The sequence below is a fragment of the Protopterus annectens genome, chromosome 13.part0 (genome assembly GCF_019279795.1).
Source record: "Protopterus annectens isolate FY-2018-M chromosome 13.part0, PAN1.0, whole genome shotgun sequence".
NCBI classification, from domain to species: Eukaryota; Metazoa; Chordata; order Ceratodontiformes; family Protopteridae; genus Protopterus; species Protopterus annectens.
Genome location: NC_056747.1, coordinates 849,188,059 through 849,260,147, shown reverse-complemented (window position 1 = coordinate 849,260,147; position 72,089 = coordinate 849,188,059).

Here is a 72,089-nt window from a genome sequence, read left to right as displayed (position 1 = left end):
GGGGCTTCACCCCCATACCCCATGATGTGGGGGGCTGTGCCCCCAATACACCCCCTACTTTAATATACCAACTCAGAGATCACACCACAGTGGAGGAAATGGCAAAGTCCCGAAAATGGCCCAGTCATTTTTCCCCTGGGAAAAAATCATTGTTCCATGTGTTCGGGATTTCACAGTTTCAATTTAAAATGGTCGCTCAAACAGCGTTCACATTAGCTGATATAATAGGGAACCTTATAGACACAAAAGGGGGCATCACCAGTTTGGGGAAATTGGAGTGTGTGTTGAAAATGCCTGTGATGGTGTGAGGTATTGCCATCTTTACCAGGTAGAATAGGGCAGTGCATGTGTAACATATTCCAGAATAGTTAGCTGGAGCTTTGTAAGTAGTTTAAATAATTTTCTATAATTTGACTATCACACTGACTTGTACAGATACTTATGTTAAAAATGTATCGACAGTGGCTGATTAAATGTTTACGTTTAAACAAAGAATTCTATAATTTTCAAATACTGCAACAGATCTTAGAAAAGCTCTGTGTGAACTATGCCAGAGTCATGTGATCAAATGTGATGTCATTCTGTAACCAGCACTGAGTGGATGGAACTCACAGATCAACTTGTTTTATTTTGCTTTCTTTGGAAGCTGATATAAAAATCTATGACATGTATCACAATCAGTTCAATTGAGTTCAGTTAGATCAGTGCCTTGTGGAAGTAAGCAACTCAGCATCTAATCTTGCCTAGCTGTATTAATTAAGTTAGATAGGGAACAGTTCTTCTTTAGACAGTCAGGAATTATAGTAAGATTTGCTAAGTATTGTTTTTCTGTATCTGCTTGAATCTGTACAACTGTGTTATTTATTTCTCCTGTGACTGAAACTGATGTTTATTGCACTTAAATATTTAATATTTTCATCTTTTCTATTTTATTATTATTAAATATTTATACCTTTTATTTTGGCTAGTCTTTTCGAGATTATTTTTAACATCTTGACAGTACTTGTGCTTATTCTAGCGATGCCTTGGCTACTCCACAAAAGCCTTGCTGCTTGGGTTACACTCTGCCATTTATGTTAGTATTGATTTTACTCAGTATAATTGGATACCCTTGTAAGCGCCTGACAGTAACTGGCTGGTAGCAGCGCTGTTACCTTATTATCTGGGCATAAGGAGGCAGAGCTAATAAGTCTGTGCCAGCCTTTCCCAAGAGTGTGTGTGTGTGTTTGTGTGTGTGTGTGTGTGTGTGTGTGTGTGTGTGTGTGTGTGTGTGTGTGTGTGTGTGTGTGTGTGTGTATGAAAATCAAATACCCAGATGTGGGTCTGTCAGTCACTTGGAACTGCTCTTGGGGAAAATTGTGCTTGATGCAAAGAGCTGCACTGGAAAATACTGAGTAAATCCATCATTAATTTAGTGACAGTTTCTCACCAGTGAAGGTGGTGAGGATTGAACCTCCTTGATTGCAGGCCCAGGTAAAAGAGTGCCGGTCACAATGCCATCACTGCCAGCTTAGACCAAGTGAGAGATTATCATCCTCTAAATCATCACCAGTTGATCCTGCCTCAGAAGGAGTCAATGCTGGGTTGGGTTGTAACTCAATGTGCTGCTAAAGCATGGTCTTCATATGGCTGATGTTGGCATCAAACATGCTATCTCTCCCACAGGCTCTGCCAGCTCTTGAGAACTGAAAAAAGTGAAAGCCTTCACTTGCACTGTTATCTGTGGATACCAATATACCCAATGTACCACCCCCCAGTGCTGGGCTACCTTATGATGCACTGCAGTGACAACAATCAATCTGGTATAGGAATAGAACTCACAGACATCAGCACCAAAGGCAAGTGTACCACCTGTTGATCCACTGACACTGTGTAAAGTGTCTTTACAGGAAGGCGAGCCCCTAGAGACCTTTTATAGGTGACAATGTTCCAAACTTCATTCTATTTCTGCTGTCCCTCCAAAGTCACAAAGACTATGGGAAAGGATGAAACAGAAGGGCTAAAGTTTACTCATTAATAAGGCTATGTGGCTACATAGTAAGAATTAATTAGTCAGTGTTTGGAACATAGCCTCCACACCGAGAGTGCAGGAGGGTCTTCCTCTCTAATTTAAAGGTTACTGATACAGAGTGCATTTCAGTTTTACTGGTACATTTTTGCATTCACCTATTTATTAATTATTGACATATCATTTAGACTTAAATATATAACTTCATAGTAGCTGAGCTTCAAATATTTATTTTATTTCCTGTATGGCACATTTTGTTCTACCTTATACCCTGTGACATACATATGATGAATGTCTGTTTTTTTTTTTTTGTGCCTGAGCAGTGTTTTTAATATTCCACTTAATAATGTAACAATGAAACAAAATGACATTCACCAAAGTAGAACATAATAAGTAGAGATTGCATTGTTCCTTTACAAAGAAAAGTAGAACCAATATTTAATGAGTAGAAACTGCATTGTTCCTGTATAATTATACAATGACAGCTCATTAGTATTCAAAAACGTGCACACTAATTGGTCAGCCTAACCAGCATGCCCATGGTAAATTGAGCATATACCAATAGAAAACAAGTCTGGTTGCTAAAGTACAATTGAATGGTCAGACTTTTTTTCTATTAGTATATGGCACAGAGGCTTTAGTCTCAACTATCAAGATTTTTGCCTCATATTTTTGGTTTGTTCCTCATAAAATTGTTCATCTTCTGATAAATCACCTAGGAATAATAAAGTCACTAAATAATAATACACATTTCAGTTTAAGCCTTTATATCCTTCAGATACTGTACAATAATACAAATCGTATTATTCTCGTAGTTTTCTAAGTTTATAAAAGTAACTTCTACAATTAGTCCTCCTTTTGGAGTCTTTGTCCTCCCTTTATTTGTGGCTTTGTTCACATGTCTTGAGCTAAGAGGTTGAGAGGTATATATGGAGGGCCCAGCAAATACAAGGAAAATCAGGTACATTCTGCAAAATTAAAGAAAAGTACCTGATTTTGCTTGTATTTCTGCCTTGTCTCTCTCTCTCTCTCTTACATCTAAACTGTTCAGATTTATACTTTGAATAAATCAAGAATAGTCATATAACTGGTGCGTGTGGTTTCCTAGCCAAATTGAGAGTGGTGTCAGTATTACCATGACAGGAAGAAAGCTGTGGGGCATTGAAAATTTTGTCAACTTTCACTGGGAATTTTTTTGTGTATATAAGTGCATGCCTGTGTGTGTGTGTGTGTGTGTGTGTGTGTGTGTGTGTGTGTGTGTGTGTGTGTGTGTGTTTGAATGAAGGACTTGAAAAGCAGTTACCATGGATAAAAACACAGACAAACTATGTTTCACACAAAGAGTAATGAGAAAGGAGTCTGGGGTGCTAAGTCAAAGACTCAGCTATGCTCCATAAGTAATTAGTGTGCAGTCCTAGTGTGGGTATGGATGCTGGAAGGTCAAACCCATAGCAGCAGTGTACATTCCATTTATGCTGTTGTATTTGGATTACATTTGGTGAACTGGTTATTGAATTATATTTCTATGAACTTGCCTTTACTCATTGGATACCAGTGATTTGACTTCAGAGATCATCCTTCAAGTAGCTACCAGACTTTTCTGGGTTAGTGGAACAGATCTAATGACCATAGATCCTGACTGTTATATACCTAGATGGTACACTTGTTGGCAGTAGTGAGATCAAAACCATCCAGTCCAGTACTCCATATACATGTAGCAAGTAATGCCATCAGTCACATTTGTGGTGACAGTGTTGGAATTCAAACCTCCATTAGTGATAGTCACCCTTGACATTCGATGGTAGTGTCTGGCCATATGTGACCATAGCTCTCAACATAAAACTTTATATATGTGAAGCCATTTAAAATTTCCTAGTAAATTCCATAGAAATACATGTCGCAACTCCTCCTTCTCCTCCTACATAATGCACTTAGTTTGTGATTTCTGATATAAAGCCTTCTCAGAAGCTCTATCTCCATGCAATGTATATAAATGCGTATGAGCCTAGATTGGCGATAGAAAAATCATAATTGTAATGACTGTAATCTTTCCAATTCATACAAAAATGTAGATAATTTTATTTCTGATGTAAGTTCAGCAAATATATATTCTGTATATATATATATATATATATATATATATATATATCACACTCCTCACTCTAAACAGATGTCATAAATCCACTTTAATAGAAACCAAGTATAACGTAATATGACAATAGGAAACAGTAAAATGCCTGTAAAACTCAGCATTTGGTACCTATGTTTGAAAGGTTGCATGTTAAGCCTTCCATTTGAAAGTGCTTAAGAAAACTTTCAATGAATTACAATAGGATACTTAAGTACAAACATGTATCTAAGACTGTTATTTTTCCTTAAGAATTTAATGTGGCCTAGTGATGAATCTGACGACACCATATTACACCCCTCAGTAAAGATAATTCATGGTCATCATATGTTTCCTGTCTCCAAAAAGTTACCTTGTCTATTGAACATATATGGTTTTGCTTACAATGCAATAAGGGCTTAATAGATATATTTGCTTGATATGTGCTATTTTCCCCTAGCTGAAAAAAAGATATACCTACTGGTAAGTGAAACTAACTATAATGCAGCCTTACTGGTTCTCATGCTCTAATGGCAATATAGACCTCTTGGAGCAGCCTGTCACTGCAGGGCAATAACTTAGAAGCAGGTCAACATTTTCAATTTAATTTTTTGACAAGCCTGGATATTCAGTTTTTAATCATACGTAAGTGGCATTTTAGTTGATGTGGTAATGCAATATTATTTTCAGTAGGAACATATAAAGCACTACAAACATCCCTTCTGGAGAGAAATAAATAGTGTTTTTACCTCTTATGTTATGAAAGCTGTTAAGTGTCATGATTTTTTTTACTTTGAAAAAACATCTATTTACATAAAAGTAGTATAAATCGAGTGTTTCATGAAGGCAGTTGCTTAAGAAGATCATTATCATCACATTATCATTTAGGTTGGTTGACATAATGTACATTCTTATGTGGCCTATATGCTGCAAATGCTGCAGATGAATGTGCAGATACGATATAAACAGGAGAAGCTGAAAGACGGCAGCAATATCTGTGTGGGATTGAGACGAGGCAGCAAAGTGTTCAAAGTAAAATGTTTCTGCCTCAAATACATGTTCAATGTACAGCTATCAGCAAAATGGGAGAGTATGCTCTTTTCTCTTCAAGAGAGAGGATATGTGATACGTGGGCTACTAGGTGACACTCTCTATCATAATAACTATGAGCCAGAGCCAGACTCAGGCAGCACATAGATCACTTATAGATAGTGATACATAGCATATAGCACATCAAAATACACATTATTATTTCAGTGGACTATACCTACTAAAAAGATGCATAAAAAGTATAAATCCCTTATAAATTCTTGATCTAAGTCACACTTCTTTAATATGGTGCCTTGTGATATTCATATTCATCACAAATAGATATATGCTTTGTGTGAGCACCTAACATAAAGTGAAACATGCTCTTGAGTATCAAAACGTGTACTTATTTAAACATACTAACTATGCTCTTTATATAAACTGCAAGTTTAGTTAGCTTGCTGTTTAGCACAGAAATAAGCAGCCCTGACTATGACCCAGATAATGAAGGATTAACTTGCAAATAGGGTATGGGAAGAGTTGTTATGGGAGGACAGACTGAGTAGTTGATACCAAGGCAGCCATCTTCAGGAGAGGAAGTTGGCATGCTTGTTGGATGAAGTGTGACTGAGTGGTCAATGTCAAGGCATTCCATCCTGGGGAGAGGAAGTTGCCATGGAATGCTGCTAGACTGACTCCAAGATGAAGATGGATGACACAGCAAGAAAACATATGGACCAAGTGTGCCCTCTAGTCTACTAAACAGAACTTTTCTGTAAATGAATTAGTGCATTCATAGAAGTACACATAGGTGGACAGTCACTGTGACCCCCACTTAACAGGCACACTTGGCCATATACAGCAAGCACACAATGCTAAAAGGGGCACAATGTTATACTATGTTAAAAACCTCTATAGGGGCTTCTTGATGACTTTTCATCCATTAGCAATCACTTCCCTTTGCTGGTCAATAATGCAACTAGAATGATGGAGGAAAATAAATAGGCAAGGAAAAAGGTTGACTGGAAGGGGATGATGGCCTGTTGGCAAGGCAGAAAAAATATACACCAAGAAAAATGTTATAATTTAGCCCATCAATGTCTGATATTAGCTTTTCTGTACTGTTCAACAATGTAGCTAAATGTGAGCTTGGTCCCAGTTTCTATGTGGGTAAAACAGAGAGATCATTAAGGAAAAGAATTTATGAACAATTGTAGAATATTAAGAATATTATTAACAATGCCCTTTTTAAGCATGTACAAGAGAGTGGTTGGCATAAACATTTCAAATTTGCTATTCTAAAGAAGGTGGATGTTAACCCATGTAGAGATGATTGGGAAACTAGATTAGAATAAAGGAAATTATTTTGGCAGCTAAGGTTATATGCTAATTCACCACCTGGCTTAAATGTATTCTTACCTATCCAACCAGTGTTAAAACTCTGTACACAACCAAACTATAACATATACTGTAATAAGTGGTATGATTTCTATGAATTTAATGTGATGGTGTTAGGAAAACATATTTTGCTTCTGCAAACATTCTTGTTACATTTTTAACATATTTTAATATATTTTATATATTGTTTTACATTTTCAATAAATAATTTCACATTATATACATGTACAAGTTTTTGTATTAAAGTGTTATACTCTTAAAAGAACATTATATGGTGGCATGTAAAAGGAAGTAATTGTCACTTTAAATTTTCTTCAGCTATCAATTGTATGGATTAACTGATGTATAAAAGGTAGTGGTGCAGCTTTGCTGATAGATTCTGATGAAGTCTCATTATATTTGTGGAAAAAAGTGCATAATCTATTTTATTAATTTAATAAAATTTTAGTTAGCTTTAACAGATAATCGATTCTTTTCTCTGACTGGATGTTTGGTTGCCTGACTCCAAAAGTGTTACTCATTTTCTTGCTAGGCAAGGAAAAAGGCTGACTGGAAGGGGATGATAGCATGAGGCAAGGCAGAAAAAAATATAAACCAAAAGAAAAACTTTATAATTTAGCCCATCAATGTCTGATATTAACTTCTCTGTACTGGCAATGTGCACAATGTGTATTTACAAGAATACTCCTTAATAGCTTGTCTTATTTTTGTATAGGTTTTACACACATTTATTTTCATAGCTGGCTCTTTTAGTAGCTTATCAACTGTTTCTGTAGAAACTTAGTATACATTCATTTTTGAATCTGACATGAGTTGCAGTCATGCCTGAAAACAGTTTATGTGAATACGTCCATTTGTCCGATTAAAAAAAAAAAAAGAAGAAGTCAGTATGTTCTTGAAAATATGACTGCATCAAGAAATGTTAAATATGCCACACATATGGTCTATTGTTCTGCATGTAGATGTATATATACGGGTCTACTTCTAATTACCGAAATACCACTTACATGAATCTCACTTGATCAAGATGACAACACCGAACATTTACTTAAACGAACATTCACATTACCGGAATTTTAAACAGGGAAAGGAGGCAGCTGGCAACATGTGGAAATTTCCCTTTTCCTCACTATAGAGTGATCTCAGCATTGATATATATAGTTAGAGGATGGCGGCAAAGCACCCCACACTGGGAGGGTTTGACATACTTCAGTGTGTTTGTTGTTGAATATTGGCCAACTGCCTCCATTCCCAGTTTAAAATTCCAGTAATGTGAACTTTCATTTTAGTGAATGTTCAGTGTTGATGTCTTGATCTAGTGAGATTCAGGTAAGTGGTATTTCCATAATTAGAGGTAGATCCATATACATATATATATATATATATATATATATAGAGAGAGAGAGAGAGAGAGGGTCTATATCATATGAGCGAATCACACAAATTGCGAACGCTCATAATATCAAACATACCGGACCTCGAACTTTCTATTATGGGGGTCTGTGCCCCTCACACCCACAGCGAAATATATATTCCAACTCTGAGATCACACTACAGTGAGGAAAGGGCAAATATCCCATTCTTCACTGTACCGCAATCTCAGAAAAAGCACTTTGAGGTCCGGTACATTCGATATTATGAGCATTCGCAATTTGTGCGATTCGCTCATATGATATAGACTCTGTATATATATATATATATATATATATATATATATATATATATATATATATATATGGATCTAGGACTATTGAACGAAAGTTCAATAGTCCAAATCCACAATCACCGAACACACTTTAACCAAAGCGCTTTCACCAAAAAAGTGCTTTCGTTAAAGTGTGTTTTAAAAAAAAAACATAACTTTTACATTTTTGCAGGGCAAGCCCCCACACCCCCCTACTTAAATGTACTCACTCCAAGGTCACACTACAGTGGGGAAAAGGGAATTATCCCTTATCCCCACTGTAGTGCGATCTCCGCAACAGGCATACTTACGCGAAAGTGCCTTTCGGTGAAAAGCACTTTCGCGCAAGTATGCCTGGCCAAATCTGTTTTAGTTATGTTGCCATTCGGTCATCCATACGGATCCCATATATATATATGATGGATATATACATATATACAAGTGTATTTATATTATATGTGTATTTATATATGCGCGCACACACACACACACACACACACACACACATATATATATAGATATATATATATATATATATATATATATATATACATACATACAAATATTTCAAACATGGGCAGTAATGGCCTTCTAGCTTGCCAATATACCAAAACACTTGTTCCCATAATAAGTCTCCAGGCTGTTCCTAAAAATATCTAAACTAGTATTTGCTTTAATGTAATTTGGTAGTCTGTTCCATGCATCAGCTACTCTCTCAGAGAACCAATTAGTACACTTCCCATTCCTACAGAATCTTTTTATTAATTTCTCCAAGTCTTTTAGATTTCTAATACCATAACAGGAATGGACCCCATTCCTAAGTCAAAGTACAATTAAAGTTCATGAAATTAGGATTGTTTCAGTCTTTGATGTCAGCCAAAAGTGCTCTTCACAGCACACGCAATGTGCCCAGTAATGACTCCTTCTGCAATTCATATGGGGTTACATGTATTGGTAACATATCTAAATATGAGTGTAGATTTTTTTATAAGACCCATTGTTTCTACAACTATTGGAACTGTTAGGGTATCTTTCTTCCACATTGCTCACATTTCTGCCTGCAGATCCTGATATTTTATGACTTTGTGTCTCTCTGTACGCAAGACACTGTAATCACTGGGTGTGGCAATTTCAAAGATCAATCCTACTTTTGTCTTCTTTTCCTGGACCACTATATTTGGTTTTCTAGCCTCCCTCTTTTGAATTGTTGGTAACGGGTGATCCCATGTGATATAGACTTCATAATTTTCTATGATACTTTGTTGCTCATGTTTCCAGTGCTTTTCAGCCACTTCAGTACCATAATGTTTGCACAATCCCCAGTGCAACAGTCTCGCCACATTATTGTGCCTTTCATTATACAGTCCTTCTGCCATTAGTATGTCACAACCAGCAACAAGGTATGTGACTGTTTCCAATTCAGTTTTACAAAACCTACATTTGTCTGTTTCACCCACATGTTCAATGGACTTTGTAAACCAATGTGTATGCATCCCACTATCTTGGGCTGGTAATATTAACCCTCATCTATCTGTTTGAATTTGCCTCTCCTTAACCATTTCTGCATTCATTTCTGATCAACATGAGATTCTTCCAGAAGTTTTCTATACTTGCAACTATATTTATGCATTTTCCACATGTCTTGCCTTCTCATCTGGTCCTTCACCTTATATTCTTTCTTTTGTTTTTTTGGCACATTCAGTTGCTGCCTAATTTTGATCTACTTCTGGTTTGATTTCCACTCCTGCTTGATGCCAATATGCTTCTGCTAGATTAAGCAGAGACTATACATGTAATTAATTTCAAGGAGGCCCATCCTTCCTTCAGAACGGGGAATATAAGAATTTTTTAGAAACCACTGAACTATCTTGGATTTTTAGATTGAAAACTCACTTAGAACCTGGACTCAACCAAGTGGTTAATATTAAACCTATTCTTGATGCACGGCAATGAAGTTAGAGATACTGCTGCGCTATAGATTTATGAAGACAGTTTTGCTCAAAATGTCATGTTTGGAATTATTTATTTATTTTATTCTATTTATATATTTATAAGTTAACAATATTTAAGAATATGTTTTTACATTTATTACAAGTGAGATTTTAATGTCATTTATTATGTGAATTTACATCTTGTGTTTTCACTCATAGCCATGCAAATATGTATAAAAGGCATCAATGAGAGATGAAAAGCTAAGGCTGAATCAGCATGTGACGTCTCTTGTTTTGAATGTAATTACTAAACAATGTATTTAATTGGGATATTTAATCAATTAAGTTTTTTATATAAAATGGAAGTTTGAACCTGCAATTTTATTAGATCTGAAGAAGCGCACCTAGTACGTGAAAGCGCTTATCTTTGTTTCAATAAATTTTATTTTATTTTATTAGTCATGGAGGTCGTTTTCCACTTGTTTTTTCAGAATGGGGAATATATAATCTTGGTATGCACTGATTTTTATAAATCATTAGGTGAGCATGAAGCGTCCTTCTTATTTTCCTATCTTTTCTATCCAACACGTTTTGGGACCAGTCAATCACTCCAAAACTGTAGGTTAATACAGGAAGAGCAAATTGGTTTATAGCCTGGATTTTGTTCCTAGATGTCAACGCTGTTTTGAGGATTAATTTAAGTCTTCTAAAGTATACCTTACTAAGTTTTATTTGCATTTGTTCATGTTTGATTGTTGATCCTTCATCAATTCCCAAATATTTATACACTCCCTCTTGTTCAAGTTCTTTTATATAACATTCTTGTCCTTAACTGATGTTTTCTTGGTGCTGCAATTTTCCTGCTTTAATGGTTGCTTTTGCACATATATCAAGGCCAAATGACATTCTTATATCATCTGAAAAAGTTTTGACAACTTGCAGTTGTGCTTTCAGTTCATCTGATAGGTTATACAGTTTTGAATAATTGACAAAGAGAAGATGAGAAGTCTTTACACTTTGTTGTTTTCTAGGAGCCAAATTATAGCCATGGTCTAAGCTGTTTAGTAGACAGCTTAATGGGTTAAAAGCAAGGCAGAATAGCAGCGGTGACAGAGAGTCACACTGGAATATCCCCCTTTGAATTTTTATCCCTGGGAAAATAATTTGAATTAATTGCAAAGTGGTCTGCCATTGTTTCATAGTCACTGTAATGGAGTTCATCAGTGTTTTTAAGCACTCTTTTATCCACGAATGTGGGATACTATCAAATGCTTTTTGTAGTCAATCCATGTCATACTTAGATTCTTCCCCTTTTTATAGTGCTTCACTATGACTTTATTTAACAACAAATGATCCTTTGTTCCATATTACTTTATTTTATTGCCCTTTTGTTCTACTGCCATAATTGAGTTTTCTTCTAAATGACTATAAAGTCTGTCGGCATCAATCCCCGTGTATAGCTTATACGTCATTGGAAGGCAAGCTATTGGTCTATAATTTTTATTGTAGGTTACAGATTCACTCTTAAGTAGGAACATTGTTTTTCCTGTTGTTAGCCAGGTTGGTGTCTGTTCATGGTGCGCATATAAATAGTTCTTACTCATGGCTAAATCTTTGTGCAAAGATGTTAATACTTGAAGGCATAAATTAGCTACTGCATCTGAGCCTGGGTTTTTCCAGTTAGAGGATTTTCTTAACTTTATTTCAGTCTCTCTGGCTGTTACTTCATCCCATTTCATATCCTGTGTCTTTAAACTTCTTATTCTTTCTTTTACTTCTTCTATCTATTTAGCATCTTTGCTATGTTCCACAGGATCTTCATAGATACAGCTCCAAAATGTATCTATTTCTTCTTTTTTTGGCAGTCTTTCTATTCCTTTGATCTTGTTTCCCAAGTCTCTATAAAACTTTTTTGGGTCATCAATAAATTGCTTATGTTTCTTATTTTTCAACATATCTTCTAAGTTTTTTTGCCTGTGCTGAGACTTTTAGTTTATTTCCAGTAGTGCATGATAGATCCTGATCTGTTCTAATACTGTGCATTGCTTTTATCATGTCTATCTTTCTTAGTATTTTTGTTGATCTGTTCCCTCTTCTATATTTCTCTAACAGTGACACTTCTTGTCTTAATTGCTTTATAGTTTTCTCTATTCGATACTTCCATGATGGTATTCGATTTCTCCTCTTCCTTTCTCTCACTACCCTATGTTCTCATGGTAGGACTTTATCAATTATTAATTTAGCTACACAGTAATATACCCTGTTTACTTCTATTATATCGCTTGGATCTCTATGGACAGTCCTAATTACTGTGTTCATTAGTTTTATCACACTTCTGACTTTTTGAGTTTTATTGACCTTCTGCAGTCTGTTTCTGTCATTGATCTTAATATGTCTATCTATGTCTATTAAATCAAGCAACTCTTCTCTTAGCTCATTTTCTTCTAAACTAAGGGCGCATTTTTATTTTCATTTCCTGCAGGCATTCTTTAGAAAGTTCTATAGCATCTTCCTGTGGCACATTCTCTTCAATTTCATCCTGTGTCATCTGTTGCTCTGTCATATGGAACTCACTGGCCTATCACTGCTCAACATTGACTGCATCAGAGTTTCCACATTTGCCTGTTCCTTCCCTTGCTCTTCAGCTTCAAGTGAACATTTATACTGGCTTCCTGTGGAAGGCTCCAAAATATCTTCGTATGGCACCTGACAAATTGCTTCCCATTCCACTGGTTTCCCCTTAATTTGGATACCCATTGCTCTATCCTGTTGTGGTGCTTTATGAATTAGATTTTCTACACTGAATCTTTCACTTTGCAGGCAATTCATAACTTCAGTTTCTATTTCTTTAACTTCTCCATTACTAATCTCCTTTTCTACTTTTTCTCTTTGTCTTCTTATTTTTTGTATTGTAAAGTTTTTGATGTCTGTATTCCTTTGCCTGCATTTCTCTCCAAATATATTTGGTGCTGCTCTTTTTGTATTGGTTAGTTTTGCTTTCTCCTTTGCATAAATATTCTACATAGGTTGTCTGATGATTCTCTAGTACTTTTTGACAACCCCAAACATTAGCAGAGGTAGTTGTCTCTAAATGCCCTATATACCTAAATAAGATCTCCTCTTACATATCTGTAGAACACACTGTACAAGTTCAGATATTCTAGTCTTTCATAATAACTTGAATTTTCATACCCATAGATGCCCTTGGTATATTTCCGCTATACTCTTTCCAGTTTACTCATGCTTGTTTTCTTACATGGTTTCCATATTGTTATTCCATACTCAAGTTTGGGTCTAATATAACTAACAAACAATGATTTCATCATTACTGATTTCCTAAACTTTATACGTGTTTTTATACAACCTATAGTTCTATAACTATCATTAACTAATTGGTTGAGAATGATTAGAAAAACTCATAGCTGGATCTGCCCATATACCCAGGTCCTTAAATGAGTCTGCTGTTTCAATCGCTATGTGCTGTTTTAAATATTCTGCAAATTACTCGAGCACCAGGATTGTAAATAAAAAAACAAACCTTGAGAAACACAATCCCAGGAAGTAACAGTCCGCTCAACTTGGTGAATCAAAACACCATAAAATTATTCCAAGTACAAGGGTGTAGTCTAAGCACAGTAAAATTTATTCCACCATTCATTAAAATTCTACAGCAAAGGTAAAAATCTCCAAAAACCAACAGTGAAGTAAGCGCTTTCATCTGTAAACATACCAGACTTTATCAAACTGTTGTGTTTCCCTCCTGTTTGCACTTATATACACTTGTGTACTTAATTAATAGCCAATTAACATTTAAAAATACAGTTCTCTGAAAATAAAAATGTGTGTACACATACTCAAGAACTGTGTTAACAGGATTGCAATACATGTAAAATTTGTTACCCAGAAGAATAGTGTGTTTATGGACTGAAAACTTGAATTTTATTTCAAGAATTCACCTTTTAAATTACAACTTCCTAGCTCTCTGTTTTAACACTGGCCGTATAGATAAATAATCATTAATACCCGGGGATTCTATTGCATTTAATGTCAACTGCCAGTGTAATTCCCTAGTTTCTAATTCATTCCCCTAATCACCTCCTCTGATGTTCCTTTTCACTATCTCAAGTATGCCAAACTTGAAACAGGTAAAATTAGGACATGTTTCTGAGTGTTTAAAAAGGGCATTATTTTTGTTCTTAGTTTCCATGGCATATGTGTGTTCATAAATTCTTTGCCTTAGGGATCTTTCCGTTTTCCCCACATAGAAATTTAAACAACTTTGACAAATGGCAATATAAACCACCCCTCTTGTTTGACAATTGCCAGCAACCATCCTAATAGTGGGTGTGGTATCTCCTACCTTGTATTCACTGCTTTCTAAAATCAGTGAACATTGGTTACACCTACCACATTTGTTAGTACACTTAACCGTATTTAACTGTTTTGTGTGTTCTAATATTTCATATTTTTCCCCACTCTGTTAGTAAAGAGTGGACCTGTGCCTAACCAGTGGGTATACTCTTCACTTCCTTCCAAAATCACCCAATTCTTGGTAAGAATCTTTTGTACCTCCCTACCAAATGAACTGAATTCTATAACCATAGAATGTGTGTATCTGTTGGTCTGATTACTTTGTGTTTCCTTAAAGACTTGTTTTTGTCCTAATAGGGGAATAAATTTGTTACCCCATCCTATTGTAATCTCTTCTTTAAATTTCTCCACCAATTCCATGGGGTATCCCCTGTTCCTAAACATTTGGGTCAGTAACATCAGTTCTTTTGTTAACCCTTCAAACGTTGAACACATTCTAGCCCCTCTAATCATCTGGCCTCTTACAAGATTTCTCTTAATATATAATGGATGTTGACTCTCAAACCTCATAAAACTATTAGAATATGTTGGTTTCCTATGGACTAGTGATTCAAAACAGTTCTGGTTGATATTTTTAGTCAACCTTATGTCCAAATAATCTATAACTTGTGGATTGTGAGTATGTGTAAACTGGAAATATTCACAAATGTTATTGATGAAACTCTCAAATTTTAATACTCTTTCAAGATCTACCTTCCATAAAATGAATACATCATCCAAATAACGGGTAAACAGTATCCACTCTTTGGAAAATTCAGTGCCAAATATGTGTTTCTTCTCCCACATACAAAAAACTAAATTAGCAAAAATGGGGGCACAACTTGACCCCTTTGCAACCCCCTTTAGTTGCCTGTAATATTCTTCTTCAAATATAAAAAAACTATTTTTTAATACCCATTCCATCATTTGTACTACAAAATTAATCATGGTAGCACTCAAGTTACTATATTCCAATAGTGCTTCCTGAAACAATTCCAACCCCAGTTCATGGGGAATTGATCCAAAAAGATCAACAACATCAAAAGTTGAAAAACCAGTACACTGTGTGTAATATTCCTGTTTTATCCGGGTTAGAAAATCCCATGAGTCTTTAACAACATAATCCACCTTTTGTAAAATATCCTTTAATAACCTGTCAATAAAGACTCCCAATGGGTATGTGGAACTACCTTGGGCTGCTATAATCAATCTGTATGGTGGGTGATAAATGTCCTTGTGTACCTTTGGTATACCAAATACAGTCGGGACAAAGGGGTGTTGATTCTGTAGAAAGTTGAATACCTCCTCGTTAATCACTTCCTGCATTAAACTATCCTCTAGGTACATCTGTAGTCTCCTATGAACCATATTAACTTCATTTCTTGAGGCAATTGAATACTTTTCTGTGTCCTGTAACATACTAGTTATCTCATTAATACAGTCAATTGTTTCTACTAGAACTACTTCCCCTCCCTTATCTGGCTTCATTACCCGTATTAAATTTGACTCTCTTAATTCATTTAATAACATTTTTCCTCTCTAGTCAAGTTGTAAAATTCTTCTTTGTAACCATAGTATTGTTTACAAATTTCCTTTTTACCCATATTCTCATAATGTGCCATCACTGGGTTTAATGGGGGATTAAACAGACTTTTTTTCTTCAAAGTGCTTCCATTCACTTTGTTCGCATTGTTTGTCTGCTTAAAATATAACTGTAAATTTAGTTTCCTTACGTATAACTTTAGTTCCGTTAGTGTTTGTGCTAATCCTGGTTTCCTCACTGAAACAAATTTAAATCCCTTCTCAAACAAGGTGAAATGTGTATCTGTAACTAAATGACCTGTGTAATTGAAAATCTTAAAACCATTCCTGGTATAAGTAATCCCTGACTGGTCTTCTGCAATAAAATTACTGTCTGTATTTTCTTCTAAAATCTGCTAAGGTCCTTAAATGAGTCTGCAGTTTCAATCGCTGTGTGCTGTATTGAATATTCACTTTACATTTTATGTCTCCCAAATCTCATATGCTTAGTTTTGATGTTTTTTATCAGCATATTATTCTCCTGTGCCAAAATGGTCAATTTAGTCAAGTTAGTTTGCAGACATGCCTTATCTGTAACAAATATAATCAGTTTGCCCGATTTCAGGTCATCTGTATATAGACTAGAATATCTGAGATAAAAAAGTTAGGTCTCAAAGATACAATCTAAACAAGTAAGGGCCTTGGACAGAGCCCTGTGGGACAACCTGACTGTAACTAAGGATTTCACCTGCCCAGTTGCTGTATGATACTTGCCATTTTCTATTTGTAAGCCATGCAGTTATCCAGCTTATCAAGAGTACATCAATACTTAGTTGTTCCAATTTATTGATCAGTATTTTGTGCATGACCCTGTCAAATGCTGAAGTTAAATCTATATAAATTACATCACAGCACACTTTTTCATTCATTGCTGCTATTATATTGTTATAGAACACTATATTACAAGTGGTAATAAATCTATTTTCAACATATGCATGCTGATATATGGTTTCAAGTCCCAGCCTCTCCAATTCTGACAATAACTTATGCAATATTACCTTCTCCATTATTTTTCCACACCATGAAAGTAGACTTAAGGGTCTATATGACTCTGGGTTTGTCCTCCTCCCCTTTCCCCTAAAGACAGGTTTAATAAGTGCATGTCTCTAATCTTGAGGACTCTCCCCATATTTATATGACCTAGTGAATAATAGAGATAATGATACCGTAAGTTCTTGCTCAAGTGTTCTCAGGTCATTGTTAATAATTCTGTCTCCTCTTTGTGCATTGTTTGGGTCCAGTTTGAGCAGTTCTTTTTCAATATAATCTAATTTGATTTCAGTATCTGAGGTTACCTGGATGTCACTAGGACAACTTATCACCCCTTTTTTGGAGCCAAATTGTTTTGCATAAGATTTTGTAAATATATCAATAATCTGTTGTGTCTGAGAATAAAGTTTAGAATCTGCACACACTTTATCAATTTGTATGTCGTTACTCCTTTCACATCTTATGTATCTATAAAAAGATTTCCTATTATGCTCAATAACTTTATATACATTTTCTTCAAATTTTTCTTGATCTTGTCTCACACTATGCTTAATCTGTTTGTCCATCTTGTTTGTTTCAGTTTTCAAAGTTGTAGTTCGACCTCTCTTCCATTTCTTATATTTTTTGTCTCTCACCTTAATCAGATATATTGTTCTTATGGAAATAACGTTGTATGCCTAAATCCTGACGTTAAACATTTTTTTTTTTATTTTTTGCACTCAAACAATTTCTCTTTCAAAACTTTCCACATTCCATCTGTAGTTTTTCCACTGAATACCTCACTCCAGTTAGTTCTACATAGTGACTGTTTTGCTTCCATATAATCTGTAATTAGCCTTCTGTGCATCGGTTTACATTTCAGTTTAGCAGAATTATCTAGCAACAAATTAACCTTTATAACTCCATGATCACTGCACATCAACACTGGTAAAACTTGACTTGAAGTAACAGTAATTTCTTTAGGAACACAAACAGTGACTAGTATGTTCCGTCCCCTGGTAGGTTTTTTTACAATCTGAAGCAATTGTTATTCCTGAATATACGCTGTGAATAATTTCCTTACTAATGTTGTTGAATCAATATTATTCCAGTCTGTTTATGGTAAATTTAGGTCCTCAGCTAATATTATTCTTTCCTCCTGTGTTTCATGCAAGAAATGTATGAATTTCTCTAGGTCATTTGCACTTGACTTTGGTGGTCTATACACTCCACTAATTGTTATGTGTTCCAGGGCTGTCTTTATTGTCCCAGTTACACAGTCTATAGTATTGGTGTTATCATTAAACATGTAATAATCACACACCTCCACCTGATATTTTGTTAGAATGTATGTTACAGTAAAAACATTTATACCCTGACAGAACTGGTTTCCAGATATTGTTCTTTAACCCTGTTCAATCACAGCTACATTTCAGGCTTTGTTCCTACCGAATGGTGCACTGCTATGGTCATCCCACTCCACAAAGGGGGAGTGACTACAGACCCTGGGAACTACCGCCCCATTAGCCTGACGAGTCTGATATGTAAGGCTGTGGACCCTACCATCATGGACCTTATAAATAAGGACATAGGAAAACTTCAAACTCTGGACCCCATGCCGTTAGGGTTTGTGAAAGGTAAATCATGCCTGCTCAGCCTGATAGACTTCTTCGAGTCTGTCACCAGAGGTGTGGATGAGGTCAAGGTAGTTCACACAGCCTACCTAGATTTTACCAAGGCCTTCGACACCATCCCTCACTCAGGAATCATAGATAGACTCACTAAACTAGGCATAAACCCCTATGTCATAAGATGGGTTGCCAAATGGCTCACTGATAGAACCCACACTGTGAAAGTAGCGGACTCCAAATCTGACTACTGTCCAGTTACAAGTGGTATCCCACAGGGATTGGTCCTAGGTCCTCTGCTGTTTGGCATCTACTTCTCTGAAGTTCAAGCCAACACAAAGGGACTCTGGCTGACCAAGTTTGCAGATGATTGCAAACTGGGAGCCATTATTGATTCTCCGACTGATGTAGACATTCTACAAAAAGGCCTCAGTGACACCAGTGACTGGTGCTAGAACCATGGCCTTAAGCTCAATGCCAAAAAGTGCATTGTCATTCTCTTTGGGAAAAATTCGGTGACCATGAACTACCACATGGGGGGTAGTCCACTAAACACCAAAGGTGTGATAAGTGACCCGGGGACACAGGTTGACAGCAACCTCTCCTTTGATAGTCACATTGCCACTGTACTCAGAAAGTCCTTCTATGTGGCTCATCTCATTACAAAAGGTTTCTCATCCAGGAAGAAGGAGGTCATAATCCCCCTCTACACATCCCTCATTAGACCTATTATAGAACACAATGCCTCATTTGGGTTCAGGCACCTAGGCAATGAGACATTTCCCTGTGGTACATTTGACTGGGGACACATGGCTGAAGTGACAGTTAGCTGCAGGGAAATATGGTGGTTTGCAAATTCCCTGTCAGCAAAGAGAAGAATGTGTTTCTGTGCCCACAACTTCAAGAACCAAAGTCACAGGGGGAAAACAATGTCCATGGTCCCCAAGGGAACATGACACAGCAGACAATATGGCAGGCATCAGCAGCAGTCAGTGGCAGTACAAATGCAGTACACAATGTACCGTTATAATCAGTGTGTGTGGAGCATTACCCCCTTTACATTCTCTAGGGAACATTACCTAAAATGCATACTGGAGCATAAATGTGACTACAGTAGCCTGCAGGATTTCCTCCATGCTGTAGCACACTTCTACATGTTGTAGTTACACAAGTATATGCTCTACACTGAGCATAACACTCATTATTTCTTCTGCCTGCATCCATTTGATTATTAAAGCTGTGAGCATGGCAGGGTGTGCTTCTCTTTGCCCACTGGGAATTTGCAAACATCCATATTTCTCTGCAGCTGACTGTCACTTCAGCCATGTGTCCCCAGTCAAATGTACCACAGGGAAATGTCTCACTGCCTAGGTGCCTGAACCCACCTCATGTGGTATGTACCTCACTAAACACCTACAACAATTGAAAAGGTCACATAAATACCTCACTAAGTGAATTTTAGGCCTTAGACACATGCCCTATACGGACAGACTCAAAAAACTCCAGCTATACTCTGTCTCATTGCCTACTTTGAGGCTATCTGTGCTTGACCTACAAAGCCATGTCTGACCCAGAGCTGCTATATATACTACACCTAAAGAAATCCCAATCCCTCCATGCAACACGCTCCAGGAACCTAAACCTTATTACCACAATAAACAGAACATGCTGGAGGGACAGGTTCCTAACCGAGAGACTTCCCATACTCTGAAACAAACTTCTCATTCACATCAAATAGAGCACTTCACTGGCCCTCTTTAAGAGAAATCTTGACGAGTGGATGGGCAATAGGAAGTTCACCCCCGGGATCACTTCAGTGGCCTTGCTTAACAGGGGCACTGTGAACTAACTTTGGGAAGCATGATGCTAGGGGATCTTCTTGGGCTAGGCTTATATAGGCTCCAGGGCTGTTAGCCTAGTGCACACCTATGAACCTATAAACCTATGAACCATGTTTCACAAACAATAACAACATCAATCTTGTGGGAATATAGCAAAGTTTCCAATAAAAAAAAACTTTATCATTAATGCTCCTAGCATTAACAACCATCAGAGAGGCATCAAATGTTGCTATCTGTGAACTGTTAAATTTTCAACCTGGCAAAAATCCCACCTAATGTTTGTCAAATATTGCAAAATATCTGCTGCTAAATTTCTTAATCTTGACAAATGCATGCCATCCTGTCTGAATACATGTGTACCCAAAACTAGGCTTGGATGCTCTAAACATTTCCATTTTTTAAAACAGGACATTTTTTCCACGTTGGTATTTACCCAAAAACTCTTTTCATTCACAGTGACCTGATTATTTTTTCTATAGGTGATTTGTGAAAAATACTTCTTAACACCAGTACAAGCGATACTATCTAAGAGGGCTGTCAGTTCCCTACTAACAGTCAGAGAATCCTTGCAGATGAGATAATTTGTACCAACATGAATAAAAACAGATCCATACTTCCTTACATTATGGTATTCCAAGGCTTGTCTCACATCTTCTATTTTTGCTCCTAGCAAAGATAACACTATTCAATGTTCATTAGCTTCTCTGCAAATATAAGTATCAGTTCATATAATAATTGAATCCCCAATTACAAGAATATCTTTGCTGACCAGCTCTGAAGAATCTTCAACTTCTAATACAGTAATACCTGCTTTATCATTTGTTACAAAGGCTAGATCTTCATCATCATTAGTCTTATTAATCCCACTGTTTTCATTGGATACAAAATCCTCATCCAGCTAACATTGTAAATCCACAACTTGAGCCATGTAGTCAACATCTGTCTTTCTCTTCTTTTTATCGGACAGAAATGTTGTTCAATCATTCCACATTTAATTGAGATTTCTTCCATTTCACCTGCCCCTTGCCTCTTTTTTCTGCCTTTTTTTTTTGAAAAAATGGTGCCCTTTTCGGTAGAGTGAAGGTTTTCTGATAGAAAAATATCATCATTCACTGTAACCTGTGTGTTACATAACAAATCAGTGTCCTTATTAATACGTATTCTCTTTACGTTACAGACATTAACCAGTTTCCTTTTCTTCCTTGTTATTTGCTGTGAACTTCTTCCTTTCTTTTTTTTTTTGTTTCCATCCAAACAATCCAGACCCTCAGATTGCTGAATACTTGCATCCAGAATTCCAAAGCTGTCAGGGGCATCTTCTTGTTCCATAGGCATTGAATGGTCTTTACAGACAATAGATGCACCATTTCCTAAATGTGTTCTATTTGTTCTTTGCCTAACATTATTTATCTCACCAGTCCAGTCATTAATATATGAAGCAATAGTTCTCCAAGCCGTGCAAATTGCAAAAGTGCAATCATTATAATCAAGTCTAGATTTACTTCTAACAATGGTAAGCAAATCATCCAACTTTTGACACAAGGAACATAGATCACCAGTGTTATCAGCTGTTACCTTTAAATATGCATAGCATTTATTACACTGTACAAGATATTTGTGTGTTAGCAAATCGTTAATTTCATACTCATTTAAGTAGTCCATATTCATCTTCAAATGAATAAAACATTGTAAAAGAAAAGAATAATCAAAATCAGTATCTACAGAATTCAAAGAGAACTTAAATCAACTTATGTGATAAAAATCACACAAGTAATATATAACTAAATACTAAAGTAAGTACAGTAAAGTTGTTCTGACTGTACAAGTTCTGCAAGCCAGACAAAAGCTGCAAACTATCACTCTCAGTCACACTTCTTTTTAACAGTACAGATCAATAAATCACAAACCAGGGTAGGATTGTTTAGCTATGCTCTGGATTTTCCTCTCTGCAGTCTGTGTGAATTTATAGCTATGTAGGAACCTTGGGATGGCTAGAGCTTGTCTGTCTAAACCTATCCTTTTCTACCAACCAGCAGTGAAATTAAAGGTAAAAACAACAAAATATGAATCAATGTAAATTTTGTTAATAAGCTATCCACTCCTACCTATAAATAGTGAAAACAGTGATAACAAATAAAATATAAATTAAAATAAAACTTCTCTTACCAGTCAACTCCATAGTAAATCACAAACCAAGGTAGGATTGTTTAGATATGCTCTGGATTTTCCTCTCTGTAGTCTGTGTACATTTATAGATGTCTAGGCCCCTTGGGATGTCTGGAGCTTGTCTGTCTAAAACCTATCCGTTTCTAACAACCAGCAGTGAAATTAAAGGTAAAATAACAAAAGATGAATCAAAATAAATATTGTTAACAGGCTATCCCTTACCTACAAACAGTGAAACACAGTGCTAACAAACTATAAATTCAAACAAAACTTCTCTTACATCAACTCCACAGTAAATCACAAACCAAGGTAGGATTGTTTAGATATGATTTGTTCCTACAGGTGTATTGTTTCTTCTTTTTTACATATAGATTGCCCTCCCTCCTTTCTTTTTGCTCACTAAAGGTAGTCAGGGGCAAAATAATCATAGTTAAATGCTTCTTATACAATTAATCCTTGCCTAAAATAAAACCATGTATACATTTCTATTTAAGGAAGCATATTATGATATTTATTAATATTTATTCTAGTTAATTCTGTTAATGCAAGGTGTTGGAGGGGAAGAAATCTGTGAAGTTTAATTTATCTTATAACAACTGCCATTCCCTGATATGTCAACTGGGATTATTTTTATTATTACTGCAATAATTTGAGTTAGACTTTGTTTATTTCTTAAATTAAAGCGCTAGACATGTTTTATATGAGTGTGCTTAAATCTATAGCTTTCTAATATTGCAACATTATATTTAGGAAGTAATACCATTTGTTTAATCTTTCTAGTAGCGGGATGGATCAGTGAGTGGTTTGAATGATTTTATCTTTAAACCAGCAATTTTTCATTCCATGCTTGATGGTCTAAATGTTTCTAAATTTAAATGTTTAATACTATTTTTAATCAATTTGTCCATGGTAATATTTCTTACTACCTGCTATTTATTTTTCATACTGAGCCATTATCTTTTAGATCTTTTAGATTTAATAATGTGTTTTTTTTTCTCTTACATGTCTGTATATAATTTTTTTTCATTAAATATCAATGGTATTAATAGCCCAATGAAAATAAGCAGTTTAAATAAATACTTGAATTTACACAAAACCCGCATATCATTTACCAAAATGAAGATGTAGATAGAATATTGTTGAAAGATTATTAATATTAGTGGGCTTTTATTTCAAATCAAAAAGAAGAGGCACTTTGAGCCTTTGGAAAAAAATTGTTACCTATGTCTAAAATCATAAACTCATATTCTGATAAAAATGGAATGCTGACATTAGTAATAGTAGAGATCAATAAACAACTTTATTCATTTATGAATACATATTGGATACCTGGAATTCAGGAAAAAATTGTTAAGAAACTTTTAGAAATTATTACTTTGCCTACAAAAGTTGAATTAATAATTGCAGGAGACTTTTACTGAATATTGTGTAGTAGAGACATTACAAATGGATGAGAACCAAAGCTAGCATCAGTATCTAAACTTTTAAAAATGTTGTTACTGATTCAAACATGTGTAATATATATGATTTAAAATCTGCAAAATCCCTTAATTATACACATTATTCATTTAGATTTGGCACCAAACTAATATTAATAAAGTTTTCATTGCAAGTGGTCTATATGCCAAAACTGAAAAAGTATTGATAATTTTTTGCCCTTTATCAGACCACAATACTATAACGTTTACTATTACTTTAAATCCTAATAATTTAATTTATTGCCAAAGAATTCCTACTTGTATGGTAAAAATAAAAAAGTTAAAGATTGATTCTTGAAAGAAATTAATTTATTGACATAAATGATAATGAAGTGTCAGAAGTTATTTTGTGGGAAGAATTAAAAATTGGTATTTATACAAAAGAAGGGAATGGGATAAAGAATTAAAGACATTGCAATCTAGCATAGATATATTAAAATCAAGCGTGAAACTTAATGATAAGACTGCAAACTCTGAATTAAAAGTTTTGAATCAGAAATATCTTGATACACATCATCATATAATCTCAATACACTTAGAAAAATTGAAATTACACTCATATTCAATAAATCCTAAAAAATTATATAATCTGCTATCAGATCTAAGAAAAAATAAACACAAACATATTAAGGGAATTAAAGTTTTAACAAATGGAAGAGAACCGAAGAAGTAACTGATTTGAAAGATATATTAGGATGTTTCAAAAGCCAGTATGAGAGAATTCATATCAATAAAATAACTTTTGAGAATAATAGTATTACAGATAACTCTTTAAAAATAATACACAATATAAATTAACTGAAGAACAAAAAGCTAGTATTGATAAATCTTTCTTTTCATATAAAGAATTAAAAGATCAAATGACTAATAATATTAAAAACAGAAAAAATAGGTCTTGATGGTTTAATTTCAGAATTATATAAATTAATGCCTGATAATATTTTACATATATAACTAAAAGCATTTTAACAAGTTAAAACTACTTTAACTATCCTTCCCTCTTGGCATTATTCTGTTGTTATTCACATTCTTAAAAAAAAGATAAAGATTCTAAATGCTCATCATACAGATCTGTATCATTATTTAATGTTGATTACAAAATGTTCATCTCTATTCTTGCTAAAAGATTAAATCTCATTATGCCAAAATTAATAAATGAGCACCATACTGGATTTATTTTAAACAGAAAGGTTCAAGATAATATTATTAGATTTAACACTCTAATTGCTATAGCTAATAAAAACAAAAACGAATTAAGTTTAGATTTAGATAGAGCTTTTGATTCCTTCAAATGACCCTACTTATTTGAAGTACTGAAAGAATATAATTTTTCTGAAACATTTAATAAATCTTATTACAAACCTTTATAATAATTCTTTCTCATTTGTGAAAATTGTCTCTTTCCTATCTAGCTTATTTAAAAAATTTAATGGGCACTAAACAGGGGTGTCCCTTACCCCCTTTATTATTTGCTTTAGCCATTGAACCTTTTCCAAGTTACATTAGATCTGATGATAAAATTAGAGGATTTAGAATTGATGGTGATTATAGTTGTAAAATCCAACTACTTGTGGATAATATTTTGATTACTGGTAATGCTAAACTTTTTGTGCAACAAATAACTGCTTCTATGGGTTATTTTGAAAAAGCTTCAGGTTTAAAATGTAATAATAATAAAACAAAAACTCTGTTAATAAATAAAAAAATTACTAAATATTTAAAGGACTTTAGAATATTTAACTGGAATAATACACAAAATGATTATCTTGGAGTTGTTATTAGATCAACTGTAAAGGATTCAATTGTAATAAATTATAACAATTTAATAAATATAGTAAACAAATTAATTGAAAATTGGATTTTTTTAGAATAGAAGACTGACTCATTCTGGTAAAAATGATTATTTTGCCAAAAATCCTACTGTATGTACAGTCATTAATTGTTCTTCCCAACAAAAAAATTCAAAAAGCAGAACTCTATTCTTATTAACTTTTTATAGTTTCCTAATACATCAAGAAAATCTTTTGATTCGCATACTAAAGGTTGGGAGGGAGGTGGTATAGGTTTCCCAAATACTGAATTGTATGCCAAGTCTACAATTCTAAATATAGTATCACAATGGTTAAATTCTTATCAATCTAACTGAAAGTCCATTCATGAAAGATTACTTAATAATAATAGATATATTATAAATCCTCATTTTCTATTTGGAATAAATAAATTTTAATGGATTTTAAAATATTATTGTCTAAATAATAGGAACAATCTAATATAATCTCTATTCCTTTTATAGAGTATATTATATATGTGTTTAAACCATTTATGAATTCCAAATACATAATTAAAGATTTAATGTTTTTATTATTCTCTATACCTAATACAAATGATTGTTTAGAGACATTTTATACAAGCAAAATGCTAGAATTTAAAGAAACAAACAATATTCTGGCATCAATTTTTAAATGGGAATAAAGTATGTACTACAGATCTTTTGAAACATTGCTTAGAGAAAAATACTTGGTTAAATATTCAGAGTTGTAAAAAATTTCTAAGTGATAAAATTAAAATATCTGTGGATTATCAGGAAAAGCATATTCCTAAAATTCTGGAATTTCTTTTCAGTATTCATAGGATTATAGGAAGTTACTAGGCTAATGGTCCAAGGGCCCTTATAAGCCCAGCCAAATTTACCCTTGTTTCCACTATCAGCACCTATTGCTCTTGTCCAACAGGGACACAGGTAGAACCCCTGGGGTGAATTTATGTTTACCCATCCAATCAACTAGATTATGATTGAAGAGGGCCAATGAAGTGCTCTGTTTGACGTGAAGTGGGAGTCTATTTCAAAGACATGATAACATCTGAGAGACAAATCTGTCCCTCTAGCAGGTTCTATTGATGTCACATTCCAGGTGTGGGTCTTTAGAGTGAGTAACCAGTGTGCCATTTGACTTCCGGATGTGCATTTCCAATAAAGCAAGGTCAGAGATCATCTTATATGCAAGGCAGAGATCACCTCTGAGTAGTCTGTATGAAACAGAATAAAGTGATTTCAGCTGATCCATATAGGATAGCTGTTGAAGACCTTGAATTTTCCTTGTAAGGAACCTTTGTGGTCTCTCCAATTGCTGCAGATGCTTTGAAAGGTACATACCAAAACGGGCATTGTACTCAATTATTGGCCTAATGAGGGAAGAGTACAGGGAGGTGATAACTTCTCTTTTTCTCAAGGCAATGCCCTTACTTATGAGATAAGTCACATAGAATGCCCTTCTTACCACTGTGGAAACATGGGGATCAAAGGCAAGGTTGTCGACCGGAGGGGCCAGATCACTCACCACTGAGTGCATATTAATGGTATTGTTATTGATGTGGTAAATTGTAGGAACATCACTCTTACCAAAAGGGATGATAATATATTTTTGCATTGAGTTTGTGGCCATGACTTGGGCACAAATCATTTATTTGTGTAAGACCTTCTTGAAGGATGTTGACGTTATTTGGAGATTCTATGACTGCACCCAGTTTGCATTTGTCAGCAAACTTTGTCAGTCACAGTCCCTCAGTTTTAGCTTGTACTTCAGAAAAATAGATTCTGAACAGTAGCGATCCCAGACCAATCCCTGTGAAATACCACTGGTTACAGGTCTGCTGTTGAGGTGTATGGGTTCTATCAGTGAGCCGGTTCTCAACTCCCTTATATAACAGTTGATATCTAGATGGGAGGGTTTGTCAATGATGCCTGAGTGAGGGATAGTGTCAAACACCTTGGCTAGGTCTAGGTAGGCTGTATGCACAGATTTCAACTCATCCAGGGCCCTGGTGACTGCCTCAAAAAAGTCTACCAGGTTTAACAAACATGATCTCTCCTTGACAAATCTAAACTGGGTAGGATCTAGTGTTTGGAGATTACCTATATATTTGCTGATAAGGTCCATAATGATTCTCTCCATGGTATTGCAGAGAAGACTAGTCAGGCTAATAGGTCTCTAGTTCCCAGGGTCAGTAGAAACACCATCTTTGGGCAAGGGGATAACAGTGACTGTTTTCCATTCAGCTGGGACAAAGCTGGTGCTTAGACTGTCACTGAAAAGAGTACCCAATGGTGTTGCTAATTCTTTTTTAAGCCCATGTAGTATGCAGCCTGGGATGTTATCATATCCAATTAATGTTGTGTTTTTGGCCAAAGAGAGGGAGTTTACAACCTGCCCTTTAGAGATACAAGGTAGGGGACAGGTAGTAGGGATGTCATGAGATGTGTGTGTTGGGGACAGGGGAGTAATGTTTTCTCCATACCTGTCAACTAACAGGTTAGCTATGTCCACCAGCTCAGTATATGGGCTACCATTAACTACCAGTTTGGTGCAAATCAGAGTGTTACCTTTTAGGTTACAGATGTGGCTAAAGAATGCCTTATGATTGTTTTTTTGTTGAGGAAGTTAGCTTGGATCTGAAGTTTGCTTTGGAGGACTGCACAAGAAATCTTTTTTGCTTATTTAAGCTGAGGAGGAAGTGTCTTCAGTTTAGAACCTGCTCCTTCTTACTCTTAGACAGCAATTTCTTCCTTTTATTGTAAAGCCTATTATTGTCCATCAGGCAGGTTTGCTCTTCTTTGAAGAGCTTGGTTTGGTCCTAACAGGTACTGCCAAGTCAATGCAGTTATACAGGTGCTTGTATAGGGTATTGATGTAGTGCTCAGCATAACTACTGGTTCCTTCTGAGGAGACAGATGCAGTAAAGCTATTTATACCATCCTGTAAGAGGTTATAATCTGCAGTGGCGAAGTTTTTTAGTCTAGTTGCTGCTGGGGGGGGGGGTCACATGTGATAGTTACTTCAAATGAGACTGATTTGTGGTCAGATCTCACCAGGGATGAACTCACAGTGAGGGTGCTACAGTGGTCTCCCATATTTGAAAGCACCAAATCCAGGATGTTGACATCCCTAGTGGGGGTGTCAACCAGCTGTTCCAAGACACTGGAGTTGACAAAGTCGAGGAACCTTTGGGTAGGTAAGTTTGAGCACGAGTAATTCACCCAGTCATTGCTAGGGTAGTTAAAGTCACCAAAAACTATGGTGTTTGGCTGTATCTTGGTAGACTCAAGCTGATCCAAATAAACAGAGTGGGTGCTCTGATTCATGGAGGGGGGTTCTGTAGCTGGCAATGAGTTGAGTAGGTGTCCTACCAGCTGTTAATTGTATCTGAAGTATCTCTAGGGCATAATACTGTTTAACCAATCTGGATGTGTATTTATCTTTGAGGAATATTGATACATCACCTCCTTTAATTTTCTTGGCTTCAGTTTGTGGTCTGAATGTGTGAAAGGAGGTGTAGCTTGGTATGGGTGGGGTGCTATCCACAGCACTGAACCAGGTCTCCATGACTGCACAAATGCTTGTGTCCTCCAAGGAGAGGACTGCTTCCTGTGAGTGCAGTTTCATGTTAAGACTCCTAGCATTTAGTAGCATGACCCTGAGGTTGTTTTTAGTTGGTATTTCTATATCTGGAGTTTTTTACTTGTGACACTGCCTAAATAGGGCATCATGGGGTGGCAAGAGCCTTAGGCAGTAGCCAAAATCCCAGGGGTTACAGATGAAGACCATCTCTAGCAAAGCATTGAAATCCGTTGATCATGTCATTCCAGGCTGAGAGATACTGGATCCCCTTAGAATGACATAAAAAAATAACAAAAACTAAGCCAATTATTGAAGTAAATCATTTTCTGTTTGTATTGAGGCATCATTCTAGGTGAAGGTAAATGAGTGTGGTGAGCATGGATGCATTATACTAACTGTAGTGAAATAAGCAAGAAAGACTAACCCCCGGATTCACGAATCCTCCGTGTAAGACTTAATAAGTCTTACTCGGAGGCTGCAGTTGAACGGTATGACGTCAGCATGCCATGAATATGCATGAGGGCATGCTGACTCAACCATAAGTGTTACATGGACTGTGTAAGAAAGCAGGTGGCGTATCCGACTGCCGAGCAGTCTAAATGTCCACACCCCTGCAAGTGTTGAAAATAAAAGCAAATAAACAAGAGCGAGTCCGCACAAATGTCCCTGCACCCAACACCTCACTGTCTGATATTGTAAACCCCCATCACAGTTCTAAAATGCATAACATTAAAATTTTTTTTAAATTCCCAAAATAGCTGCCCGTATTTGCGCGTGTGTGCTTGGGTGTGCCCATTGCTTAGCTACAGTTAGCAATTCTAACATGGAAGAGCATAAGAAAGAATGTTTATGCAAATCACACCAAATAGCAATAGTTTAATGGTAGAGCATTCGCACAAAGAAGAGGCATTCATGGTTTGAGTCCCACCACTCCCTTTCGTATTTATTTTTTAAATCAGTATATGGAATAATACCTAACATATATGTTCAAACATAACTAAAAAGCAGTGAAATGGCCAATGTATCAGTGAATAAAATAAATATTTTAAAGGATCCCAGTATAAAATTGCCTGCAGTTAAGCAGCGCTTCACCCAGAGCAATAGAGTTGCCTATAGTTTAACAGCGCTTTACCCAGCACAATAGAGTTGCCCATAGTTCAATAGCGCTTTACCCAGCGCAATAGAGTTACCCATAGTTTAACAGCACTTTACCCAGCGCAATGTGTTTGTGCAGACGTGCATGCCGTGCCAACCAGGGCACCGTAGGGCACCGAGGAGCAATGTAGATCAACATTGCTTAAATGCAGCCACACCCCCTAGCCTGTCTGGACAGTATGAAAATAAAATGAATGACAAGGTTCGAACCCAGGACTCTGTGCATCAGAAGCAAAGTGCAGAACCACTAATCCATGACAACATAGGGGAAACAGCCACTGTTAACATTCATATACTTACTAATGGTAGTTTAACCATTACTAAGCAGGTCTGCAGTCAGCCGAGAATTTTACAAAATGGTCAATCACAAAAAAAGTGCAGGAAATGTGGCATATTTAAGCCCCACAGGTGGGAATACATGCCATAACTGATTGTAGCTCACATCTGCAGTTAGAATGTCTGGTGTCGGAGAGGGAACACACTTCCGAGCGCAACATTGGGGCATCGAGGAGTCAAAATATGGTTTGGCTCCTTGTCCGCCATCATGAGTCAAGACTTCTGCAGGGCCAATTCCAAGGGATGGAGTACAAGGCAGAGGCTTGGAACCGGTTAGCTCTTGACCTCACCAGTGCCACAGGCACTCCTCGGACTGGTGAGCAGGTCCAACACCACCATGCAGAGCTGAAGAGACAAAAGCAGGAACACCTGAACCAATGGATACAGGAGGCCCGTGGGATGTGGGATGCCCCACAACTGAGTAAGTAGCCATGGAATGCAGTATGTAAGAATTGATAATGGAGTATGTATAATGGATAGGTATGTCTCAATATCCCTTAATTTACTTTACAGCTGCAGGTGACCATGCTGCGAATCAGCAAGCCTATGCTGATAGGCTGCTAAGGCTGCACCACCAGGCAGGTTAGTGATTATTCTGCATGTATTGTTATATAAAATATGGGAGAGAGCATGAAAGAAAGTGTTGTAGTCCAATAATACAGCCATAAAATTGCCTGAATAAGTCCTCTGCATGTACTGTCAGATAAAAACGTCAGAGAGGCAGAAAAAGAGTGTAGTAACCCATTAAGAAAGGTAACATATGTCTGGAATAATATCTCTGCAGGCACTGTCATATAAAATAAGTGAGTGAGCCTGAAAAAAGAGTGTTCTAACCCATTAATAAAGGTATACTATGTCTTGAACGTGTCTGCCATATACACTGTTAAAACAAATAAAGGAGTGAGCCTGTGGAAAAGTGTGTAATGTCATTAATAAAGGGTCTAAAACCCAGAGTGTGTCTGTGTCACAGAGTTTAAAATGTTGTTGTACCCTTGCATTATACAAACAGTACTGTTTGAAAAAGTGCTGGCAACCCAGAGTTGTGCAGTCCCATATAAAGTGGGTGATGGAAGTGCTACAAGCTGTGAAACATATATACAGTCCGCAACAGTCAGTTACTGGCTGGCATGAATAAGTAAATCTGGCACACGTGCAGCATGTTATTTTTCCCCAGAAATGTGAGTGTGTGTCAAGAAATGCAGGATTCTGTACAAATTGAAGTGAAAATGTCATGTGAAAACATCCCAGAGATGTAGATAAAGAAATATAAATGCAATCAAGAAATATGTAGCAGTAACATCTGTATCCTGGACAGTTAGTATGTCAGGTATAGGTCAGGCATATATTGAACTAGCCAAACCCATTACACAACCTAATGTATGGTGGCAAGTGTAATAATACATGTAGGGGATGTACACTTGTAGTCACTAGGAATGTAGTGTAGACGAAAAGGTAATTATAAGATGTTAACCGAGGTTTTTTCTACACACTACAGTATGTGCATAAACCATGCAATTCCACACTTCAATGGGTATGTGTAATCTTAAATATTTGTTGGGACATATGTCCTATTGTTCTATAAATATTTGCATTCACGTTGATGCATATGCCCTGTTTAAACACCACAATCATGGTGGCCTGTTGCTACCAAACATCCCTGCATGCTGTTGGAATATCCACTGTGGTTCAATATATGCATGTGTTATGCTTGCTGTTCAACTGTTGTAACCTTGGTGTGTTAGGTTAATGGGAATATTACTGCATGCTGTTACAACTAATCTGGAATGCTGTTTTGCTTATGTTGTAATTAAACACACCTAATCACAGAATGTATGGAAAGGCCGGTCCCAGCGGACCCACCTGTCCCTCCTCAGCTGGCAAGTGCACCTGGCACCAGCAGGTCCTTTGCCCAGCCCGGGCTCCCCTCCTCCATTGGTCCTGTACCACCTTGGAAGCACTGCAGGGGATGGGGCTCATCCCCCCTGTGCAAGCATGGACAGAGAAGGACCACCTGTCACCCTTTGAAAGGTCTGGGTTGTGGTGCGTAGGTAGATCCAGCGTTCAGTCGCTGATCCCCTACGCCAGCTCGAGGCAAGAGTGGTGCATCTCACGGGTGAGCCTGCCCATCCTACGCAGCCCCCAGCACAGCCACCGTCAGGGCTGTGAAGGTTCAGTGGTGACTGCCCATGGGTGGGGATCTCAGTTCCATTGTTACCATCTGTGGGTTCATTGGCTTGCGATTTCCAAACATCCGACCCCGTCAATTGTGTTCACCCACCCCATGTGTCATACACCACCCCTGTATGTGTCTTGTCTGTCTTGTCTGTTTACCTTCCCAACCTACCCGCCCAGACATACCTACTTCCTTTACCTCACTTCCCACTCTCACCTGAAAAAAAAAAAAAAAAGGCAATCTCTACCCACAAAAAAATTACGCCCCATACATAGCTGCCCATTTCGCACACATATCCATTGGACATGTAAGCTGATAATTAGAATTGGCAGTACAACATACTTTGTTGTCTTCACCCCTCTCCCAGGGGTGGAAGGTTTCAAATTTTCACTCCAAATTCATTGCATATGCACAGCTGTTGCTGTGAAAGAAATGAGCAGCTATGGACCTTCCCTACACCTGTCCTGCACATCCCAAGCTTGTTTACCTACTGTCTGTCCCTCTTTGTGCCCCATTTTTCACCACTTTCCTATCACCCCATTTTCTTTTCTTTAAAAGAAATTAGCGCGGGGGTTAGCGGGAGTAAGCACTTTTAAGCAGTAGTAAGTGGGATTAAGCAAATGTGCGCATGTGTGCGCTTAGCTAAGCATCACTAAGTGTCGCACAAACCCGCGCAAACCCACTTACAACTGCTTAAAAGTGCCTTAGTCACTCTATGGCAGGGCCCTTGTTCTACTGAGCAGCAAAAGAAAAAAACCTCTGCCAGTCTAGAACCCCAGACCATTGACACAATAGACACAATAGACTGCAAACTAAGCCACAGCAAATATACAAATAACTTGGTTCTGAAATAAATATATCATGCATTACAATGAGGGAATGTAAATGGAAACTAGGAATGGTATAACACAAATCCTTTTCTGTGCGTCTTTACCAGCAGTGGTTGTGGAATTGCATGACATGACTGTGAAAGGAGAACCAGCCATCCTAGCAGGGAATAATGTTACAGTAGCACCTTACAAACACCACACAGTATCAGACCAGGATAAATACTGGCCACAGGAATACAGTGCAATAACCACATTTGTATGGCAGTTAATTGTGTAAGTGAGAAAAAAGTACATACTCCCATGTATCCTGTATTAGCATTTGGAGGGGTGTGTACGTGTCTACTCTGAGATGTGTGTACTGGAAGCAGCAACATTCAGGTTTGAGAACAACATGCATATAACTGGCTACAACCCTAGCATCAGATAAGAGACATATACCAATCAGAATGACACAACGGTGTCCAGAGCAAACAAGCATGGGCCCTACCTTGGAAGTCTGAAAGGGGTATGCCTACCTAAACTTGCATTTTATAGCAGTGGGCTGCAATCACAGTGAGTAATGCAATCACCAAACAGCAGGCTGCATGCAATTACTGAATGATGGGCAGCAATTGGTGCAAAGGCTGTCACATGCACAAGTGCAGATACCTAGAAAAGCAGGCTGTACCTACAGTCCACACATGCAATTATATCATTGCAGGTGCTGTGAGATAGAGAGTGAGAGAGAGAGAGACACGGACACAGACACGGACTGAGACAGAGACAGAGACAGAACAGAGTGCGAAACTGAGACAGAAAGTTAAATAGAGGGCGAAAACCCAAAACAAACCACCAATAAAAAAAAACTACAAAACCATAACACGGAGCAGGGAAATACAAAGGTAAGGTATTTAACTCACATGTATGTGTTGGCATGTTGTAGATGCTCCTGAAGAGTACTCTACCCACTGCAAATCATCCATATGTGGCAGCAGTATGCATCTATCTGTATCTGCACATGTGCATAGGGCAAGGGACATACTGCAACTGTTAGTGAAGGGTGGACAGATATCTGTCAGTGAAGGTTGATATGTGCATATATCCATGTAGGTCATAGTGTGTGGCCTAGAAGACAGCATGCAGTGCGCAGGAGCGGCCTTAGGTCAACTGGTGCCCTAGGCAAAAGGGCTCCACGGTGCCCCCCTACCACACTTTCTGGTGCCCCCATCCTTGTCTTACTACACCACATAAATAGTGGAAAAGCACCCCTGCTAGAGCGGTGCCCTAGGCGGCCGCCCAGTAGGCCTATGCCTAAGGCCAGCTATGGTAGTGTTGATATATGTCATGTGGTGGTTAAATGCTGTGGGACAGATTTGCCATATCTGCTGTGTTACACCCAGTGAGGCCTGCTAATGCTACAAGGGCTGAGGACACCCACATGCATTCTGCACAACACTGTGCAATTTAATCACATACCTGTACATCCCACAACTGTTGCATAAGTGATATCCCCACCATGAAAGGTGGACTGTACATGTGCCTATATGTACATCCATGTGTACAGCAATGGATGTGTACATGTATGTGTATAGATATGCATATATATATATATATATATATATATATATATATATATATATATATATATATATATATATATATATATATATATATATATATATATATATATCTACATATATATATATATATATATATATATATATATATATATATATACACATATAGAGTGAGAGAGAGAGACAGAGAGACACGGGGATATATGTACCGCAACAGGTGTGTGGTGACCAAGGCATGGACTGTAGACAAGTGTTGATACTACAGTGCCATTCCACCTTCCCAAAACAGTGTACCTATTAACTACCACATAGGTAGAGATCTACCTAACAGTGAAGGTGTGATAAGGGAACATGGGACACAGGTGGACAGTAGCCTCCACTTTGATGAAGACAGTGCCACACTACATCTGTAATCTGTGTGGTATGTGTCATGACACCAGATGTGTCATCCATGGAAGTATAGGGTAGAGTTCCCCTCTACTCATCACAATGCCCTGTGTGGTATGTACTTCACATGACAACTACACCATGTGACCAGGCCACAGACAGTCCTCCCAAATGGTAATACTGGCCGCAAACAGATGGCCTATGCAGACTGACTCACAAAACCACAACTACACTGTATTGCATACTGGCCACACAGAGGTGACCTCTGCCGGACATACAGAGGTATGTCGCACCCATAGCTGGGTGACAACCACCATGGCAACATATCACAATCACTCTGGGATACATCTCTAGGGCCCTAAACCTTGTCAGCTCACTAAACAGCACATGCTGGAGGGATAGGTTCCCATCTCAGAGATATGCCATACACTGGAATAGACCACATAGCAATAGCAAACAAGGTTCCTCCTTAGCATTTGTTATAAATACCCCTGATGATTGTGTGGGAGATTGGTAATACACCCCAGGAAACACCTCTGTGGTTCAGGTTGGCAGGGGCAAGTGAAATCAAAGTACATGCGTGTCAAAGGCCAGGGTAGCATATGGCTAGGCTGCCATAGGCCCTAGGGCCAATAGCATATTACCTACCTATGACACTATGCACTCACACATGTACTTAATGCAATAGCTGCTATGTGAGGTTGAATAAGTGTAACGCTGAATGTGTACAAGGCCTGTAAAGGTGTGATAGCTTAGTGTGATGTTGTATTTGACATGGTAGTGCCTATCCTAGCTGTGAGGACAGCAACTGATGTGTAATGTACGGTTAGGCAGACATAGTAGTACGGCATATGATGTGACGCAGTTCTCCGTTGATGAATGTGATGTCTCATTGTAGGCTAAAGCAATACATGTATGCTTAGTGAGTGGTACTGCTGGTGAATCCATCACCAATATGAAGTGTAGTACTACCTGAAGCTGTAGGCCTAAACAGCACAGTATGGTGTGCGTTCACATCGCTTGGAAACACTGTCATGTGTGTTTCCTGTAGTCTGCACAGAGGACAGAATGCAGGCATAAGGGTGTGTAAGTAGTGGCACACAGTACAGTATGGTACACAGGTAATGCTCATCTGTGTTGGCATAAAGTGGTGCGTTGTATGTTTGCCTGCTGTGTGTGTGATTATGCCTGTACAATGGCTGCAATCATATGTGTGTTACAAGGTAAACGTGTGTATCCAGCAACATATATAGTCTGTTACAGCAGTATGCCACCTATAGTAACAACTGGACACATCTGTTAGGCAGTGCTATGGCATCAATGACTAGGGTGGTTGATTGGTACTACTGTACCTGTACTTTACATCCATTGCAATGGATGACATCTCTGTTCGTGCATTGGTGTGATACACACCCCTGTCTTGAGGTTGTGCAATGTGTCACAAACAGTGCGTCGGGTGCTGTTGTATAGTGGTGTGCTATATAGGGTCTGCCAGGCAGCATTAGTTATTTGTGGCCTGAGAACCAATAAGTGGTATTGAACGTGTGTAACCTCTGACAGACAAATGGATGGTATATATGTCAGTAAAGTGATATCTGTGGGTAAAGGTGTAAAGTGTGCCACAGGACACTCTCACACATATTGTTCATATCTTTTTCGGCCAGATGGCCCACCAAGCAACCCAGTGTACACAGCGGATGAGGAAGAGGTGATACTTGACAGCCTATTTCAGCAGTAAACAATGCTCTTCTCCAGAAGCAGCCAACACCAGCAGGAGCGGACTGCACTATGGCAGGAACTTGTTCGTCGGGTAAATGACATAGGCATGCATAACTGGACATATGAGCAGGTGCGCCATCACTGCAGTGATTTAATTAGACAAGTCCGGCGGCGTGTGTCTGATATCCAAAGACAGCAGCTTGCCACAGGTGGTGGGGTGGCCATTCACCCCCCACTCACCAGAGTAGAGGAGCTGCTCCTAAGCATGGTGGCTCCTGGACAACAGCTACATCAACCTCTGACATGTGTTGTAATGGAGGCCGGAGCCACTCAGCACATCCACCTGGAGCAAGCAGGTAACATGCCCTATCTGTAGACTGCAGTTAACTATTGTTAGATTATGTGTACATGAGATGTGTACTGTGTGTTTAGCAGTTCCGCTGCCTAGTGTTGTGCAATATGGATAGTTTGAATAATATCCCTACATCTGTGACTGTTGACTGTTGTTGCACTGCAGTTTAGCATACCCACTGTAGCAATGCGAAAGTTGTGGCCACTGACGAACCCTCTCATATTCTCGTAGGTCCCTCTGGTATGACAGCAGGGCAGCCGATCCATGCTGGTGAGTGTGTTATACCTGTAATGTCGGTAATGAAATATGTATGTCATAGGTGAGGGGTAGGCCGTGTACACATAACACACCTACGCATAATGCATGCCGTACATGTTTGCTGTGAGACGTTGCACCGCTCAGTAATGTCAGTAGCTGCCTCAATGACATGCAATATACAGAGCATGACACACAGTTGTGGCAACCCCGTACTGCACATTGGATAGGCATAGTTGCAACACCTGTACACAACATAACACATTTATCACATGCAGTAGACAAAGTCATGCTACATATGGCATAACCACACGCCCACTGTAAGGTCACACTTCAGTATCCCACATGTCATCCACGCACACATGACGTACCTCAGGGGTAGAGGCCTATCATGGGGCTGTGCAACACTCTTCAACACATAACACAGTCATGTTAGGCAATGCTCCCTACTGGGCACCTCATACACCCATGTACAAAGTGGCTGTGTAATAGTGAATCTATCCACAGCACTGCAGTTCAGGTACAGCATGCTAGGCGGGGGTCTGTCACACAGTAGTAGCCACGAGTGACCATAATATGCATGATGATGATGATGGCACATGGTACTACACCCCATCCGGTTACAGTGACCACAGAACTACACATAGCAGTCTTTGCTGTGCACCTCATTGTTCTGCACCTATACACACCATGCATAGCATGTTGTGTGTGTGCTTATATATGCTAGTATGCACATTTTGCACAACAGTCACCATCTGTACAGAGCCACATATATGTCCTGGAATGCTATTGGGTGTATAGGTGACATGACACACATTGGGTATGTGTGGTGTTTAATGTTGCAGTCGTGTAGCATGCCATGTCATGGCTGGCACCGCCATATCTGCCATATGTCCCACATGCACCATAACCACTGTGCAATGTCCACGTCATGCATTAGGATTCCTTCACATCTACATGCACCACTCATCCCATGTCTGTACATTGCATGCATTTGCTACACCTGAGCCCACTATTATGTGCTGTGGACACAGACACTGTCATCAGACATGGCAATCTATCTGTCACACAGATAACACATGCAGCCATGGTATGTATACCATTGAGTGATAGTGCACGTGACATTGCAGAGCAGATAATACTTGCACAGCAATGTTGTGTCCATGTACACATTGTGTTCCAGGGTGTAGCCAATCACTGAACAACTACACACATGCATCAAAGCCATGTATAATGTCATTAGATAGGGCTGTCTACACTTACTCTGCATGGTGTTGAGCAGCACATGTTCAGCCTGCTGACACATGTGTGGTGACTGTTTGCCTTGTGATACTGTCACCCACCATCACCCACTATTGTGTATGTGTTGGATTGCTGGTGTGTGTGTGTGTGTGTGTGTGTGTGTGTGTGTGTGTGTGTGTGTGTGTGTGTGTGTGTGTGTGTGCTGTGGTGAGCAGTGTATTTCTGTGCATGTGTGCATGTGTGCATGTGTGCATGTGTTCATGTGTTCATGTGTGCATGTGTTCATGTGTGCATGTGTGCATGTGTACATGTGCATGTGTGCATGTGTGCATGTGTGCATGTGTGCATGTGTGCATGTGTGCTAACATCATGTACAGATTGTAAAGTGTGTTTCCTGTCTTCCTTCCACAGGTGCTGAGTTAGGGGTGGCTGAATGCAGCAGGGAAGCTGATGTCACCGCCACTAATAGTGGAGATGATGAGACATGTATTGTGGCACAGGAAGGTCTGACAGGGTCTGTCGTTGGTCCACCAATCAACAGTACACAATGGTCAACCCCATCTATGCGCAATGGCCGTAGATGAGGGACAGCATACAGTTGGCATTGACCAGGAGAGTGTGGTACCTATGGCACATGCATCTCCTCACAGCAGCCATAGCCAGATTACCGGAATGGTACCACATAGGCAGATGTCCAGGGGTTCTCGGGGGAGCACCACTGGTCATATTGCCCCTGGCAGATGTGCCCCCGGAGGTATTACAACCTCCAGTATGTTCCGGGCTGTAATGCAGGCACAGGCACGTATGGAACGGTACACCCGACAGGGACTAAGGGTGCAGAGGGCCCATTACACTGCTATCAATGACAGCATCCGTGACCTTGCCGATGCCATCCAGAATTACACTGAGGTCATTGATAGCCATTGGAGGGAGACATTAGATGTCCTCCACAATGTGTTAGCCATGAGCCAGGGCTGTGCGGGATGGATAAGAAGCCAATGTGGATGCATGCCAGCAACAGTATCAGCTGGCAGTCATAGTGGATGGACCATGGATCACAGCCGCTCCCGTAGTGGCAGTACCAGCCCCAGCAATGCTGGGGCTGGCCTGTCCATTGACCGTTCTACTAGACCACGTGCACATGGTGCTGGCCAGTCCCAGCAGGGACATGGGTCCAGACATCATACCTCTGCCTCTGATGATAGCATCCAGTCAGGGTTGGTACCCGAGAATGCCCATAGCACCCCTGCTAGGCACAGGTACTGTGTCCATGGCCAGAAGCAGTGATCTGTATGGCCTAGCAGGTACAGTCTGTGGCTGTCCCACAGCTGCCCGTATATGGAAGTCACATGGTGGAATTGTGTGCATGCAGACACACACACATTTACCATACAACTAGGGCTCACACATACACACACACATTACATGAACATTGGCCCATGCAGTACTGTTGTCCCTCACACACACACACACACACACACACACACACACACACACACACACACACACACACACACACACACAGACATGCCAATTGGATGGGTCAATGTCGGGCTGTGACAAACCTACACAGCCTGTGCATATGATGACACCTGTGCCACCTCCTGTCATCTGTCACATTGATGCAGGAATAGGCTAACATGGTTCTGATGCACAGGGTGACATTATAGCAGTGTAGCAATAGTAGCAAGTTGCCAACAGGAAAGTGTACTGATATCCTTGTGGGTATATCTGAGCAGGCATTATGCATCACAGCTCTGATAGTCATTGTAGCATTATTTACACCAGTGTTAGGTCTGAGTATGTATTGTCCACCCATGTGCCACTTGGCTGAAGTGTACAATGTTGCCAGCATGTGTTAGTGAGTGGACAGTATATGTGTGATGTGTGCATTACAAATTAGCAGGTGTACATCTGTGAACATGGTGTGTGCGCACTATCTGCATGTACATGCATAGTGGACACGTGGGATGTGCGACATACCCTGTTCTACACATTGTTAACATCTCATGGTATCTTTCGATGGCCAGTATGCATTCTACTACAGATATGTACTAACATGGGTACACATGTGTGTAAGACATGGGTTGGTACTATGCTGTGGGTGATACCATTGATATCTGTCAATGATCTGCAGTCTGGCAGTATACACCACCTCAACAGCATGACTATAACCAATCATTAGATGATGTCCTGGCAAATGACTTACAGTTGTAGGGAACTCAGTAACAGTTGGATCCTTCCAGTACTATACTATAACAATAACCAGCGGTATTGACTGCCACACATTCCTGGGACCACACCTGTGTGGCATATAGCCCTCTTAGGTATATGCAAACACACTAGGGATATGTCCATCCACATCTGGAAATGCATGCATTGGCCTACACTGCATTCCCTGGATGGGACGCATATCCTACACAAGGATATCATACAGACAGATACCTGTTGTCCAATACATGCTGTATAGCAGTACGCCATCTATGGCATAGTCATCCACATTTACTATACATACTATCCCGACAGTACCACATAGGTGGTAGCCCTGAACATGTATGTTGGTTACCAATGTGTACAGACAGACACGTATGTCATCTATCCCTTGATATCCACATATCCATAGGTATTGTGGGGTCCCTTGGTGTTTCACATAACACATTAGCGGCCTGCATGCATATCCACAGGGTGGGTGCACACCTATAATGACTGTCCATTATTGCCAGTCGTTGTTGTATATGAACATGTCTGACATATACCTCGGCAATTACCCTCACTCACAGTACTGTATAGTACATGTCATGGGTGTGTGTGGCAGGGATGTCCTTGGCCATGGATCACTACATTGGCCGGTCTTGATGCATACATACATATGTGACCTATAATCTGAGAAGCAGCGGCACAATCTGTCGAAGGTTACAAATGTATTCATGTAGTATGCAGGCTTCACACCAATGTACTGATTGAGGTCACATGTACACAAATTTATTTGACACGCAGATACCCGGTGTGTGCAATGCACATACTGTTTGAAACATATGTCATACCATAGTAAAAGCAAAACCCACACAGCATTGACCACCTGTGGCACACACACAGCATTTGCAGGACTCAAACCCCTACCTATGTTATGATACTAGAAAGATATACATTAACATGGCACGCTATGTGCAATACTAGGTGGTTTTTGTTCTCCTTGATTAGTTGTAGGATGCTGACATCATCAGACTTTCCATAGAGGGATGTACCTCTTTTAATGTGTTTTCCCAGTCTCCAAAAAGGCTACTCCTCTCAAAGGAAATCACACACACACTTGGTGTTTACAGGACTCAAACCCCTACCTGACTATGTTATGACGTTAGAGAAATATGCATTAACATAGCGTGTTATATGCATTACTGGGTGGTTTCTCTTCTCCTTGAATATTTGTAGGATGCTGACATCATCAGACTTTCCGAAGAGGGATGTACCTCTTTTAATGTGTTTTCCCAGTCTCCAAAAAGGCTACTCCTCTCAAAGGAAATCACACACATACACAGACCCCCCACACACATTTGGTGTTTGCAGGACTCTAACCCCTACCTAACCATGCTATGATGCTAGTGAGACACGCATTAACACAGCGCACTATATACATTACTGGGAGGTTTCTGTTCTCCTTGAATATTTGTAGGATGATGACATCATCAGACTGGACATGGTAATGTGTGTACACATTTTTATGCAATCCCAGGAATGATCCATGTAGGTCGGCAGGTATCAACAGCTTGTACAGGACCCCGTGAGTCTCACTTTGTGTGATCTATCTGTGGACACATTGACATCCCTTCATATGTCAACACATATATATGCACAGATTGTTGGTTTTGTGGATATGACATGTGTCTGTGATGTTGATGAAGAGCTGTTCAAAGTCTATGTGGGACATGTGTAGCTCTGTTCTGTGATGTATGTCCTGGTTGGCTGCCTTGCAGATGGTGTAGCATGCTTGGGAACCATGATCTGTACATGAACATACCACAGTTGGTAGGGTTGTGTGTTTGTCGGTTTCCAATAGCTCTGTTTATGACTTCTGCCATGATGCACTCCATGGCCTTGCAGATCAGACTTTATAGGCTTACTGGACAATACTTCCCATGGTGTGTTCTGCATGTGTGGAGTGCCATATGTTGCTGTAACACATTTGACGGTTCCAGGTCCTGTGGAGTGTGTGAGGCTCAACAGACTGTTCAGGTGCAGGGTCTGTTTGTTCTGTAGTGCATGCATGACACATATTGGGAAACAATGTAATCCAATTGCTGCCATGCTTTTGGCTTTGGGGGGGAGATGTTCAGCCATTCTACACGTGATATCTCCTGGTATGAAGTCAGGGACTATCATCAGTGGGGGGGTGGGTATGTATACATGGGCCTGTCTGACAGGATGTCGGCAATGTCAGTAAGGTACAGTTGTCCCCCAACTCAGCACATATATGCGTGTACATTACTATTTATTACATAGCTGAAGGACATGTCATGATTCTCAGTCTGGACTCCTTCTCAGCTACTCTTTGCAAAGCACCGACAAACCTGAGCACTAATCCTGGTTATACTCTTTTACACACTTAACACCCTACTGATCCTTTGTGATCAGGCTACAGAATATGTCATCATAATACACTGGCATGTCCAGGGGTCGGTTTCATGTGTACTCTCCAGTCCAGCTAGTGAATATTGTGGTTATGACACAATGTCACATTTGCCTCATGTACACAGTCAACCCTCTCCTCCTCACATCACACTCACATATATGTGGGAGATGTAACAATATTGACATACAGGATGCTGAGCTCTCTCGACCCATGACTGGCATAGTCTATCAGGTGGTGAGGGTGACCACACACACCACATATCAGTCTCAAATACACCAATAGTGACAGCAAACAAACCACATTATCACACATACACATATTTGGAGGCTCTACATACACTCTGCCTAAGCAGCAGAGACCTCCAAAGCAGACACACATACAACTGCTACCCCACTACAATGCCCACATGTCACACAGTTTACAATGTCAGTGTGCAACACAGTCACTGCCCTTTGGGCTAAACAACACACCTGATACACTTGTTATAGGTGACACAATGTCAAACACACTATCGTCCCACTCACCAGGCCAGACAGGGGAATAGTCACTTTGAGCTGTCTCTCAGGTGCCAGGATCTGCCACATAACACATGCACTCAGGTCACTCCAAAGCAAGTCCAGGACTGGCTCCATCATTGTCCATGCTGGTGCATACAATCTCACACATTCCTCCCTGGACCACATGACATGGAACATAGAGGAACTCTGTGATCATGTAGCCCAGCCCAGTATTACCCTGACCTTGTCTAGCATCTTACACTCACCAAGTATGATGTCACAGTATACCAACAAACTGATCACGTTTTACAGTTGGCTAACATATTGGTGTTATTCAAAGGGGATACAGTGTCTGTCACCCTGGGGTGACATGCTCGACATGCCACGTAGCTTCCCTATGGACAGCTTGCACCTGTCACCCTTGGACTTTTGAATACTGGCTAGGGCACTTGCTGCCACCATACTGCCCTATTTAAGCAGGGCTCAAAGGACAGAACTACCTCTATACACATTATAGAGTACACGACACTGAGGGTAATGCTGCTCAATACCAGATGTCTTACCCTCAAATTGCGCCCACTCAGGAATCTCTTCAGTATGGAGGATAGCAATATCTGTGCACTAACAGACACATGGTTGAGGCTCCCACATGCACACCAGCACTACCAGGTTGTATTTCGTATCATGCTTTCTGACCACATAACTCATAATGGTCAACACAAATAGGGGGAGTATCCATATACATCACAGATACACATACCTCCGGGTTGATAGCACTGAACAATGCATCACGGACCATACATATGCACCTAACATTGTGCAAATCTGCCTTTTGGTTTGTTGCCTGCTACAGAACACACTCCCCAACACAGCAACCTCACTTAGCTTTCCTGGGAACATTGGACCATATGAAGGTCTCCCCAAACACCATTATATTGGGTGACATCAAATACCCACGCATTGACTGTGGATAGTACTCAGGCCCCAACACCCTCTCCCAACAGTTGCTACTATTTCTAAACTCATATGCTATGCCACAACTGGTCATCGCACCCACAAGAGGGGACAACATATTGGACATGATCATCACCGACATGGGGACTCTATGTTCCACACCTGCGATATACCCATCATTGGTAAGGGCAGAACATACTTTATCTCACTGGACATCCATATCCCATCCCCACACCCATCCTGGGTAATCTTGGTGAACTTCCCAAAAGCAAACGTCACACTCCTCCAAACCATGGTGGTATCCATCAGAGATACTGGGTCAGTGGTAAGTATGGCTCAGACTGCTGAATCCTTTACATACACATTCTATGGACACCTAGTGGATCGCATGGATCGTTACATCCTAAATAACAACTGGACTCACTCCTCCAATGGCAGTGGACCTGTCTGGTAGACCCCAGCCATTAATATGCTTTACAACAAATGGAGGAAGCTACTACATGATAGAGCACAATCCCAGACATGGAAGGCATCTGTGATCTGTACTAGCAGACTGCTCCAATCACTCGGGTATTTATGTCAGGCACGCTTCTAACGGACAATTGCATCAGACAAATCAGACACTCACAAGGCCTTCTTCAGTTGATTCAGGTACCTGGCTGGACACTCACTGATATGCTGTGTGTTACTGTATACTTACTAAACATACCCTGAACCCACTGACATTGCCATCATCCTGGCAAACAGGTTCAGTGCAGATGTTCCCCCCCATCCCCCCCTAAGGTGGTACTGTCCATACCAACAGAGTGTAACCTCCCAGACATTACGAGTAAACAGGTGAGTGCTGCCCTCCCCACAGTGGACAACACAGCATCAATGGGACCAGACGGTGTCCCGGCCTGTGTCGTACACAGCCTTCATGACAGACATAACACTTACATTATGTCACAGTTCTATATAAGAGTTACTGCAGGATATGTACCCATGGAATGCCATACAGCAATAGTGGTCCCGCTCCACTGAATACTGCCACAACAGACCACCGACAATATCAGCCTAAAAGGCTAACTAGCCTGTTCTGCAAAGCTATGGAGTGTATTGTAATGGAACTCATGCACATAGACATGGGAAACCTACAGACACTGGGTCCTACACATTACACCATTGTTGTGGGCAGATCTTGCCAGTTGGACCTGTTCATATTCTTTCAACAGTTACCAGGTCCATCAGTGTTGGGACGGTTGTCCACACAGCCTGCCTGGATCTTGCACAACCCTTCAAAACAATACCCCACACGGCCATTATGCATAGGCTCACCAGCATCAATAGCGACACATATCTGACACGATGGATTGCTACCTGGAGCAGGGATAGCACACACATGCGCAGTGTTGCAGGTGCCATGTCTGACTATACACCAGTTACACTTGGCATCCCACAAGACTCAGTCCTGGGACCTCTCTTGTTCAGTATATATTTGTGTGATGTACAGGCTATCACAGGAGGAATATGGCTGCCCATGTTCGCTGACTGCAAACTGGGTGCCATAATCAGCTCTCCTGCTGGCACATGTATACTCATACAGGGTCTCACAGAGATAGATTGACTGGTGCCTGAGCCATGGCCCATGGCTACATGCCATTAGTTGCATAGTCATCCCCTTTGAGGATGACAAGATGCCCACACATTACCACATAGGTTGTAATCCATTACATACAGTAGTAGTTGTTCGGGCTTGAGGACATGACCTGTTCGTACTCTTGCCTTTGACAATCCTATTGCCATAGTGGTTAGACAGTATGTCTACATAGCCCACCATATCCCACATGGTTTCACGTGTTGATCATGTGTGGTCATTGTGCCCCTATACTCTTCACAACCATGCTTGGTTACTATGCCACCTTTGGGATGTACCTTACCTGACACCTGCAGCAACTGTAATGGCCACAAATGTTCTTCTTCAAGCAGATGTATGGACTCACACAGATGCCCTGCACAGTTCCGATACAGTAACTGCAGCTCTACTCAGTCACTTACCACCTACACGGATGTGTTGCATGCCTGTAGTTGAAGGCAATATCTGACCCAGACTTACTGGACATGCTCCACCTCAGGATATCTGACTCCCTTGCTGCTACACACTCCAGGGACATATACCTCAGCACTGATGTTAAAAGGACATGCTGGGGAGACAGATTATTATCAGAAAGCCTCCACTCACTCCGGAGTGTAGTCCCCGTTTTGCATAGGCAGAGCCACACACTGACCACCTACAGGTGACATCTTGACAAGTGGATGGGTGATCACATGTTTACCCATGGGATATCTTCTGGGTCCCTGCTAGACAGAGGCACAATACACTGAACATAAATGGGCTATCTTGTGTGACCTACTATTCACAGGCACAGTGATCTGATTTGACTGGGTTGCAGTAGCCAAACACACTCTGGCTATGCTTGTACATGCCCTAGGGCAGATAGCCTAGTATCGACTTCTGAACCTATGCTAATTTTCATAATGCACAATGTTTATTGCTGATACTGTTTGCAGGTTTTTATCATCTTTGCTTTCACACTTTATATGAACCGCTTAGGTATCTGCAGAACATATTTGCTTATGGCAGGGTTCCACTATATTATATACGTGTCCATTGTCATATAAGTGTGTGCACAGGGCAGATTGCTGTGTAGTGAGAGGTTCCTGGGTTAACACATGCAACTGCCTGCTATGTGTGTCCCAATGCTTTACTCCAACATGGCCTAAGTGTGTGAGCATGCCCAGTTCAGACTGTCAGTGTTCTGTTGCCTGACATTTGTCTCATGTATTCAAGTGTGTGAGCATGCCCAGTGTGACCTTTCTGTATGTTGCTGTCTGAGGTCCACTACATTTGTTGATGTATGTCTACATGTCCATTATTAACATTTGTACTGTGTGTGTTGAAAGTCAGGTTCTATTCTTACTGCAGGACTCACCTTTGTGTCATAACTCAACAGGGATTATGCTGTACCTGCAGGGTTTCCATGAAATACTTTGCATAGACTTATCAACATTTCTTCATACAGGTTAACCACTGCACTACTGTCAAGGTTTAGTGGTTCAGTACTATGACTGTAGTGCACCGTATCCTGGGTTTGAGGCCCATTGCTGCTTATATTTTCATACTGAGCAGACCAGACTGCTTAGGGGCTAGTAGAGCATATATGAGCATGTTGGCTTTTGTTCAGCTATGCCCTACCTAGACCCAGCTTGTCCAATATTGCTCAATATTAACCATCATTGCTGGACATTGGCCAATATTACTCTACATTGACCACATTTGGAGTAGTTGGTGTGTGCGATTTTGTTTACATTGACTTCATGATGGTAAATGCTGCTTAGCACTGCTTTATATTGCTTAACACATGGCAATCATGCCTCAGGTGTTGATGCAGGGCTGCCTATGTTGGATGCACATACTACACTCCCTATACATGTTTGAAAGCAGGTAGTGTCAACGTAGGCATCCCTTTTACTATATGTGCATGTCGGAGAAAGGTATCATTTCCAGAGTTCCTACTGAGCCAGTGTATGTGCTATGCGTTGCCTCTTTGCCAAGGCCAAAGCATACTAGGCACGCCTCCTTCTGCCTACTGGGGCAGGCTCAGGTTGTTCCTCCTCCGAGTCAAGCTCTGCCTGTGATGGCCTTGGCAATGGTGCGGGGCTGTTTGGCCCAGGCCTATGCTGGTCCTGCTGCAGCTGTTTTCACAGGATCATATTATGTAGCATAGCACATACCATGACAATTTGGGTACATGTAGTTGGTGAGTACTGCAAGGCTCCACCAGATGTGTCCAGGCACCGGAACCATGACTTGAGCAGCCCAAACACATGCTCGATTACATTTCGTGTTTGTGGATGTGCCTCATTATGACGTTCCTATTCAGGTGTGTGTGCGTTTCTGATGGGTGTCATCAGCCACGGCTCCAGTGCATAGCCAGCAACCCCCACTAGGTGACCATGTGGGATGTCCCCATTGGCAAATGTCTGGTACAGCTGCGTACCTAACTAAGTAATTATTATGTAAGTTTATTTTTACTTTGTATATATTATATTATTTTTTATATATGCACATAATATGTGTTTTTGTAATGTTTTTGAAATGTTTTACATTTTTTGTCATATGACTTTGGCTGCAGGTCATGTGATTAGTTTGGCTCCTATTTAAATTGTGTGTGTAAATTAAACCTGTTTTAGTATTGAGAAAGGGCTTGTAACCCGAAAGCTTTGCAGTTATATAAAGGTTTTTTGTTTCTCAACATCTGTGTTTTATTGGATACATCTTGGACTTTTATAGTTTGGATTCTTGTACAGCTGCGTCAGATGCCAGATATGGGAATCATGGTAGCTTCCAGGGCAGCCAGCACACACATTCAGTGTTATGCCCTGGGCATCGCACATGACCTGGCAGTTGATGGAGGGGAAGCCCTTGTGGTTGAAGTAGACTCTACCCCGCTCACCGGCTGGTGCTTTGATGTGTATGTGCGTGCAGTCTATTGCACCCACTACCTCAGGGTATTCCGCTATTTGCTGGAAGACACGCATATTGCTGGCCAATACCTCATGGGAATTGGAGAAATATGCATGATCACTGACATGTGCTGACATGGCATCCAGGAACTGGTGCAGTACCCTGGATGCTGATGCCTGTGATATCCCCATCATATCACCAGTTGGTCTCTGGAAGGTACCTGTTGCTAATATTCTTAGGTCAACACATACCTTAGTTTCCACTGGGATGGGTTCCCCTCTGTTGGTTCTGTGTGTGAGGCGTGGCCTGCACAGCTCAACAATTTGCTGCATGAGGTCTCTGTCCACTCTATAGCGCTCCACTATCTCCAGCTCATGTCGCCCCTGGTAGGTAATCCTGGGCCTGTACACTCTTCTCCATCTCCTCACTGTGGGTTGTCCAGCAGCATTTGCATTATCGCCACCCTCAGCATGTTGCATATGTCGCCTTATAACAGCAATGGCAGCCCCTAACATTTTTTGTCTCATTGAAGCCTTTTCAGTTTTCACTTCTATTAGCTTACTGCAGTGTTGAAGTGTCTCTTGAGAGAAACATAATGGATGGTTGTTTGCAGAGTTTTAAGTGCTGGGCTTGGCTAGTGTTCTGCCTGGGCAATTGCCTGATTCTGATTGTTTTCACCTACTAGCTCCGCTAGTACTCCCTGGTAACTTCCACTATTTGGTGTGCTTCCTTTTTCCTTACTGTTTCCTCGGGGGGGGGGGGGGGATCACCACGCACACAAGCGCAAACACACGCACACCAGCTCACATGCGCACACACATGCTTACACGGACTTAAACTTCTTTATTCTTGTTAAAATGCACGCACACTGGTGCAAACACGCTTACAACTGTTTACTCAGCCTTACATATGCTTACTCAAGCCTACACATGCGCACACATGCTTACATGCACGCACACTGTCTTACTCAGGTTTACTGGCGCGCACACGCCCACATGCATGCTCAGCAAGAAACTTCGGTGTTATCCACGGCATACACCTTCGATTTCTTGATTTTACCTGGCCTACCTGTTGACACACCTCTTTCACTATTATGTAAATGTAAGCTGACACATGTCACTCTGCTCCAATGAGCTTCACTCCTTTCATACATACCCCCCCTCGTGATGTCACCTATCTTCTACTCTGTTACTCCCCTTATCCTACTCCTACACTCCACTGACTGTGCTCATTTGCTATGTAAACTTGCAATTCACTATCATAACTCTCATTTGCATAGGACTGCCTGCTAATGCTTAGTTAAATCTCTTAGACTGAGCTTCCCCCCTTAGCAACCTCTACTTGGTGGCCATGTTGTCTTCAGCCTGCCATTCCCTTGCATTGTAAATTCATTTTAGCTATAAAATCTACATTTGTGGATCTTAATTATTAATATTCTTCTTTTTAGGGCACACCGTGTTTGCACAGCGCTGCACTACGGTTAAACCCCGGAGATCAGGATAAAAAAAAAGTTATTTTATTTTTAATTTGCATCACTTCCCGTTACCAATGGCCATATTTTTGGCCATTGGCATGCTTCCTCCTGTGAATGCATGCTTTTTTTCCAGCTGACACGGCTCCGTTTTGCTATTTGCAGAACCGTACTCCGTTATCAACTGAGTACATTTCTGCAAATAACACTACTCCTACTCAGACAGGTTCGGTTTCCTGGATTGCAAATTTACCTCATTTGCATGGCTTTCACCTGCAATTGAGGTAATTTGCATATCCCAGCCCTGTCCGTGTAGGACTAGTTTGGAGAGCTCAGTTGCACGCCCCTACCGGCTGTTCCTGGATGGCTTGATGGACATGTTGGCTGCATGGAGTCTTACTCTGCTCTAAGACTCCGTGCAAGCCTTCGTGAATCCGGCCCTAAAGCATTAACGTTAATAAAGTTTGTATAGTAAAGTTTGGATTGCAATAAATGTGGACTTATAGCTGTAATGCAATAAATGAATAATGCCTAATGCCAACTGCAGTGCAATAAAAACATAAAACAATACCATTACTTGCATTAAAGTATATACAAAAAAGCCTGTAGTGCAATAACTGTGGAAATAGAGTTGTATTGCAAGACCTGAATAATGACAACTGTTGTACAATAAAAACTTAAAACAGTACCAGAAACTACATTAAAGTATATACAATAAAGTCTGCAGTGCAATAAGTGTGGAATTAGAGCTGTTTTTCAAGAACTAAACAATGCCAACTGTTCTGCAATCACACATGAACCAATACCAATAACACCAAGGTAAACTGTGTACATCAGGATTGTCCTGATTTAACCATTGCAACTGTATACATTCAAGCTATAAGGTAAGGTGCTGCAGTCAAGTATAACACTGTAATAGCTATATAATGCAAATATAATGGTTGCCAAATGGTTTATTTAACACATACAGTACCGTTCAAGGTTGTTTCTATGCCAATATTGTTCACATAATGCTCTGTCATCCACAAACAGCAGGTAACAAGGTAAATGGGTGAGGAAGCCCACTCCATGATCTGATATTGTTTGTTGACTTCACAGATATTTCAAACTAATAACAATATATTGTGTACACCTACATTCTATATACTAATGTATAAATTACCTACGATTTGTGTTGTGCTTGTATTTCATGTGTGTGTGTTCTACTGTCACTGCAGTCTAGTATACAACTGTAGTACTATTAACAGGTCACATATTGGTTCCAGGTGAGTTTTAAGCAAATATCAGTCTATCATTAGTCAGCAGTGACTCAGTAACTCACTTTGTTAAATGTTCTGTCTGTAGTACATTTTGCCACACAGAGACCAGGGTTCAAATACAGTGCTATGTAGCACTAAATACTGCATTATCTGTCACATAATGTTTAAAGATTTTCTCTCCACAGGAACTACAAGTAAATGGGTGAGGTAGCCCATATTATGAGTAAATAATTGTGTGTTTAGATGTCACAGACTGTTAAAATCATCAGCAAGAAAGTGAAAGTATAACATAACATAAAGGAAATAAATATAATAATAATAAAATAAAATGAAATAAATAGCCTGTGTAATCTTGGTATGGCTGTATGTCTGGAATGTCTGTTCAAAGTTGCTGCAGCCAATTCATACATTCCATGCAAATGTCCCCTGCCTCTGCAATCACTGCTACTGGGTTCTATCCCTATGCCTGCCAAGCAAGGTATCATAGTTGTTTAGTTTCTGTACTGTATACAAACATGTCTCTCAAGTGTCACACTGTCATGTAATATAATTGGTAGTTCATAATCCATCTGTCAGAGGATTACCATCGGAAAATTGCAAAGTATCCCTACATCAGCCCGAAGTACAACTTGGTAGTTATATAGGTCCACCTGATGTGCCCATGTTCTGTGCAGTTGTGTACCCACAGTTGTTACTGCTTGGCCCATATTGTCCCATGCGAATAGCTTGAGAGGTATGTATGTGCTACAGCAATATGGGGTACTTGTACACATAAAGAAAGTACAGACCCATAGAGGAAATAGTAGCACTGTTGTCAAGTAAATACCCTATAATGGTACTAATGGACTGTTTTTCTCTCTCTTCCCACCCCTTATCTTCATTTATTTATTATTGTTATCCATTGGTTATGGTTTACTATTCATATAAGTTGTTAAATTACCTCTATTTTGGGGCATGTATGTTATTACTGTCATGTATTATAATGGTTGCATATTAAAATATCTTGTTGAATTACCTATTTAGTTGGTCTTATGCTGTAACTTTTACTGGCATGCTGTTAACATCTGACTGATCTGTCATTTATTGCTGTGTTTCACATAATATGAATTGATATATGATTGTGTTATTTTCACTGTTCTGGCATGCTCTTATTACTAACAATAACTAACCTATATTTATTGCTATACTTCCATCACCACAGCATGTCAGGGTACACCAGTTTCCAGTGATCTGCCTACCTGGCCTCAACTGGCTGTGCACTGGTTCCTAGCATGTCTAGGACCCAAGCTGGTTGTGCCCCCTCTGCTGCTCCTGCACCACCTGTGATGTCAGGTGGAACCACCTCAGAGGATGGGGCCTAGCCTCCCCCTGGGAGTGGTGGCAGAGGGGCTGCAGTCACCCAACAGGAACTATCAGTTATCGTGTGCAGGATTGTTCATCGAACCTATGAATATCACCTGCACCAGATTGAGGGCACATTGGCCAACCTGGTGGGGCAGGCTGGCTCTTGCTCCCAGCTTCCAGCACAGCCACCTTCAGGGTAGTGAAGGAGCAGTGTCAACTGCTCATAGGTGCAGATGTCAGTCATGCTGCTGCTGTCTGAAGGCATATGCAACTCCTATTCCACAACACCCTCCCTATCCAAGGTGTTTAGTCTCCTCATGTGTGACACACCACCCATATCTGCTGTCTTGTCTGTCTGCTATTCCATTCTCTCCTACCCAACTTACCTCCCCACATGTACCTATGCCCCTTCCCCAACATTTCACTCTCTCCTAAAAAAAAAGGCATCTGTACCACAACAAAAATATAGCCCTATACATAGCTCTCCATTTCACACACATGTCCACTGGACACACGTAATTCAGTCCAATTGGCTTGACAATGCAGTTATTTTGTCCTCACCTCTCTCTCTCAGGTTTGAGAGTCCAAATTCATCTAAAAAACCCATCAAAATGCACAGCTGTTGCTGTACAAGAAATGGATAGCTAAGGTTCTTCCCTACACTCATCCTGCACATCCCTACCTGCCTTTCACATTGTTTTTCCCCTTGCTTGCCCCAACTTCACCACTTCCCTATCATCCCCTTTTTCTTTTCTTTATATTTTTAGCATGGATTTGTGTGGAGCTAAGCAAAGCAACAGGGTGTGTTGTGCCATGCCACTTTGCTTAGCTCGGCTTAAATGAGTTTTAATGAGCTTTAATGTCTATATGTGACTATTACATTGTTACTCACATGTAGAAAATAAATGCCTCTGCCAAGTGTTAAACCCTGGCCCTTCTCAACTATAGCTCACAGCATTAATCCACCACATTGCCAAAGTGGTTAGAAAGACCTTCTACATAGCCCACCTCATCACGAAGGGTTTCACATCTAGATCAAGAGAGGTAATCGTGCCCCTTTATTCATCCCTCATCAGGCCCATCATAGAATACAATGCCCCTTTTGGGATGTACCTTACCCGACACCTGCAGCAATTAGAAAGACCCCAAAAGTATCTTACCAAGAGGATCAAGTGTCTCAAACAAATGCCATATGCTGCTCGGTTAAAAAAACTCCAGCTCTACTCAGTTGCATACCGCCTACTTCGAGGCGATCTATGCCTGACATACAAAGCTATGGCAAATCCAGAATTAATGGACATGCTCCACCTCAGTAAATCTAAATCCCTTAGAGCCACACGCTCGAGGGACTTGAACCTCAGCACAGAAATAAATAGAACTTGCTGGAGGGACAGGTTCATAAACCAGAGGCTCCCTTTGCTCTGGAATAGAATTCCAGTTCATGTGAGGCAGAGCACCTCACTGAATCTCTTCAAGAAGAATCTCGATAGGTGGATGGGGGATCGTAGGTTTGTACCAGGGATTACTCCCGTGTCACTATTAGATTGAGGCACAGTAAACTAAACCTTAAAAGGGCACAGTATACTCAAATCAAGGGGTTGCGTAAGCCATACAGAATAGGGCTAGGATTATAATTGCCCCAGGGCAGATAGCCTAGTATGAACCTATGAACCTATGAACATTACACAGGCTTTAGGTTAGATAGGTGTTTCCAGCAAAATATACTGCTTACTACTTATAGACATTAAGCATGTAACTGAAATAAAAACTTGATGTGAAAACTGGGAGAGTACTCTGGACTCTGGTTCAATAATAAATAATAATGAAGACATACTAATGTATGTACTGTAAGTGAAGCTTGTGATAGCAGGTATATGTGCCCTTTTATCAGCAACTTGTGGAAAGACACCTGCTATGGCAGCAATGGCAAAGTACATGTACAACTGAGACCCATGCAGTGTCTCAGTAGCTCATTCTGTTAAATACCTTGCATCCAGTACATTTTGCCACACACAGTCCTGGACTTGAATCCAGTGTTGTGTCGCACTTCAATTACATTATTGTGAAGACAGCAAGTAATGACGGAGTCATGCAGTCTTACTCCCCACAGGTTACTGTTATTTAATTAACTGCTACCCAGTTTTGCAAGACAAAGGGCTGCAGGCAGAGACACAATGCATATATCCATATAGCCTAACTATATGTCGCCTACTACTCTGTTAGTTGCACTGTTGCATAACAGACATACCTTAAGCACATACCCGATTGCATTGTATAGAATACCCTTGCCCTGGCTCTACCATAATGACAGGCCTGACACACCTGACACAGTTACACATACAGCTTGCTGTCCACCAAAGCGTTCACACTCCCCCCATGTGTCGTAGGTTGCAGGGGCAGCTGCAGACTGTACCATACACAGATGTATGTAAAGGTGCTGCTACAAACCTATCATACCTCCTAACCTCCTAGAACAAGGGATCCAGACAAAGCCGTACTTAATGGGGGGGGGGGGCAGAGGCCCAGAGATAGGGACATGTTTAGTAGTTTACCCCTACAAATATAGTAAGTTGATAGAATAACAGCTATTGCAGTAGCATGCATAGTCTGACAGGTATGAAGTGTGACACACACGTGTCTCCTCCCTTACTGGCCTCATCCCACAAAGATTGCCAGTACACTTCCAGATGACCGCAATGGTATGGGACACTGACCACACATATGAGACAAGACTGTGGGCATACTTCATAAATCTCTACTGTGGATGGTGTTTGTACCTGCCCTCTGCAATGCTGTAGTCTCCACACCTCAGTAATGTCCATCTCAAAAACTAAGACAGGGGCCAAGGCCTACATAAACGCCTTATATATTGCACTGCGGTTGCATGTCATTAGCTAATGATAGTGCAATACAGCTGTTTTGGCTGCAATTAACCACAGATTGGTGACAGGCAATTACCTGCTAATGAGCAGTACCTTAAAAAGGCAAGCAGCTGGTTATGGGGAAGGGGTCTGTATCAGGCTTAACAAACACAGACAGTGTATTATCAGAAGATTACTGGAAGCACAGCTCAACAAAGGAGTACTGTGCTCTACCAGGTATGGAATAGATTTATCCATATAACAGGATGCAGATGGGAGGATGGAAGTATGTGGTATACGGATTGCAGCAGTAAGCCTGTCTTAGATCTGTTGTGATGACATGTCATTGATAATCTGCGGTCCTATACGTACATGCATGCCTCTCAACTCTCCCTGATTTCAGTCACAATTCAGCTCTGTCTCTGTCAATCCCACCTACAACAGCTGGTTGTAGGAAAGCTAGTGGATTACACATAGTACATAGTGACAATAAGGGAGGGTGTACACCCCTGTAATGTCAAATGATGTACTGTAAATTGCCTCCTCTCATTCTGTCCATGTCTCACATAATTAGTTCTAACATTGTAAAACAGATCATGAATGTCTCTTATGTACTTTGGGTAAGTCCCTGTTTCTGTTGACATTTGTCCCTGTTTGGTTGAGAAATATGCCTAACATATCTGTCAACCTCCTACAGCATGACAAAGCCATCATTAATGGGGGGAGAAAGGCCCAAACTCACTTACAGTGTTTATGTATTGCTCGTACAAAGTAAGAACGTGAATAGACTAAACTGATATTACTGTAGCATAGCTGTGCTCTGAAGGGTATCACATGTGAAACTCAGATGTCTGTCTTTATTTTCTGACATCAGCCATCAATGATTGCCAACCATTTGTCAGAAATCCAAAAGTCTGTGTGAAAATTACCAAGACCATGGGCAAACATCTTGACAGTCTACAAAGATCTGTATAGGTGAGAGGAATGATGCCTACAGGGAACATATACTACAGCAGCATAAAATAAAAATGAAGCAAACCAGCCAAAACACCTTGCCGATTATTACACCAACCAGATAAATTCAATATGTATTAAAATATATAATAGGTGTTGGTGTCAGCTCTGTATAAACCTATTTGTTCTAATTTGAAGGACACTTAATCAATAATAATATCTCACAACGAAAAATATCTTCTCGTTGGAAACAAAGTTACCTTCGTATACTTTCATGCGGTCCTTTCGCGACCTTGTCCTGACAGCCTTATCCAGGCAGTTAAAAAACGGTCACAGAATTCCGTTATTCTCCCGTTATCAAAAAATGTAAAGCAACTGGTAAAGTGGAACGAACTGTCCTTTAAGAAGAATCTGCCTGCCGTGATAAAGAAAGCCGCAACATGTAAAAAACCATGAATGTTTCACAACGAGAGTGACTTGCCGTTGGAAACAAAGTTGCCTCAATACCAAAATACACAGTCTATTCACGACTTATCCAAACTGCCAAAGGTAATCTCAAATATTCACTTTTCACATGTGTTGAAAAGGTAATAGCAACAAAAGTGAATATAAAGCAAAATGTCTATTGGGATGAGTTTGCCTCTTACTGTAAACACACCCGTAACAGAACGAGAAATGCAGCAAACAAAAACAGACCTTTCGCTTGGAAACGCTGCCTCGCTTTGTGGTTTAACGCTGTTCTATCAACAGCTAAAGCTTGTGGGTGGCCCTTCTATTGTTCCGATTGATTAGACCTGAATCTTTGTATGTTACAGCATTTGGTACGTTTACCATTCTGAAGGCTTGGCGGTCCATTATCGGTCTGAAGAGACATTGGTTTATATGTGACAACTGGTTCAACGCCTATATCTACATTTAAAGCCCTTCGAAACACGGTGTGTGTAAGTGGAACAATAGAAGGGCCACCCTTTTGTACTAAGCTCCTCAAATGAAATGCTTTTTTTACTACTATATGCCATAGAGGAAACTGAGGAGTCTCACGAATCTCGCAAGACCTGGGAGCTTCTCATGCTACGATTCCTATTGGGTCTATTCTTCCTTGGTTTACGTTGCCAGGAAAAAATCTGATTGTTTTTATAATCTTTAATGTCCCGCTCCAATTTACCCTTCTTTCTCAAAATGACAGTCTCTTCAACCTAGGATACATGAGCCTTAATATCTGAGATACCTAGGAACCTAGGAACAACTAACAACTCCCAGTCATTCATCACACCATACATCATGGAGGTGGGTGCCACAGTGCCCACAGGTGAAGAGTATCCTGGTAAGTTTACTCTGTTTAGCAGTGTAATACTGTATCAGTCATTGTGGCAGGTCTATCGGCATTAGGAGGGGGTGTTGGGTTTTATGCTCAGTTGTGCACACATACTCAGAATGTCAGCAATATAGTCATTATCACAGTAGCTACTGTACATGTGGATATATGCACAAATTACCATGTAGTGCTGCAACAGTTGGTGATGCTGACAATACCTCTCTCTCACCTTTTCATAGGTCAAAGTGTGGCCAAGTCCGTGGTCCTGTTCCTGCTAAGTGTGATACTGTTGTTTTAAGGATCATATATACCTTATGAAAGTTATGTGCTGCCAGTTTACTATGTTCAACTGTTCTGCTTAGCCAAAGAAAGATATTAGGAAGTTCTATTCTGGAACAGTTTACTACAGTGCATAGACTGGGAAACCACAGGTGTGTAATTGTACAAACATTAACACATTTGCACTTATAGTTATGAGTGACTGCTCAGCCTGCTATACATGAGGCAAGTACTCCAAGATGCCTGTTCAAACACAACAGGGAGATAGGTACATACCTCTGACAGTGATACTACTACTGGCTTATCATTCTCAATATAGGTGTACTGGTTTTATGTTTTGTCCTGTCACATACACTGTCATATTGCATACCTTACAGGTGTATTATACTGGCAACGTTTGGCCGGAACTGGATGTAGCTGAAATGCATGTTATAACGGGCCAGACTTGTCTGTGTATGTTGTTGTGAGTTTGTGTGTTGTGCATGGGATCAGAGATGAGAAGATGTGGGACATGTAATGCAGTTGTGAACCCTCATCTGTATGAGTCTGTATGGATTACCATACATAATAGTGCAGGTGGTAATGCACTGCTTTTGTCTTGCTTCTCACAGGTAAGCAGGGGGATTTGGTGTCTGTTCCTCTCACAATCTGATGTCAGTGTCTCATCGGATGCTGATGATAATGGTGGCCATAGTGAGGCACAGGCAGAATTGTTGGTGGCTGAATCTGTCCCAAAGGTTGACATCCCTGTTCTGCCCCATTGTCACCATGCACAGTCAGTATGCTCACACATACCCAGTCCCCAGAAGCCACAGATATTGGACAGTCAGATGGTGGCGACATTGAACAGGCAATGTGACAGCTATGGCATCAATAAATGGAGACACTGCAAACCAAGAGCCACACACAAAATGTCTTTGACAATACAAAAGACATCTGGTGAAACCAAAACCACAGGTCCACAGAACACCACTAACTAATATTCAAAACAATTTATTGAGCACTTTCGTCAGCAAAATCAGCTGACTTCATCAGAATACAAACACCATTTGTTTGCCTCACTTTAAATACAAAATTTGAATACATAATTAATCACGTGTAAATTAATAGGACTAATTGACTTAAAACCACAGTACATAGATAACAAAATCAATAAGAACTAACAAATATATAAAATCAATACCTAACTATTTAAAAACCTTAATAATGAATGTCAGTAGCAAAAATAACTAATGCTAAATTCATCCAAAATGTGTCCGTAACTTCAAAAAGCTACTAAAACTAGTACTGTCATTACAGGCTGGCGGGGACTAGTGGCATTGAGTTTAATTTGCCATCATAATTCCTTGAAATTAAGGTAGTCCTCCCATGGTCCTCCCCTTATATCATGTGCCACTTTTTCAATGATGAAAAATTAAAAATTATGTCCAGGAAATTGTGCTACATATTTATACAAAGCATTATTAGAATTTGAAGTGTTAATATCTCTCATATGCTCATAAATCCTCTCCCTAAAGGTTCTTTTGGTCTTCTCAATATAAAAACCTGGACATAAACAACATGTGGCTCCATAAACCACTGCCTTGGTGTAACAAGAGTAACTCCCTAGGATGTTAATTTTAGTACCATTAATACATGTATGGTTACCTCTACCAATAAAAGAACACTGTGAACAAAAACCACAAGGCTTAATCCCCTTAGCCTGTATTTGTCCAGCTGCATTATTCCTCTGCAACAGTTGTTTAAGACACACCCTCCTGTATATAATACAGGGTTTTTCCCCACCTTATCCAATATATTGGTTTCATGATTAAATATAGTCAATTTTACATAAAATATGTGTAATAGCCTTATAATCAGCACAAAATTTTGTAACAAATGATGACTTCCAAATAGTTTTAGAAATTCCGGGACATTGAAAACCCCCTTTTAAAATACAAAACCACCACAAAAACAATAAAATAAACAAACAAATGAAAATAACTGGAAAAAAACACAAAACTACACAGGTAAATATGGGTCTATATCACACAGTCGAAGTTCCATAATTCTGAACACCTAATGGTCGAACCATTATGTTTGAAGTTACAGAACTTCAACTACAGAAAAAAAAAAAAATAACAGACAACAAAATAAATTGTTGTAAGCAAGGGGGCAAGCCCCCCTGCACCCGCTACACCCCTTCATACTTAAATATACCAACTCCAAAATCGCACCACATTGAAAAGAATGGAAACCTCCGCTTATGGAGATTTCCATTCAAAGAGTAGAACATTTACAAATTCAGACTTATGCTCTCGACCATATGTGGTTCGAACTTGTAAAAGTTTGATTACATGATAGGAACCCGGTAAACCTAATCATTTAATGGTGCTTCCTGGAACCTCAGCTGAGTGCCTTCAATAGAATAACTTTTTCACCATGGTCAGCATCATTTTATATGAAGCATATGCAATTGTCAATTATTTAATCAATTCATATAATGATTAAAATATTACATCACCCAAGTGAAACAGCATTTTAACCCCCCCAAGTGCCATTGCATACAAATGTAAACTTATAAAAAAATGTTGACCATTGAACAACTTCTAAATACTGAATAATTTATGAAAATAAAAAATGAAAATGAAATAAATAAAACTACTACAAAATATGTGTTCATACCCCATACATCAAATTAGTTAGTAAACTAATCCTATTTACAAAATACAAGTATTAACTTCCTGGTTAAGGCCCTTTGGTTGAAGAGTACCAAAGTTAATAATTAACTTTGCCTCTAATTGTAACAATTTAGTTAAAAATTCACCCCTCTGAGTGTAGTTGGGTTTGGCCAGAATACTAAAGAATAAACTAACATCTGACCCTCCATGCACCACATGAAAATGATTGGCCACTGGATTTTCTAACTTGCCATTCCGAATGTCACCCAAATGTTCCATAATACGTATCTTGGCCATTCTTTTAGTTTGGCCAATGTACCATCTGGTTGGTGTACACCCACACCCAATGATATATATATAATCCCACAGGACTGCTAATTAAAAAAACCCTGGCCTTATATTTCCTATTATTGATCAGGGCTCCGTCCAAATTCTTGGCCTTACCACAAACTTTACACCTACCACAGGTGTAACAACCCAAAGGGCCAACCTCATTTTTGTTTTTTTTTTTTCAAATTTAAAAGTTCCTTCATGTTGAAAAATCTACTATAAGAAAAGGTTACCCTGTTAGGAAACAAATTTATCAGGGCTGGATCTTCACAAATGATGGTCCAAAATTTCTCCACTGATCTCCTTAAAATATCTGAACGTGGGGAATACTTAGAAACAAAAAATAATCTTTCCTCCCTATCCCTTTCCTTCATAGATATTGGCCCTAAAATGAAGTCCTCCTGTGTATTAACATAGGATATATGTTCCATCACACCTGTAGCCCCTGCTCTTTTTTCAGCCTTGTCCAAAATGCCAGCTTCATACCCTCTACTTAAGAGTTTCCCCCTGACCTTGAGAAATTCATGATTTGTACTCGATTTGTCAGAAGTATTATTAAAAATATGTTTGTATTCCCCATATGGTAAGGAGGCCAAAAGATGTGGAGGGCGCATACTGTCAGCTGACAAAAAAATTATTAACAGCAGTCTCTTTGTTAAATGGTCTATAAGAAATTATCTGCCTATCAGATATAAAAAAATCCAGATCTAGGAATTGGATGGTTCTTAAATCCATTTTATAAGTGAATTGTAAACCAAACTTATTCCTGTTAAGGTTTTCCTTGAAAACATGGAAAGCCTCTACCTCACCTTTCCAGATAAAAATCAAATCATCTATGTACCTTTTATATACAAAAACATGGTGTGCATAAAACTCTGTATTGTATATGTACAAATTTTCAAAATGATTCATAAAGATAATGGCATATGAGGGGGCAAAAGATGGCCCCATTGTCATGCCTTCTTTCTGTACAAAATACTGTTCATCAAACCTAAAACAATTGTGAGTTAAAGAAAATTCCAAAAGCTGTAACAAATAAGTTGAACGTGGACCCTCCCCTATCATTTTTCCAACTGCCTCCAAACTCCAAGAATTCCTGATCCTGGTGTAAAGAGATCTAACATCAACACTAGCCCAGTACAGATTGTCATTCCATTTCATTCCTCCCACCAGGTCACAAAATTCCCTGCCATTTTTAATATGAGATGTAATTCTAGATAAATAACACTTAAGTTGATAATCCAAAAAAATTCCAACATTTTGCAAATATGAGCCCCTACCTGAAACAATGGGCCTGCCTGGTGGGTTAACTAAACATTTATGAATTTTAGGAATTATAAAAAAATATAGCATCCCTGGAATTTTTAATATGCAGTTTTTTAATGTCATTGGGAGGAAAAACAGCCCAATCTCTCACCCCTCTCCAAAAGTTCTAGTAGACCAGCATTGAAATTAACAACAGGATTATCATTCATCCTAATATAAACTGAGCCATCGTTTAACAACTCCTCTACCATGTTGTTGTATCTAATTCTAGAAATCACCATGCAATTTCCGCCCTTGTCAGCTTGAGTGTACACATAACTGTTGTTAAGTGCCTGTAATTTTTGCAAAGCCATCCACTCAATTTTATCTAAATAATACTTCTTGGGTTCTTTTCTGAACCTATTATATTCTAGTTCAATCTGTCTGCATAAGACATTCTCAAATTGGGAAATGGAAGGTGAAGATTTAGGGGGTACAAAATTACTTGTGTAAGGAACTGGGGGAACACATCATTTTCCATAACCTGTTACAAAACCAAATGCTTGTTCATTGCTACTGCTTACATAATCTTCCCAACATGTTTCATGAATATCAACCAACATATTTCCATGTAAAGATAAATTAATTGAAGAGTCATCCGAGATATTACTAAGATTCAAATTATTATTCTCACTCTTATCTATACTTCCATTAGACAAACGACTGCTAAGGAAAACCTTTAAATGTAGTTTTCTGCAAAAACGGCATATCTCAAACAAGAGGTCAGCCAAACTAGGGAAGTACATAGGAACACATTTTGTGCCTTTCAATAGCAACGATGCAATGTCTTTGTTGATAGTTAAATCAGACAAATTAATAATCTTAAAGTCACATTCACTGTCCTGAATATGCTGATGCAAATACCTGCGTGGTATGTATTCAACACGGCTTAGACTTTCAATGGAAAGACTAGTTTCTCTTTTTCCTCTGGCCACTTCCATTGCCGTTGTTACTCCGCCGTCTCTGACCATGACCTTTGAGTTGTTGTGCAGTAGAACATTGTCCCTGTTGATTCTCCCCTTTTGTACTAAGCTCCTCAAATGAAATGCTTTTTTTACTACTATATGCCATAGAGGAAACTGAGGAGTCTCACGAATCTCGCAAGACCTGGGAGCTTCTCATGCTACGATTCCTATTGGGTCTATTCTTCCTTGGTTTACGTTGCCAGGAAAAAATCTGATTGTTTTTATAATCTTTAATGTCCCGCTCCAATTTACCCTTCTTTCTCAAAATGACAGTCTCTTCAACCTAGGATACATGAGCCTTAATATCTGAGATACCTAGGAACCTAGGAACAACTAACAACTCCCAGTCATTCATCACACCATACATCATGGAGGTGGGTGCCACAGTGCCCACAGGTGAAGAGTATCCTGGTAAGTTTACTCTGTTTAGCAGTGTAATACTGTATCAGTCATTGTGGCAGGTCTATCGGCATTAGGAGGGGGTGTTGGGTTTTATGCTCAGTTGTGCACACATACTCAGAATGTCAGCAATATAGTCATTATCACAGTAGCTACTGTACATGTGGATATATGCACAAATTACCATGTAGTGCTGCAACAGTTGGTGATGCTGACAATACCTCTCTCTCACCTTTTCATAGGTCAAAGTGTGGCCCAAGTCCGTGGTCCTGTTCCTGCTAAGTGTGATACTGTTGTTTTAAGGATCATATATACCTTATGAAAGTTATGTGCTGCCAGTTTACCCTATGTTCAACTGTTCTGCTTAGCCAAAGTAAGATATTTGGATGTTCTATTCTGGAACAGTTGACTACAGTGCATAGACTGGGTAACCACAGGTGTGTAACTGTACAAACATTAACACATTTGCACTTATAGTTATGAGTGACTGCTCAGCCTGCTATACATGAGGCAAGTACTCCAAGATGCCTGTTCAAACACAACAGGGAGATGGTACATACCTGCGGCAGTGATACTACTACTGGCTTATCATTCTCAATATAGGTGTACTGGTTTTATGTTTTGTCCTGTCACATACACTGTCATATTGCATACCTTACAGGTGTATTATACTGGCAACGTGAACTGGATGTAGCTGAAATGCATGTTATAACGGGCCAGACTTGTCTGTGTATGTTGTTGTGAGTTTGTGTGTTGTGCATGGGATCAGAGATGAGAAGATGTGGGACATGTAATGCAGTTGTGAACCCTCATCTGTATGAGTCTGTATGGATTACCATACATAATAGTGCAGGTGGTAATGCACTGCTTTTGTCTTGCTTCTCACAGGTAAGCAGGGGGATTTGGTGTCTGTTCCTCTCACAATCTGATGTCAGTGTCTCATCGGATGCTGATGATAATGGTGGCCATAGTGAGGCACAGGCAGAATTGTTGGTGGCTGAATCTGTCCCAAAGGTTGACATCCCTGTTCTGCCCCCATTGTCACCATGCACAGTCAGTATGCTCACACATACCCAGTCCCCAGAAGCCACAGATATTGGACAGTCAGATGGTGGCGACATTGAACAGGCAATGTGACAGCTATGGCATCAATAAATGGAGACACTGCAAACCAAGAGCCACACAAAATGTCTTTGACAATACAAAAGACATCTGGTGAAACCAAAACCACAGGTCCACAGAACACCACTAACTAATATTCAAAACAATTTATTGAGCACTTTCGTCAGCAAAATCAGCTGACTTCATCAGAATACAAACACCATTTGTTTGCCTCACTTTAAATACAAAATTTGAATACATAATTAATCACGTGTAAATTAATAGGACTAATTGACTTAAAACCACAGTACATAGATAACAAAATCAATAAGAACTAACAAATATATAAAATCAATACCTAACTATTTAAAAACCTTAATAATGAATGTCAGTAGCAAAAATAACTAATGCTAAATTCATCCAAAATGTGTCCGTAACTTCAAAAAGCTACTAAAACTAGTACTGTCATTGAGGCCGGGGGGGGGGGGGGCTAGTGGCATTGAGTTTAATTTGCCATCATAATTCCTTGAAATTAAGGTAGTCCTCCCATGGTCCTCCCCTTATATCATGTGCCACTTTTTCAATGATGAAAAATTAAAAATTATATCCAGGAAATTGTGCTACATATTTATACAAAGCATTATTAGAATTTGAAGTGTTAATATCTCTCATATGCTCATAAATCCTCTCCCTAAAGGTTCTTTTGGTCTTCTCAATATAAAAACCTGGACATAAACAACATGTGGCTCCATAAACCACTGCCTTGGTGTAACAAGAGTAACTCCCTAGGATGTTAATTTTAGTACCATTAATACATGTATGGTTACCTCTACCAATAAAAGAACACTGTGAACAAAAACCACAAGGCTTAATCCCCTTAGCCTGTATTTGTCCAGCTGCATTATTCCTCTGCAACAGTTGTTTAAAAGACACACCCCCTCCTGTATATAATACAGGTTTTTTCCCCCACCTTATCCAATATATTGGTTTCATGATTAAATATAGTCCAATTTTTACATAAAATATGTGTAATAGCCTTATAATCAGCACAAAATTTTGTAACAAATGATGACTTCCAAATAGTTTTAGAAATTGCTTCCTCGAAATCACTCTGTAAAACTAAGGTATTGCAATCACTGTGAGGACTCTTATTATCTTTATTTAACAAGGGTCCAAAAACACCTACCCCCCTCTTGGTGTGTATTTCATCATACACCCTATCAATCAGTTTCAATGGATACCCCCTTGCTTCCAACATCTCTTTCAATAATGTACTTTGCTCACAAAAATCACCATCCTTTGTAGTCATACGTGAAATTCGTACATACTGGCCTTTCACCAGGCCTTTCTTAATGTGCTCTGGGTGCCAACTTTGATAATGTAACAGGCTACTGCTGTAAGTGGGCTTCCTATAGACATTGCTAACTAAACATTTTTGTTCAAGGTCCTTACTTACTGACACATCTAGATAGTTAATAACATCCTGTATTCAAACTTAAATTGAAGGAAATCAGTTGTACCATTGATGAATTCAACAAATTCTTCCACTTCATTCTCATCCCCATTCCACACAAAAACAAACCGTCAATGAATCGTACATAAACATTCCATAATCTAGTGTATGGGGATTTAAAAAGACGCTTGCGCTCCCACATGAGCATAATAATGTTTGCAAAAATGGGGGCACAACATGCCCCCATTGCTACCCCTGTTTGTTGTATAAAAAACTGACCTTCAAAATAAATAAAATTATACTTTAAAACAAGCTCCATCAATGTTACTAAAACCAAAACATCATTATTATTAAACCCTCTTTGAATCAAACCATTCTAACCTCAAAATATGTGGAACAGTATTAAACAAATTCACAACATCAATAGTCAAAAAAGAAGTGTTATCTTCGACTGTTACTTCATTTAATTTTTTCAAAAAGTACAATGAATCAATACAAATGATTGTTGTTCAGAGCTCAAAACATTTTTCAACTTTAAATCACTGTATTTGCCAATAAAAAATGTTTTAGATCCCATCTTGCTGACAATCGGTCTCATTGGGGGGGGGGGGGTGTAAACTCTTGTGTATTTTCGGGATACCAAAAATATTCGGTACCTTAGGATGGCTAACTTTTAAATAGTTGTATAAATCCACGTCAATCTGACCCTGGTCAAATAAATCTTTTAATGCCAGGTCTATTTTGTAATGCAAAATATTAACTAGATTCAAAGACACTTCGTCATAAATAGCACCATCCAATAATAACGCATTCGTCCTATTGTTGTAATCAGTCCTAGTCATAATAACGACCCCACCCCCCCTTGTCAGGTTTCATAACTCGTAGGGATTTATCAGTCGTTAACTTGCTGAGCAGCATTGTTTGACTCCTAGTTAAATTCCACATATCCATGTCAACTTTATCATGCAACATCGCCCTAAAATCAAAATCACACAGGACTTCAAACATAATTAACATACTTGGCAAAGGGGGGTTAAACATATTATTCCTATAAAAAGCATTTTGTTCATTGTGTAATAATTCATTCCCAAACAACAAACATAGGTTCAACTTTCTAACATATGCTTTCAAATCAAAGGCAATTCCGAGTCAAAGTGCCACCTAGAGTAATTATGAACAACAAAGTCACCTTTCCCATTTGTATGAGCCGTGTAACCAAAAGCTACATCGGAACTCACCTGGTCAAAATTTGTAGCCCTGGGAACAAGTTTGTAACAAAGTTCTGCATCTTGCGAACCTCCAAAATGTATTTTGTTGCCCATAATGAATTCCATCTGTTGGACTGCCTCTGTCCTCCCCAAAACAAATTTGTTTGTTGCTGTCCCCCCCAAAATGAATTTGCTTGTTGCTGTTTCCCCTGTTGACTCCATTGATTACTGTACTGTGGTTTCCAGGTCTGATTGCATATCCTCTCAGACCTCCGCGGAAGATCCCGCCCTAAAGGGACATCATTATTTGGTCGCTGTTCAGCTCCACCTCCTTAGCCCTCCTCTCTACCACTGATTAAATCGGGCAATGCTTTAAATTGAAAAGTGAACGGTGGTTTTGGATAAGCAGTCCCAGCCTGATAAGCTGTGATATCGCTCTGTAGTTTTTTACCTTTTTTAACTGGATATCCCCTATAAGCCTGTCTGCTTTCTGCAAAATAGATTTGTATGCTAAAATTGATGTATTGAACAAAAGATCATCATGCAGAATTTTGTCAAGTTCCAACAACTCAGAATGCATTGAATCAATGGCATTATTGTTGTGTTTCATAAGTATCTTCAACAACTCCATGCCCTGCCTATCAAACAGAGCTATCAACTCACAGTGAAGCACGGAGTCAGATACAAGTCCATTGGGGTACTTCCAGGTACGCAACCCCTTAGGCACCACTTTGTTCTTAATACATTCACGGAAGTAGACATTTTCAATTTGCAACTTCCTAACTTTAATAAGTTTGTTTTCAAAGGAATTTAATGACTCTTGAAAAGTCCCCTTCACACATTCAGTGTTTCAAAGGTAATTAAATGAAAATTTTCTATTGAACCAAGTAGCAAAACTTAAATCATCACCACCAGATGTAAATCCATGCCGTACCTCGGGTTGTGTTTGTCCACTATTACTCCCCTGCCCAAGGGGAATACTGATGTCAATGGACAAATTAGGACTACGTAAACCGTTATTGACTTGGCGTTGCTTCTCTAGAAAGCTGTTGTAAAAGTTGAGGCAAAAGTCCTATATTCTCCATTGGGTCTTCACCCAAAACTATGGTATGTGACCTGGAACCCATAGCTGATCACTCCAAGCGCCAACCGCAAACCAAGAACCACACAAAATGTCTGACAATACAAACGACAGCTGGTGAAACCAAAACCACAGGTCCACAGAACACCACTAACTAATATTCAAAACAATTTATTGAACGCTTTCGTCAGCAAAAACAGTTGACTTCATCAGAATACAAACACCATTTGTTTGCCTCACTTTAAATACAAAATTTGAATTCATAATTAATCATGTGTAAATTAATAGGACTAACTGACTTAAAACCACAGTACTTAGATATACAAAATCAATAAGAACTAACAAATATATAAAACCAATACTTAACTATTTAAAAACCTTAATAATGAATGTCGGTTGTTTCACCAGCTGTCGAATGTAGACACTGGCCATAGCCACGGAGCTGGCGAGGTCTCACACAGATGATTGACAGGGGTGCTCGTAGGAGGACTGATGTCCATCCACCACCTGTTGCAGGTGTCACATCACAGGTCACTTGGCTCATGTTTCTGTCCATCATGAAGGCACAGGCATGTTTTGAACACACCAGATGGATGCTTTGGGTTATGGATGCAGCACAGTCTGACATCCATGACTGCTTCTACCGCACTGGGACACCCTGGATCAGTTCACTGCTGTAGTGGATAGACTGTGGGTTGAGACAGTGTCTGTCTTTGACCACACAATGTCTGTGCTGGAACATCTAGTTGGAGTTGGATGTCGGACAAGTGGCCGAAGGTCAGCAACACCATCTGCTAGGAGTCCATGTGGCCATGTGCAGTCATTCTCCCATAGCGGCAGTAAGTACAGCACTAAAGATGAAAGTGTGCTTTCCACACTAAGAGATTGCAGGCCATGCACATGTGGTCCTGGGTGGTCCTGTGGGGACACAGCCCCAGCATTTTGCAGTCACCGTCAGGTACTAGCACCACATCTGACCTTGGGCATGGTGGTGCCAGTGCTACTCCTGCAGAGCCAGTTCACATGTTCATAGCCAGAGATGGTGAACTGTCCACTCTATCAGATATGGTCCACAGCTGTTCAACAGATCCATGTGTAGGGGCTAGCACTGGGCTTGACTGTGCACCCACACACACACACACACACACACACACACACACACACACACACACACACACACACACACACACTTAAACACCACTGTCGCATGCAGGTCACAAACAGACACACACAGTACCTCTCCATGGCTCAACTAACCTGTGCCCTTTTCTGCACCCCTTCTTGACTCACACACATGCTGTCACCTGTTTGGCACAGCCTGGGTCTCTAACCCCCCCCCCACAGCACACCCTGTGCATGTGATGATACCTGTGCCACATCCCTGCTATCTGTGTCATCGATGCAGGGAAATGCAAATATGTGTCTGATGCACAGGGTGACTATATTATTTTACATGTAGTTATGTAGTGCAATATTGTTTTGCCATAGCAGTTATTGTGGGTCACTACAGGGATTGTATGCTGGCATGTGTCATGACTACACATCTTACTTTGTGTATCTTTGTTGAATGGTGTTAGCCTGGTGGTAGTGTTACAGAAGGTCAGGTGTGTCACAGGCCTGTGTATGTGTCCATTCCAGGTGTCTGAGGGGTTGAACAATGGACACATACAGGCAATACAGCAGCACAGGATGTCATGGTGGCACAGCAGAAATATGATGTCAGCAAGGTAAGGCAGTATACGTGCATGGTTCCCTAGGTGCATATATGTATAACAATGTATCATGGACAGTGAGGGCAGTCGGCATAATCATGCATTCATACTTTGTGAGAAGGTTTGCTACCCTCGATACATGTCACCTGGATTTTCTGAATGTATAAATCTAGAAGGTGGCAGACATCAGTTATGCTTATGTGGAGGAGGGCAATTTAGAGGCCAGCAGCTAGTCA